The sequence below is a fragment of the Trachurus trachurus genome (genome assembly GCF_905171665.1).
Source record: "Trachurus trachurus genome assembly, chromosome: 11".
Lineage (NCBI taxonomy): Eukaryota > Metazoa > Chordata > Actinopteri > Carangiformes > Carangidae > Trachurus > Trachurus trachurus.
The window spans coordinates 27,793,260-27,850,750 of NC_139904.1; the positions used below are offsets into that span (position 1 = coordinate 27,793,260).

General features: G+C 42.3%; 2 protein-coding genes across 4 annotated transcripts; both read right to left on the reverse strand.

Moving 5' to 3' along the window:
• Positions 1–13,590: 13,590 nt before the first annotated feature.
• On the reverse strand, positions 13,591–35,026 carry eepd1 (endonuclease/exonuclease/phosphatase family domain containing 1). 2 transcript variants are annotated; one of them, XM_083982768.1, is made up of 8 exons: positions 34,828–35,026; positions 33,826–34,745; positions 18,857–18,908; positions 17,960–18,070; positions 17,049–17,183; positions 15,380–15,518; positions 15,073–15,267; positions 13,591–14,042 (listed from the first exon to the last, which is right to left on the reverse strand). In XM_083982768.1, the coding sequence occupies exons 1-8, from the start codon at positions 34,828–34,830 to the stop codon at positions 13,855–13,857; spliced, it is 1,743 nt and encodes a 580-aa protein (XP_083838894.1). In that variant the 5' UTR covers positions 34,831–35,026; the 3' UTR covers positions 13,591–13,854. The 2 variants fall into 2 exon arrangements, with proteins under 2 accessions (XP_083838894.1, XP_083838895.1); XM_083982769.1 differs by having other exon boundaries at positions 33,826–35,016.
• Positions 35,027–38,449: 3,423 nt separating this feature from the next.
• LOC310994121 (septin-7-like) lies at positions 38,450–56,700 on the reverse strand. 2 transcript variants are annotated; one of them, XM_083982703.1, is made up of 13 exons: positions 56,604–56,700; positions 52,509–52,615; positions 47,771–47,871; positions 47,544–47,678; positions 45,526–45,643; positions 44,362–44,454; positions 44,033–44,129; positions 42,118–42,169; positions 41,524–41,649; positions 41,126–41,146; positions 39,777–39,912; positions 39,532–39,677; positions 38,450–39,342 (listed from the first exon to the last, which is right to left on the reverse strand). In XM_083982703.1, exons 1-13 carry the CDS (start codon positions 56,611–56,613, stop codon positions 39,306–39,308), a joined length of 1,179 nt encoding a protein of 392 aa, XP_083838829.1. In that variant the 5' UTR covers positions 56,614–56,700; the 3' UTR covers positions 38,450–39,305. The 2 variants fall into 2 exon arrangements, with proteins under 2 accessions (XP_083838829.1, XP_083838830.1); XM_083982704.1 differs by lacking the exon at positions 41,126–41,146.
• Between the last annotated feature and the right edge of the window lie 791 nt (positions 56,701–57,491).

A 57,491-nucleotide genomic window follows, 5' to 3' on the forward strand; every position in this document is an offset into this window, starting at 1 on the left:
GTCTGGCTTCATTTATAAATATGTGTCACACATCTGGCTAGTGCTGTGGTCAAGACAACTTAACCCACAACTGAGTCGAGACCAAGGCCAAACAAGAGCAAGGCTTTGAGGGGGTTGAGACCAAGTCAAGACCAAGACCGTTAGGGTTTAAATGTAGTTGATTCTGAGACTAGACCAAGACGGTCTGTGTGATGGTGCTTGGTGGACTGATCGCTGAGAACCTCTGAGGTCTCCTGAACTCTGTGGAGAACAGACACAGGTCATTACAGGTGTTGTTCTGTATGACTTACAAGTGGCAACACAAAGCAGGGTGCAGTGTTAGACCAAGATGTGATATCAAATGGTAACAGACTTGAACAGCAACAGAATTATCAGCTTTTACCTTTTTTCTTTAAAGTTGATTACATGTTCCATAGACTTGCCATGCTTTGTGGACACACAGCTGGGGACAGCAGACTGTTGTCCACTCTTATAGTTAATAAGACGACCCATAGACTTGTCACTCTTCATGGACACACAGCTGGGGACAGCAGACTGTTGTCCACTCTTATAGTTAATAAGACGACCCATAGACTTGTCACTCTTCATGGACACACAGCTGGGGACAGCAGACTGTTGTCCACTCTTATAGTTAATAAGACGACCCATAGACTTGTCACTCTTCATGGACACACAGCTGGTTTCAGGAGGGTCTCGTTTCTGCCGCTGGTTGCTGGTAGAAACAAAGAGTTGACAAAGGAAAATAATTAGGAAATTACCTGGTAATCATCAATCAAATCAGAAATCATATTAATGTAAGTTTTTTTAATTTGTGTTGCTCAGTATCATCAAGAATACCATGAACAAACACATGTCCAAACTGAACAAGAGCATAAAAAGCTGATGGGAAAAAAAAAACAATGATGGTGCAGTGATGTGAGTGTTGAGCTCTGACATGGAGAAGAGTCATGGACAGTTAGTGATCCTCATCTCACTTCTGAGCTTTTGGTCTGGCCCTCATGTTCCCCCCACAGAGTGGTTTTAGAGGGAGGGGCTCCCTCCTCTCTGTCCTCACACGGATTCATAGCTGAATGTCCATAATCTGGAAGAGCTGCAGTCGTTCCTGTGGGTGAAGCTCAGATACTGAATGTACAGTCACAGAGATGTTGCAGCTTCAGCTGTAGAGGAAACACAGAGAGAAGATGCTGCTGATTTTAGGCTGCTGTCAGATTCAGGAGAGGAGGAGAGACCACAAACCATGTTCTCACAAACAGTCAGGAGACTTCATATCGATTTCCCCCTGACATAGAGGTATCACAAGTTACTGTGGTCAGACATGTGGACTGGATGAGGAAGTGAATCTTTGTGTGATTCCACCTCTTCAGACTCAGCAAGGAATAAAAAACATCAAGTCTGAAATCTGTGTCACATTAAAATATCTCTCACTTCCTGTTTGATCCCTCACCCCAGCTCTGGGCAGAAAAGCTGAACTGAGCACAAAAACCCATTCCCACACTCTTCATTCCACTGTCTGAGAGTGTTGTGGCTACTCTTGTGTTCCAAAAAAAGTGATGGTCAAAAACATTAGAGCAGTGTGTGAGGAGGAGGTCTAAGACTCACTAAATAAAAAGCACTCACGGAGGGATAGTTTCAATCAAAAGTATAACGATTTATTTACAGAAACAAAAACGATCTCATCTCCGGGTTGACTTAAAACAGATAAACAAAATAAACTGTAATTTAGCGGTCAAAAAACTATATCACTCCTCACTCCTTCCACAGACAAAAGAAAATCACTTCCAGAACCAGCTGTCCTCACTCCCAAATCACGGGAGGAGGGTCGCCTGACAAGGAGGAGGGCCCTGACTGTGGCTACAGAAAAAACAATAATAAATAAATAGTGTAAATAATTATTATTTTACCATAATCAATCAGAAGCAATCGAAAAGAATAATATTATCTAAATAGGCTCCAACATCCCGGCCCCTAATTGTTGGCTTTAGCAAAACAATTACACAAATACAATTCAAAGGAGCCCATAGAATAATTACATAATGGAAATTAATTATACTTCTTCAAATTCAAAGTTCATTCAGTTACTTAATGATGACTTTCTGTCCTATCAAAGTTCATAATCATGTCAAAGTTCATCATGTCAAAGTTCATAGTCATGTCAAAGTTCATAGAAGTCAATATTTGATACAGTCCATAGGGAAGGCTGGAAGATCACGGCCTCCCTCCGCTCATCCTGCTGCCTCCATTAGAAGACAGAGCTTGTCTATCGGTCGTTGAATCAAACTGGTTTTGGTTTTGACCAAAACACTTCTCACGAAGCCCTTGTCATCTGGAAATGTCTTCATGACACGGCCCATCATCCATGAGTTCCTCGGTGCTGTGTTGTCCACAATGACGACCAGATCCCCAGGACTCAAGTTCCTTCTTATGCTGTTCCACTTGCTTCTTTCCTGCATGAGCGGAAGATATTCTTTTGTCCAACGTCTCCAGAAGAGATCTGCAAGATATTGTGTCTGTCTCCATCTCTTTCTGGAATATTGATCATGTTTTTCAAAAACTCCTGGTGGCATTGTTGTTTTCGCCTTCAGCTGAAGCAAATGGTTTGGGGTTAGCGGTTCCAAATCATTGGGGTCACCTGACACTGTAGTTATTGGTCGGTCATTTAGGATGGCTTCTACTTCACACAGCGCTGTTGATAGAGTTTCATCGTCCAGTGTTTGTTGTTTTAGAACAGATGTGAGGATCCTTTTGACTAGTTTAATCAGTCTCTCCCAGACTCCGCCGTAGTGGGCTCCAAAAGGAGGGTTAAAAATCCATTTTATTCCTTCTGTCAGAAAGGTGTTTTGAATTTTCTGATGATTTAGCTCTTTCAGAGCTTCTTGCAGCTCCCTTTGGGCCCCGATGAAATTTGTCCCACAGTCAGTCCTGATACTTACAACTGATCCTCTTCTGCAGATGAATCTGCGTATAGCGTTTATGCATGAGTCTGTGGTGAGGAAATTTGCCATCTCCAGGTGGATAGCTCGACTCACCAGGCAGGTGAAGATGACCCCCCAACGTTTCACTTGAGCTCGGCCCCTCTTCACTTCAATGGGACCAAAGTAGTCAATGCCAACATGACTAAAAGGTGGTAAGTCTGGATACAATCGATCCGCAGGGAGATCTGCCATTTTCTGTTCTCCAGGTCGTGCCTGCATGCGTCTGCAAAATACACAGTTTCTGATGATTTTCCTCGCTAAGGAGTTTGCATGAGGGAGCCAAAACCTTTGCCTTAGCCTGGAAAGCATATGACTTCTTCCTGAGTGTCCAACTTGATGATGGATATGTGAGACCCTTTAGGGAGAATAACTGGGTTTTTCTGGTGCACTGGCATTGCACTTTTGTTTATTCTACCTCCTACTCTCAGGATGCCATTATCAAGAATCGGATCCAGCTTGTGGATGGTGCTTCTTGAACTGAGGGTTTTGCCATTTTCCAGGTGAGTGAATTCATGGCTGAAGTAGCGTCTTTGTTCAAAGCAAATGATAGCTCTCTCTGCCTCTTGCATATCCTCCACTGATAGGTTTTGTGTTCCATGCTTGTCTTTAACTTTTTTCTTCGTCTCTGAAGACACATGTGTCTGATTCTTTCTTAGCTGACTTAGCAGTTGAAGTATTCTTTTTACCTTTAATATCCAGGCCACAGATTTCTGAAGTCGGTTCCATGATGAGTGATACTTGATTAATGTGCATATGGGATGTTGATTTTCAATCCTCACACTGTTGACTGTGATCTCCTTTTCCACACTGTTAACTGTAACGACCTTTCTCACCTCTGGGTCATTTGCTGATATCTCTCCTAGATCTTGTGTGACCTTTGGCCATGTTCTTCTCTCTCTGCTCAGGTATTCAGGACCTTTCAGCCATCTTGATCTTAAGAAGGATTCCACATGCAACCCTCGGGAGGCGCTGTCGGCTGGATTTTCTTTTGAACTTATGTATCTCCACTGGCTTGTGTGGGAGAGATCCTGGATCACTGCAACTCTGTTGGATACAAATGTATGAAATCTCTTGGTTTGATTGTGAATGTATTTCAATACAGACGTACTATCTGTCCAGAAAGTTGAATCTGTGAGTGGTAAGTGCAGCTCCTTTCTCAGCATCCGATCCACTTTTACAGCCAGTGTCGCTGCAGTGAGTTCAAGCCTGGGGATGGTGATCTGCTTGAGAGGTGAGACTCTGGCTTTTCCAAATATGAAGGAGATATGAATTATGCCTTGGTGATTTGTTAGTCTAAGGTAGCTTACTGTACCATAACCTGACTCACTTGCATCGCAGAAGTGATGCAGCTCAGCAGTCTCCACTGGGTCAAAGTTGTCAGGCTTTATACATCTTGCTACTTGAAACTCCCGTAATTGGTTTAACTCCTCCATCCATCTATGCCAGGGCCTTGCAAATTCCTGTGGAATAACTTGATCCCATCCATATCTGGATTTGCAGAGTTCTTGGAGTAGTTGTTTGGCTTTCAGGATGAAAGGTGAGAGAAAACCTAATGGGTCATAAACTGAACTTACTGTTGAGAGTATCCCTCTTCTGGTAGCAGGCCGGCTGTTTACAGTTACTTTAAAGCTGAAGGTGTCACTGTGCATGTTCCAGTGGATTCCAAGTGCCGGTTCAACTGTGATTTGTTCTTTCAGCTTTTCTTTATCGAGGTCCAGTTCCTTGACTGCTTTTGCTCTGTGCTGCACAGGAATGCTTGCCAACACCGCACAGTTATTGCTGACCCATTTTGTCAGGGTGAAGCCTCCTTGACTGCAGGCTTCAGTGAGATCTTTGACGAGCTTTATGGCTTGGTCAGCTGTTGCCACAGATCGGAGGCAATCATCCACATAAAAGTTAGTTTTGATTGTTTTCATAACTTCTTCAGAGTAATGCTTCTGGTTGTCATCAGCAGTTTGACGCAGGGCAAAATTAGCAATGCTCGGGGATGATACAGCGCCAAAGAGGTGAACTTTCATCCTGTAAACACCAAGTGGTTTGCTGATATCACCCTCTGGCCACCACAAAAACCTCAGGAAGTCTCTGTCCTTTTCATCAACATGTACTTGATAAAACATCGCCTCAATGTCTGCCATAACTGCTATTTGTTCTTGGCGAAATCTCAATAGCACTCCAATGAGGGTGTTTGTTAAGTCTGGACCTTGGAGGAGCTCCTTGTTCAGAGATTTTCCATGAAATGAGGATGTACAGTCAAACACCACCCTCAGTTTGAGTTTTCGTTTGTGGTAGACACCGTGATGTGGGATGTACCACACCCGTCCATCCTCTCTGTGAAGCTGCTGAGGTGGAACCTTTTCTGCATAACCTTTTTTGAGAATGTCCTCCATAAAAGAGGTGTATTCTTCAGCATACATCTTATTCTTCTTGAATTTTTTCATAAGGTGCAGTGTGCGTTCCTTTACCGTGTGATAGTTATCAGGCATGACCTTGGCTTTATCCCGGAAGGGCAGTGGTAGATGATAGTGGCCATCTTTAAGAAATGCTGAGCTGGAAGCAATCTCCATAAAACGTTTATCCTCAACTGACATCTCATTTTTCTCATCGTACATGTTCTCAGAGAAATCCTGGTTATATTGTCTGATGAGTAGATCCTTCAACTCAACAACAGAGATTCTGTTACTTGACACAGCAATGGGCCCAGCATATTCTGCAGCACTATCAACACTGAGTGGTCCAGTTACCACCCATCCCAGTAAGGTCTGGACTGCATATGGTCCGTTTTTATGACTGTTTATTATGTTCCACGGCTCCATTGCTTGAGGAACATCAGTTCCAATGAGGAGTTCAATGTCTGCCTCAATTTTCTTTAACTGGATACCATTGAGATAGGGCCATCTCTTCAAATCAGCTTGAGTGATTATGTTTTCTTTTGAGACAGGGATTTTACTTTGTGTGTAAACTTTCGGCAGATCCAGGTATGTGCAGCCCTCCAAGTTCCCCACCTCCAGTCCTCTGACCTCATAGGTCCCTGCAGGCTTCTCCTGTCCCATTGTTCGCAAAAGTATCTCTGTTTTGCGTCCTTTTACATTTAGCTGGTTCATTAGTTTTTCTGTGCAAAACGTTGCCGTGCTGCCGGGATCGAGGAAAGCATAGGTCTGAATGTACCTGCTCCCATTTGCCACCTTAACTCTGACTGGAAGAATCGCAAGTGCGCAGTCTCTCCCGGCCCCAGTTGCATCACCTGCTGAAACAAGAGCGCTGCTTATAGGGGTTTCTTCTGTCTCAGCAGTGGTCTTTGTTTGATTTTCCTGTTTGGGGCTTCTTGCATTGTAAATATGGAGTACAGTAGGATGTTTCATTTGACACACTTGACACATTAATCTTCTCTTACAATTTTTGCTTATATGACCTTTTAGTAGGCAACCAAAGCAATGTCCATGGCTTCTTAAGAATTCAACCTTGTTGTCATGTGACTGTGTTTTGAATCGTGAGCAGTCAATCAGAGCATGTTTCCCATGGCAGAATCCACAGGAAGGGACGATAGGACTGGGTGTGGTTTGGGGAGGTGTTTGTGGAACAGCTGATTGCTTTACAGTGCATCCTGCTTTCTCTGTATTCACTGCTACTGAAGTAGCGAAGCTGCTGTTTTTGCCTCTTATTGATTTTAGTTCATGTTTGCCCCTTGGGATAGATCTTTTCGTTGTGATTTGGTCTTGAATGTCACCAAACAATGGATCCAAAAGCATCTTAGCATGTTTTTCCACAAAATCCACAAAGTGCTGGAATCTGACTCTCCTGTCAGTTCTCTGTTGTGTTTCATAAGCTGTGGTTCGCCATCTTTCTCTGAGCTTGTAGGGTAGCTTGGATGCTATTAGCCTTAGGTTTGATGGGATCTCAAGTTCCTCTAAATACTGTAAATCTTGCATTACATTACAGCATCCTCTCAAATACATTGCATATGCATGCAGCATTTTCCCATCCTCAGCTTTAATCGCTGTCCAGTTCAAGGCTTTCTCCAGGTAAGCTCCAGAAATCTTTATTTCATTCCCAAAGTGCTCTTTTAAAAGGCGTCTTGCTTCACCATAGCCCCTGCCTCCATCCATGTGCAAACAGCTACGAACCAAACCTCTAGGCAAACCAGAGGTAAACTGCTCGAGATAGTAGAGTCTGTCCTGATTATTTTTAGTTTTGTCTTCAATCAAGTGTTCAAATGCATGGATAAAAGACTGATATGCCAATGGGTTACCATCAAACACAGAAATCTCTCTCACAGGTAATTTAGACAGGTTTTGCTGTGAGACAATCAGTTCTGCTATGTCCTTTTGTCTTCGAATAACCACATCCAAGTTATCATGGGCAGCATTAACACCTCTGTCTGAGTAATCTTGTGCAGTATGGGTTATGGTGTGATTATGATTTGCAGTTTCAGTTTTGCATGTTTGAGTTACATTCTTTATTTGAGGTTTATTTTCTGGTATGTGTCTCATAGGGGAAGGTCTTGGCAAACTCATAGGGGGAGGTCTGGGAAGACTTAAGATGGTTTGGTGAAGTGGAGTTTTGGGTATTGCACCAAATTGCATGAATTCCACATTGCTCTCCATTGTTTCCGGTTCATGGTGAGAGTCATAATACTCATTCATGCCATGGCCCAGTGGCTCCTGCTCCACCTCATCACTTTGAAGGATTTTTATTTTAGCAGCCGATGCTGCGAGGTCTGCATCCAACTCCATTTGCTCCATCTTTGATTTCAGTTTTGTTTCCTCCAGTTGCAAAGTGAGCTTTTCTTTCAGTGCAGCAGCTCGTGCCATTGCAGCGGCCTGATCGGCCTTTGCTCTTTTTAACTCTGAGGAGACTGAGGAAATGGAAGACGAAGACTTTGATTTGCGTGACACATTTGATATGCTGTCCAGTGGTCCAACTCTTGACTGTGCAATTTCTTTTTTCCATATATCAACCTCTCTTGCGAAATAATTCAGGTTCATCATTCTGGGTTCATACCAGTCATAATAATCAGTTTCCTTTTCATCCACCGACAAGAGTTCTTGCACAGATTTATGAGCATTTACAAATTCATCCACAGCTCCTTTAAACGCTTCAAATGTGTCATTGACTTTATCAACATTTCCAACATCAGTCATCAAAGCCTTTATTTCATTTATTTTCCTCGTACACGCTCCCAATCTGCCTCTGCGCGAAGCAATTAAGCGCGATATCCACTCCTCAGACACAGTTGCAGTGTCAGCTGTTTTCTCCGCTGCTGTCCCAGCTGCGGACTCAGTTGCGATCTCAGGTGTATCAGACATCATCACAAATCTCTTTAATTTCCGTTTAGTTTATCCTTAAACATCCTTCCAACATCCCCGTATTATTGCAGTCAACATCCACAGTAAACAACTTTGCATCCCACAGTGTTCAATTGTTTCTTTGTAGCGCAGCGGCGCATTCATTCATAAAGCCGATCAGCTGATTTTACTCACGGCTTCCTCTTCTGTCGGCGGGGGGTTGCTTGGATCCGCCGTTTCTCCGCCACCGACTCTCACTCTCCGATTTCCTTGGAGTCTTCAGTGAAGTTTTTTGACTTGTTGTGGCTACTCTTGTGTTCCAAAAAAAGTGATGGTCAAAAACATTAGAGCAGTGTGTGAGGAGGAGGTCTAAGACTCACTAAATAAAAAGCACTCACGGAGGGATAGTTTCAATCAAAAGTATAACGATTTATTTACAGAAACAAAAACGATCTCATCTCCGGGTTGACTTAAAACAGATAAACAAAATAAACTGTAATTTAGCGGTCAAAAAACTATATCACTCCTCACTCCTTCCACAGACAAAAGAAAATCACTTCCAGAACCAGCTGTCCTCACTCCCAAATCACGGGAGGAGGGTCGCCTGACAAGGAGGAGGGCCCTGACTGTGGCTACAGAAAAAACAATAATAAATAAATAGTGTAAATAATGATTATTTTACCATAATCAATCAGAAGCAATCGAAAAGAATAATATTATCTAAATAGGCTCCAACAGAGAGTTTAAAGCTGATTACATATTTTCTCTCTTTTGTATTCTGAATTCCTATATTTGTTGTGTTCTGTCTTTAAAAATTAAAGTAATCTTTTTTTATTATTATTTCACTGCTGCACACAACTGAGCTTCAAGACAGGAAATCATTTTTACTTAAGTTCTGTACATCAGTAATTTCAGAGATTCTGCTGTTTTTTGTTTTCAGTCCTGTTGAATGGAGAGCACAGAATGACAGAGCTCAGAGCCATACAAACCCCTTCATCACACACATGAATGACAGAGACAAACAAATGACACTTTACTGACAGATAAAGTAACCAACAAGTAATCAACAGCATGATAAAACATGATGTAAAGCTGTATTTAAACGAGCCAACACACTGAAAATGGTTTCTTACCGAAGTTTTGTGTGGAGAAAACATCCACAGCAGGACAGGAGAAGGACAGAGAGAGACTGTCTATAGAAACAGATATTGTCACAGGAGGGGCAGATTGTGTTCACTCGTGAGAGTCTGTCTCAGTGTCTCTTTAAGGAAGTGCTCCTGTTTGTGAAGAGAAGGGGACACCCCCACAACAGACTTGGCCTTCTTTATCAGCTTGTTTGCATCTCTTGATGCCCATACCACAGCAAAAAAAGAGAGAACTGGCTACAAAAGTCTGATAAAACTAAGCATCCTGTTGCACACATTAAAAGACCTTAGCCTCCTCAATAAATACAAGCGGCTGAGGCCCTTCTTGTATACAGCCTCTGTGTTAGCTGCCCACTCCAGCTTGCTGTCCAGTAGGATGCGTACTGCTCCACATCGTTCCCCCTGATGCAAACGGGAGAGGGTGGGGACTTTTTCCCTCCTGTAGTCCACAACCATTTCTTTGGTTTTTGCTACAGCAAACCGTTCTCATTACTCAGTGCACAAACAAAACAAGATGGAAATAGATCAATTAACAAAATTGACAAAGGCAAATTAAAGAAAAGCAACAAGGTGTGCATACAAAAACCTCAATAATAATAATTTTATTTATAAAGCACTTATCAAAACAATGTCACAAAGTGCTTCACAAGACAATAAAATGAACAAGGTAAGATAAAAACAGCAAAGATCATAGCAACCAGATAAAACGGAAGAAAGCAACCAGATAAAACAGAAGAAAGCAAAAACAATTGAAGTGCAATGTAATGATGGAAAAACAAAAGGGGAAAAGAAAATAGAGGATACAATGATTTTGTAATAAGGCCATTCGATAAAAGTGTGTTTTTACCAAAGTTTTAAAAGTAAACACTGAGCAAGTCTGACCTCCTCCGGTAGATTGTTCCAGAGGTGAGAGGAGTCCTAATAGCAAAAGTGTCAGGTTTGTGGGGAAAAGGACCCAAATGCAGACAGCCAGGTGCGAAGCAACAAAAACTACTATTTATTTCAAAAAACCAAGGTAAAACACAACACAGGGTTTCAAAGCCCAACAGAAGGAAACAAAAACACAACGTAGCAACTAAAAGGTCAACAGGCCTAAGTCCTGGACAGGTTTGCAATCAAAGTACATTAGAAAAGAGAGAAAACCAAATTCACTGGGAACGGGGAACATCTCATGGAACCAGGCAACACCAACCAGGGCGGGCGGAGGGGACCAGGAGGAGGGAACCAGGGACAAGAAGCCAGGGGGACATGAAGGCTGCGGCCCAGCCAGAGGGGAACTTGAAGGCTGCGGCCCAGCCAGGGAGGAACTTGGAGTACACCAAGGTTTTTGGCAACGGATTTAATATTAAAAGACATGATGACTGGATCTGACTTATCTTGGCCGATAATAAAAATTTCGGTGTTGTCCGAGTTTAATTGAAGGAAATAGTTTTGAAAGTTTGTTGGGTCTGAACAGGAGATAAAGTTGTGTATCATCTTCAAATGAGAGGTCTTGTCTTCAGATAATATCGCCAAGTGGGAGCATATAGAGGGAAAAAAGAATCGGGCCTAGGACTGAACCTTGGGGTACTCCACAGGTTATGGGGGAAGAGGGGGAGGTATGGTTGCCGATAGAGATAAAACTTGTGGTTTGTTAGGTGGAATGAGAGCCATGTTAAAGCTGTCCCAGATATGCCAACCCATTGCTGCAGTCTATTAATTAAAATACCATGGTCAATGGTGTCGAAGACAGAACAGAGACCCCACCAGCGTCAGCATTCAACAACAAACAATTTGTTACTTTTAAGAGAGCAGTCTCAGCACTATGATATTGACCAAAACCGGATTGAAATTTCTCAGATATGTTATTGTCAGTGATGGCTGCTAGGAGCTGCTCCTCTCTGTCCTCACATGGATTCATAGCAGATCCCCCACCTTCACACAAACACAACAACAGGATTCATTATAATAACATTCACCTGTGATAGACAGGGGAATTCCAGGTTGTACTCTGCCCCGCCCTGTATCAGCTGGGATTGGCTCCAGTCAAATCTGAGTCAGAAACCCAGTCTGTGATCCCAGACCTGATGGTGTAGTTCTACTCTCTGTCCACTAGATGGTGTAACCTGAACATTTAATTCACTCAAAAAGTGCTCAACAGAGAAAAGCCTTAGCAAGCCTCATTGATGAAACTCGAAGTATTATTATTATTATTATTATTATTATTATTATTATTATTATTATTATTATTATAATTATTATTATAATTATTATTATTATTATTATTATTATTATTATTATTATTATTATTATTATTATTATTATTATTATCATTTTTCTATTATTAGTGTTATAATTTTATTATTTGTTGTATGATATTTGTTGTACAGAACTTGGACTGGGCCCTCCAAATTGTCTTTATAATTCAGTGTAGCATCATATAAAATTCCCACATCTGGATTTAAAGTTTGAATAAGTAGGCTAATTTAGTACAGTACATTTTGGAATGATTAGAGTACAAGCATTCTACATGTATCCATTATATGGACAATTTAAGACACTGATTTAATAAAAAAAAAGGAGCCAGCAGTTCCACTGAATTATTGAACAGGTGTTAGTGTTTTCATACCACACTCATCAAAATCAAAATGTTTGATCTTTTTGAATCCTAATGATAAGTGCAACCACCAAAATGGCGCTGATCAAAAGTTTACATACCCTCAAAGTTTTACCCTGATAATATACACACAGATTGACACAGACTGGTTTAAATGTTTCAAAGGAGGTTAAATCGAAAGCAACTGGACTTAGTTATTTGTCTAGGAAGACGTTTCACCTCTCATCCAAGAGGCTTCATCAGTTCATGTACGCAACTGACCAGGCTGGGACTGGTCCAACTATCTGGTGTGGAGACTCACTATTTAACCTCTTGTGTGGGTCTCCACACCAGAGGACATACTGGTACATACATAATTTATTGGACATACTGATTAATCAAGGTGTGTCTGACCATTGTGACCACTGGATTAATCAGTTTGTCCAATAATGTAAGACAGGAAATAAAGGAGCTGCCTTAAGTTCAGGAAGTAGTGGAGCTGGACATAGAGCCCATCAGCAGTGTTCAAGCTCTCATAAAAGTGGAAATTGAGGGGTTCTGTTGATACCAAGCCATGGTCTAGTACTATCAAAAATGTGTTGGTCAGACTCTCTGATCTTTTTTTTTAATGATTGTGTTATTTTGGGATGTCTCACAGTTTAATTTGAATCCCATTAAAAATAAGAGAAATCTGTTTTGCGTGATCACTCATGTTTTCCTTAAAGAATGATACACAGTTATAAAATCTTCCAGGATACATAAACTATTTATATCAAAATATCTATCAACTAAAATGCAAAAAATGCATTTAAAAAAGTATGGAATATAATCGGAGTGTATAGTGAATACAGTAGCTTTATATATTGATGAGGGTCAGGTGCTGAGGAGCAGGGTCAGGTGGCAAAGACAGGAAGCTCTATGAGGACACCATGTGGAGAGACAGTGGAAGGACAAAGTGTGGAGACTAATGAGACACTAAGGGAACATGTCTCATGTCTGTAATTATTTCTGTCCTCTGACCAAAATAAAATTTGTTTTATTTTCGTAGCCTTATAATTCTTCTTTTATATATATACTGTACATATAACAAGGGTTTTGCTTTAGAGAGAGTAGCCATCTTGCACCGCCATGTTTGTACGGCAGCCCAAGTGGAAAATCCAGCCAGTCAGAGAGCGCGTTTCACGAGTTTCACGTTCATAAATAAACCAACGAAGAAGAAGACGGAAGGAAAGAAGGAGGAGGAAACAGCAGACATGGTAAAATGGTTTAGATCTTCACCTCATCGCTCCATGCTCCTGAAATACTCCCAGTCGTCCCAGTGGTAAACACATTTTTTGTCCTCGGGGGCCACCATCACTTTTCCGATGGAAGGGGTGAGTGTGAGTGAGCGCAGCAAACTAGAATCTGAGCACTAGATGTCACAGTTTTACCCCCATTTTACACACTGGACCTTTAAGGAGAAGCCCTGGCACCTCATTTCCATCACAGAGAAAGATGAAAGACTAGCACATGCATAAAAAGGCCTGGGTTACATACATTAAAGGTCCCATATTGATTCATGAGGTCCACTGATTATTATTATTATTATTATTATTAAGACACAGCAGGGGCATCTATTAATTTATCAATTCATATTTATTTCATATACATATAGAAAATGTTTGGCACATTATATATTTCATCTGACATTTGTATGGCTCTAAGACTTTAACTATCTTACTGTACATTGATAAAGTGAAACAAAACAGCAATCTTGGTGCTTTCTCTCATTCAGCAGGAAACTCTTCATTCAATGGAAAACCATGATGAAGATGGGCCCAGACACAACAAAGTCACTCTGAGGTCGTCCACCACTGACTCCGCTTTGACAGTCACTGTTGTCACCGCTCATGTTTGGGCATAATGTCTCTTCTGTCCACTGCTATACCAGGTCTGCTCAGCTCCTTGGGCGACGCGTCCAGATAAAACTCAGCCACCACAGGACAGTGGTCTGACGCCACTCCGCCCCATGACCAGTTATCAGGGATCCAGGGATTAGTCAAGCCCTCCCGCACCACCATGCAGGGGCCTGTCAGAGGAAAACACACAGAGAGCAGGGAGTTCAGGGTTATAAAACAATATGGAAAAAGAACAACAGATTGTGATAGAGGAGTGTTGGAATTGTTCAATTTCATTCTCACCAAAAAAAAAATACATATAGGAATGTTAATGATGTGTTTATTATCTGGGGTCTGTGCTGCATTAACATGTTCCATTTGGAGAATATGATTTGTGCATTTCTGTAGCACTGTATTTCTTTGTGTACAACAAATTGCAGCTCCAGAAATTTGGAAATTGCACTTTGCTGTATTATTGTGAATTTGATCATATTTGGAACAACTGTTCAGCCCTACTCCACAGTGAAGCTTAATCTGACAAGAGCTGCTGCAGCTTCCATCCAGTAATAACCAAACACAAGATGCTGATTACAGTTGGATGTACAGTAACATTAGTAGAGACTGCAGCTGGACTTCATTCACCATAAACAAGAAAGAAAAGCAGGAACCCTGTAGTGAAAGGTTGTGGGAAAGGTAACTGTGAGTCAGACTAAAAAAGACAGTTGTGAGACTTGAGACTTAAACGTTAATCCATTAAAGACTCAAGTCTTAAATGTCTAAAAACTCAACCTGGACACAGGACTTGTTTTGCACTGGCCTCAGATGACTCAGGACATGACTCACTTGTCTTGTCGTATGACTTTAACTGAAGAACTGACTGTATCCAACTGACGTGGTCTGTTCTGTTGCCTTGGAGTTGTCACTGGGACAGTTGACTTGAACTTGATCTCAAATGACTCAACAATGGAGCTCAACTGGTTTAGACTCTGTATATCCAGATGACATGTCTCCTTGGATCTTTCTCCAAAGACCGAGGCTTGACTTGAACTTGCTTCAGTAGAATTTGCCCTGACAGTTGACTTGAACTTGTTTAGAATTACTCAAGACCTGACTTGGACGTCTCTCAGACTTGCCTGGGGATTTTCATGTTCATTTGTTCCAACTGACTGACTTGAATTCCTTTAAATTTGGAAGAATGTGAATCTTCTACTGTCCACCTACCTGAGCAGATCTTCCTGAGGGAGCGGCTGACCCAGATGTTGTCCAGGCAGTGGGTGCCCTGTGGTGATCGGGTGCTGATGTTGGTGAACTGGGTAGATGGTACCAGGGCACTAAGCTTCTCTTTTCTCAGTATCTCCAGCTGTGAGCTCTGAGGGGGGCAGCTGAAATCTCCCAGCACCACAAGCTCCTTCTCAGCTGTGGAGTGGAGAAAACAGAAGACATTCTTATAGTTTTCCTCTCTGGTCAAATTGTGTGAATCCACCCATAGAGACATAGTGGCATGTGATGTAAAGTCTACAACACTGACCTCTGAGTGTCTCCTGGATACATGGGGGCAGTTGCTGGCTCTTGACCTCATCACTGCTGAGGTTCTTGCTGTTGGTCTCTGTTGGTGAAGCTGTGGCCTGAATGTGGACGTTCACCAGTGTCAGCTCCAACGAACCAACCTATGGAAACAACACAGGTCATTCGATTCTGCTCAGAACTGTTACAACGTACAGGCATCTGATTAAAAGAATATGATACAAACACAGCGATATGCATGGATTTAGATATGTTTTGTGGTGTCACCTAGACCTTTGACCTCTGACCACCAAAATCCAATCAGTTGATACTTGAGTGGAAGTGAATGTGTCAGGGTGTTACTGAGATTCCTTGTTCACAATAGTTGGACAGATGGACAGACGTCCCCAAAACATAATGCGTGTCTCTCAAAGGCACAGAGGCATTAAAAATATATTTTCAATGAAGATGATTCAGCTGTTCACTAACACTCCACCCAGCAGTCTGAACACATTTGTTTATTATGTTTTGGTCCAGAATGTGACACAAGAGAGTCAATCACTTCATCAAACTAACAGGAGAACAATCGGACTGCTTCATGAAATGTCCATATCTGCCTGATATACTGTTAAAAGGGTAGTTCAGCATTTTCCATTGCCATAATCCCTATAGTCATAGTTCTGTCAGGACCACTATGTCAAAATAATATTTATTTACTTGCACAGTTTAGTTTGGCGGTATGGTACTGTTCTGGGACCCCCTGCTCTTCCACGCGCTTGCGTGGAAAGCCTGAGGCAGGAAGAGCACCTTCCTGCCCTTCACGAGCCATCATGAACGGCATAAGCAGGGAGCGCAGCAGCAAAGAAAACCCAGACAGAGCAGAGCAACCAACAAGATACAATGACAGGAGGAGCTGGGGTGGAGGTGGGTTGCAAAAAAGCCGGCAGAGGAAGCAGCAGCAGCAGCAGCAAGGGAGGTGATGTCGGGCTAGAGTAGTTTAAATAGCGCGCTCTGAATGCAGTTCCCCCAATAGGAAGCAGCCACAGAGAGTCAGCTGAGCCATCAGCTGATCTGCACAGGTGAAGACACTTAGGCTGTGCTGATTAAGAGCTTGACGTCATGGCCTGCCAGAACTAACGCTACGCTTAATTTTTGAGATCGGCGGGGCAGAGACATGAGCTGCTCAGTGAACATAATGGAGGTGAATGGTACAGGTCCCCTGTCCCTCATCAAACTCATCAATTACACAATCCAACAACTCCAAAACACTCTGGTGGACAAGTAGTGACCTGCACATTCACCAGACACAGCTGCTGGGCGGAGTGATTTCAAAAGTGCAGATAGTTCAGAGTATTTGCTTCATGTGTCATAATGTTACATAATTTTATGATTATTTGATAACGTGGTGAATGTGCAGGTCACAACTTGTCCACCAGAGCGTTGTGGAGTTGTTGGATTGTGTATTTGATGAGTTTGATGAGGGACAGGGGACCTGTTCACCTCCATTGTGTTCACTGAGCAGCTCACGTCTCTGCCCCGCAGATCTCAAAACAACATGCACAGATAATTAAAGGTGATGAACCTCCTACTATGACTATAGGGATTATGGCAATAGGCAAATTTGCCAAAATGTTGAACTATCCCTTTAACAGTGACCTGACCACTACAGTCTGGTATTGTAAACCATTGCTTACAAAAAAGTGAGCCAAGTAGAGTCGAGGGGACGTATGACTCCCGTTGCCGTTGACAGCAGGAGACTCCAGGACTGTAGCATCCTTCAGGTCAATACCAGACGAGCTGTCCCACAGGAAACCAGAGTAGCTCATCCCCTGGAAATAGAGAATCGTGGGAAATAGAGTTAGATTATTTTCTTTAAAGATGATCTTGCTTCACTTTCGTAACACGATTATTAGTGAACTGCTTACGCAAATGTGTCCTAAACATGGATTAAGTGGATTATTTCTGTTGTAATACTGCTTGAGCCTTGAGGTGACCCTCTGATGGATAACAATATTCAGTTCTGTTCAACACTCTGCTACATTATTTAAATCTAACCTCTACTTATTATCATAACTTTCAAATCCTTGAAAACTTTCTCCTCTCCCTGCAAGTCACCACCACCACACTGTGTGAGTGCACTAGAGGCTGCACATTGTAAAACCTGTTGTAGCTATTCAAACCATCCATATTATATGACTGAGGCCATGGGCACAAAGCCATCCTAGCCCTCATATCCAGGGTTCATCCACTGGTCTGTCTCTGCTCTCTGTGCTCTCAGTGTCTTTTTAACTTTCTGTTGTAGAAGAGAAAGGGGTGAATAAACCATGAGGGGGCCGATACCTTCAAACCAAATAAAGCTAAACACAGCTTATTTTCTTGAAAATCTGTGCTGAGCATTCATCTTAAACATTTATAGTCTAACCGCCAATGTTAGGCTCTGGCAGATTCACATGCTTAAGTGCTGATGATCCCAGTGTTTGTTGGAGTTGCATTAGTAGCTGAAGGTGAAGGTGAATACACCAGAGCGGCTGAGCAGCTGTTTTCAGTCCTCTAACATTCAGTGTAACAGGAGAGCAGTCGGTGCTGCTAAAGATGGCTGTGTTACCTTGCTGGAATGTCCGGTGGGTTTTTCAGACACAACACTTCTCCACGACCCTCGTGGCCATTTCCACTTTCGTATGCAGGACAGTGTTCCCTGGTTCAGTTCCACACAGAACTGCAACACAACAAGAGCAGAAATACTTTCAGTGTTGAACAAGATGGTGTTGATCGACCTGCCAGTCAAGACTGACTGGCAGAACAACTGAATTCATAAATAAAGACTATTCATAGCATTATTTTTGAAAGCATCTTCACTTTACTTATAGTGCCTACAGCTTTTGCACAGTTCTGTAAAGTAGGAGGTATTTGCTGCTCATTGGGAAATATGCTTCTTTAGTGCAGGTTCTGTAGTGAGCAGCTTCAACATGGAGAACTAGAGGGCAGTAGAGCTCAAATATTCTCCACTGCTGAACTATTTGGAAAGCTCCAGCATCTCAGCTGATTTCCTGTGTATCTGTGTCATTTGTCCTGTGGGCCCACACAGCTCCCAGCTGTCAGACAAAGTGTGCCAGCATCTTTCCCCCTTATTTAATAAAAAAAAAACCAATCAGAATCAAAGTTCAATTCAACTCCCGATTCCTGACACTGCTGAAAAGGATACCCTGCTTCAACCCATAGCAACCACTGACATATTTATAGTAGTGAAAGCACAGGAGAGCACTAACACAGTTCAAACCCAAGTATAGGCCTATTAATAGAAGACATTTACACTCAGTAGTCAGAGACACATGTAGAGTGGGAAGTGGAAGGAAAAATGGAGCATTTGCATAACAGCAACACATCAAATAAATGGGAAACACTGAGTTACAGTGGCTGAACACTGTAAATCAAAGCAGCCATCAGCACCCACAGTGGAAGTCTTCTCAATCAGAGGAAAGAGAGCCGCACAACTCAACCTTACCTTTTCAAGGGCCTCCCGCTCCAGCAGGTCCTGCACCGCCAGCAACTTGATGCTAGAAACAGAAGAAGAGAAAGAAATTAAAAGTTTTGCAATATTTTCATATGCTCTGTATTATATACAATGTGCAGTTTTGATTGGCAATCCGGCTGCCCTTCACTTGATAAATCTGAGCGCAAACATCGATATCTGCAGACTGTCGCTGACATTTCCTCCTCAACACCAGTGCAATTGAAGAGGCTCAAGCTCTCAGGGCCACTATACAATATAGGTAAATGGGATTTGGGAATTCCCGAAACTTTACATTTGCAAAGTGATGGGGAACAGGTGCATCCAGATCTATTTCCCATTGAATAGACTAATTCTTGTCTTCCTGCTGCAGGCTTTTCAGCTCTCTCCGTGGTGTCTTTGGCACCTCCTAGTGCTGGTTGGGTTTTGACAGGAAGCAGCTCTCGTGATCTTGTTACACACACACTGCATTATCTATCGTCTTCCTGTCCTGGGCTTGAAAAAGCATCAGTTGTGAGTGTGTGTGTGTGTAATTTGTGGAGGAAGCTTAGCGAACTTCAAGATACATTTTGTAACTGCTGAGATGCAAAATGTTAAACTAGAGTGCAGACTATTGATGTTGTCTGTGAAGTGGAAGTGCTTAATTAAAATCTTAAAGGTACATTGTGTAGGAATTACTCCCATCTAGCGTTGCGGTTGTATATCGCAAGCAACTCAATGGTGGACGTGCACGTAACGGCATAAACAAGCCTCAAAGTAAACAAGTGGTCCGTCAGCACGAGACAAAATGATACACGTGACTATATGTTGTCATGGCAATGTCGTATTGTTTACCTAACCCATGTTTTACCGGCTTTCTCTCCACTTCTGTGACTAAAATGACATCTGGTTTGTTACCGACGGCCGTCTGCCCGACTGCAGGTGAATGCAGCATCAGTGTAACTCTCCATTCCTCCTCACTGCGTTACCACGGTGACTTTTCACAGACGCCACCTCGACCTGAGCCGACAGCTCCGGTGTCTCCGCTGAGTTTCCGTGGTTTCCTACCGTCACGCTGCCCCTGAACGTAAAAACATGGCGACACCACATGGCAGCCAGCACCGAGTTTACCCGCTCCATGTAGATATGAATGATATGAACGGCTAATTCAGAGCTGAAAGGAACACTTCAGTTTGTTGATGGGGGGTGATTACTGATTAATGAAAAACATACTTAATCGATTTTCGTGAATAGATAACAGGATAAGTTACACAATGTCCCTTTAAACTAGAGTGCAGGCTATTGATACAGCTTTGTTGTCTGTAAAGTGGAAGTGCTTAATTAAAATTTGATACAGTTTGGCTTGCAGGTAAAGTGTGTTGCCGCATATCGAGGACAATATTTATATTACATTACTGTATGTTTAACTTGTAGGCTAAAGGATGGGCTCTGTTCTATTACGTGCCCAGTAATAATGATACACAGCAAAGGCAGTCAGATAGTGTTGACACACCACACAGGAGTGGCACCACCCAAACATAACAAGCAGCACATTTCCGCTCAGCAAATTCAGTGTTTTTAAAACTGGCCAAGCTGAGAAAAGCTGATTAACCCTCACTGATGGAGTTTGGACTGCTGCCCTGAACTCTGCCAACACGTTACAGCACAGCACCACAGGCCTCTACAGCCTCACTCACATACTGTATATCCATCCACTTGTAAAATTCATTGTTCGACCAAGGAAGAGGAAATTCTTTGCAATATAATTTGTGATAAAAGTAAGGAAGGTATTTCTCCCGGTTTCACGTCTATTTACAAATTACCTCCGCATGTGAGGAAATGTAGAATTTAGAATAAGAAACAAGATCCAACAATCCTTCTAGTCGACATTCACAACCTCCCAGAGCTCAACCCGAGCCGTTTCTAATTATACAGAGAAGAACACATTCACACACCTTGGCTACACACACTCTGCAGTACCCTACGCTGAAGTGACTGGTTACAACACACTGAAATGAAGTGGGTGGCAGTGCTCTGACCTCATTCACCTCTAACCCACTAATTCCAAATCAGCCACACAGAAAATCACATTGCATAACTGTCTTTTCTATTAGTGAAGTGCTGCTGCTGCTGTTGCTGAGCGATACACCAGCTCTGTTACTGCTCCAGACTCAGTCACATCCCCCTAAACGAGTGTCTCTGCTCCTCACCAGAGTCATGTGCAGTGAAATCTGTCAGCAGTTGTGAAGAGAAGATCTGGGAGTTACAACACAAATAAATCCTCTCCGTGGTTGTACAACTCAAATCTTCTACATATTTGTACACCTGACAATGTAAAGGTGAAGGTGTGAAGGGAGGCTGTGTGTGTGTTGGAACAGTGGAAGGAGGGAGTGAGACAGAAAGTTCTCAGTGAGACCCGCAGATCATTGTACTAGAACTGATGCAGACTCACAAGTTTCATCGTAAATACACAATAGGCTGAATACAGGCTGATATCACAAATCTGTCACCATATGATTTCAATTCAGTTCAATTCAAGGACCAGTGATCATCTGCTGATTCAACACAATCACTTCCATTCAAATCAAATCACAAAAAGACACTTAAATATCATCCAGCTGACATTTAAATTGAAACAATGTAATTTATAAAAGATAAAATAGGCCTCTTGTTCACTATAAAGTAATCTGATTTATTGAGCTTTACAATGCTCACATTCTATAAAAGAAAACAGAAAGAACATTATGTATCTATTTAAAGCAGGATTTCAGTGTGAACCTAAATCCTATTTACAGTCTTAGTAATAAGCAACACACATGTCTTTGCAAATGGAAAATATGAAATTGCAGCAAATACTCATTGCTTGGGGGAATTTCAAAATAGAAACCTGTGTTACAAATGATGATATGTATCAATGTCCGATCGACTTTTTGTTTTGGATCAATGCTTTTGATTCAGTGATCATTGAATTGACATATAGCCTGTCAATGTAGACCGATGTATCATTACAACCCTACTGAACTGAACAGATGCGAGCTTTACAACCTCTGTTGGATGTGCATCAGTCTACTGAGTGGGTGTATTTAAGCTTTTATTATGGTGTGAAAGAGACAAGATGATTGGACTGTAGGTGGTGACAGGAAGTAAAGGGTTAAGGGCTGTGGGTGGAACTCAAACCTGGGCCTCTGTGGTGTAAGAACTGAGCCTTAAAGATATAATATCTAGGAATTGCCCCCATCTAGCGGTGCAGTTACATATCAGAACGTATTCTTGATGTTGCATTCACGTGAAATCGGGCAGACGTCAGACAGACAACAGACGCTGCATGTAACAGGATAAACAAGTGTCTATGTAAACAAGTGGCATGAGGCAAAACAATACATAATAATGTAAAATATGTTGTCATGGTGATGTCGTATTGTTTACCTGACCCATGTTTTACCAACATCCGGTTGGTTTGCCGATGGCCGTCTGCCTGACTGCACCTGAATGCAACATCAGTGCCTCCGTCCTTCCTCACACTACACAGTGGTGACAGTTTTAACAGGCGCTACCTGGAAAACTTTCTCCCCGAGCCGACAGCTCCGGTGAGTTTCTGTGGTTACCTACGGTCACGCTGCCACTGAACGTAAAAAATGGCGATGCAACATGGCAGCATCGGTTCGGTGCGTCGCCCACTTATGTATTTGTAACTTGTAACAACTCATTCTAAGGTACCAGAAAGCTTTCATTTGTATGCGGGTGTGATTCAACTTCAGTGAAATACGTATTTATGAAAGCAATATTTGATTTTTGCAAATAAAAAGCCAAATAAGTTACACACTGGGGCTTTAAAGGTTGGTCCTCTACCAGGTGAGACACTGAGGCAAAGGACTGGACTATTGTTAGCTAGCTGGCTATCAGAGCTGGTATAATGAGGGATGGTCACTGTCTAATGACTGACAGGTAACACACTTGTGATGTTCTGGATCGTCAGTGTTGAGGTTGGACGCAGCAGATTAATCCAGGCCACATCAAGCCAGCTGCAAATACATTTACATAAGACTGCTGACACACCAGCAGCATCAATAATCCTCATTTCAGTGTTCCTGCTAATCCACATCTGCACTAAGCATTTCCCCGCTCCACCGTGGAGCTGATGAGATCACAGGCAGAAACCTTGTCACCTTTGGGATCAGCGAGTCCACAGATCCTGTTTTCAGAACAAACAGTAACAGAGACAATGCTCCTTTCCTCTGCCGTAGGTGTGATCGCTCTTCACAATGAAAAGACCCTGCTACGCTCTTGGCGGGTAAAGTCTTCATCCTCTTGTTTTCATTGGTAGAGACTCAATCCCAGCTCACATTGAGTTGACCTGAGTTCAGCCATGTCATCAGGGACAGGCTGGATAATGCTGAGTCAGCGAGCCAGCTCCGGCTTTGATTGTACTTGGAGGCCTCCAGGTCACCGCCGCGCTGTGTCTACATCAGCTCACAACAGTCAAGAAGAGAGGGAACATCGGCCTGACAAACAGAAATAATAACAAATGCTACCAAGGATCTGCGTGACAGCCCTAATCCTTCAGCGTCACCGTGACAACCGGCTCCCCCCCCCATCCCCTGCTGCTTTGTGGACAGAAACACATGATAACGCAGAAACACCAGCGTCCGATTCAACGCAGCTAGGTCAGACTGAGGCAGATGGGAGGTTGAATAACAAGACGTGACAGCAGCAGGGACGACCTTGAACATAAATAATGTCTCTTCTGAGGTTTCTCCCAGACGCCAAATAAGGAAAAGGCCTAAGGCTGCAGGTCACACACATTTACAGAGGACACCGCAGGACAAGGTGCTGACAGAGACCTCACTGCTTTTCTGTGAAAAGTGTTTCACTGCAGTCTGCTACCACGTCACCATCTACAAGCTGATAGACTGTGGAAAGAGTGGTAAAACTATAAAATTATGAAGTTTATCTCAACAGTAGTTTGATTAATTGCAGATTGTGCATTGATTCTATTTATATGGGCTTTAACTATGAAGGGGTGGGGCTATTGTTTTTGCAAAATGCAAATATCTACATTAATAATAGGCTATGTAAATTTGATTTTCATTTTTTTGTCTTCCCAAAAATGCAAACCAAAGTTATGTTGTCTTAGGTGTGGCCAGGTGTCACAGCAACCGCCATATTGCTCTTATCATCCTGGACCCAATACTGTTTTTAAAAGTCCTTTACGATGCACAATACTAACAAAGTACAAGACTGACTCCAAATGTGTTCTAAAGGGTCAATTAGGCTAGGTCACATTGTATTATTATGTAGCTTTATGCTAAATCAATCTATAAATATTTGACAAAATGAAAACAGAAATTTGACATTTGACACTTTTTAACTTCAGGCTCCTCCCACTTCTCCTGATCATCTCTGAGATGATTCTAGATGCTGACAGGAGTCCACCTGTGCTCCCTTCAGTGGATTTAACACACATGTATCTGTATCAGGTCAGATCAGAACAGAACCTGAGGAGGAGGAGGAGGAGGGGATCTGGAGAAGGATACAAAAACATTTCTGTTGCACTGAAGATTCCCAGGAAGCACAGCAATCTCCATAACTCGAAAGCCTGGAACAAGCAGGACTCTTCCTGGAACCGGCCTCTGCCTCACACTGAGCCCACAGGGAAGAAAGGCCTTCTGTATCTGACACCATGTTGTCTTTATGTACAATGTAAACAGGCCTAAACAATTTCTTGACAATTTAATATTTGAGTTATAATCAATAATGTTGTGTACCGGGGTGTGGGTTCCGATGATGACTCCGAGTCGTATAGTTGATCAGCTGTCTGAGGAGTTGCCGGTGTTTCTGTTATTGAGATGTTGTGAGATGGAAATAAATCAGAACTAAAAGATCAACTATACGACTCGGAGTCATCATCGGAACCCACACCCCGGTACACAACAATGGCGACGAGGAAGTTTATTTTTTGGTAATTATTTTTTACCTTAAAATACGACGGTGACCAACCGAGTTGGGCAGTTGATTAACGGTTAACGGTTAACGTTAGCAACGGACAGAAACCAGCCAGAAAACGTTAACGGCAACTAACGGGAGCTGTCATGGCTATGTTTAGCACGGAGTCAGGCTTATGCTTCGATGAAGCAGTCAGGAGTTTAGAGTGTCATTCATAGATGTCATGCCCATCACAGCTAAGGATATAGCAAAAGAGACAGCTAGTGATCAGGTCCTAGGGAAAGTAAAACACTTCACACTAACAGGTTGGCCTAAACATGTCACAGACACAGCTCTCACACCATACTGGGCCAGGAGAGATGAGCTCACCGTAGAGGGGGACTGTGTATTGTGGGGTCTGCGAGCTGTTATACCAGCTACGCTGAGGGACACACTGCTCAGAGAGCTACACGAAAACCACTGGGGAATTGTTAAAATGAAAGCTCTAGCTAGAAGTCACTTTTGGTGGCCTAAGTTAGACACAGATATAGAGGGTCTGGTAAAAGACTGTCAGGTGTGCCAGTCAAACAAATCTATGCCACCTACTGCACCAACACACGCCTGGAAATGGCCAGAGAGACCATGGCAGCGCATACACATAGACTTTGCTCAGAAAGGAAAGGACAATTTCCTTGTAGTCACAGATGCATACTCGCGCTGGCCAGAGGTTAAGGTTATGACAAACACCACAGCTACAGCTACTGTTGAGGCAGTCAGGGGGATGTTTGCAGCTTACGGGCTTGCAGAGGAGTTAGTTTCAGACAATGGACCGCAGCTGGTCTCAAGAGAGTTTGAAACGTTCTTACAGAAGAACGGGGTAAAGCATATTAAGTCAGCTCCATACCACCCAGCATCAAATGGAGCAGCAGAGAGGCTGGTTCAAAATCTAAAACAGTCTCTGGGTAAACAAAAAGGGTCAGGAAGGTCATTACAACATGATGTAGACAATTTTTTGTTTATTTATAGGAACACACCACATGCAGCTACACAAAAAACTCCAGCAGAGTTGTTTTTGAAACGACAAGTACGCACACGTTGGTCACTAATGAAGCCCAGCTTCTCAGCAGACATGCAGGACAGACAGGACAGTAAAGTGAACAGGGGTACAGGAAAGCGTTTACGCTCCTTTCAGGTCGGGCAAGCAGTCCGAGTCAGAGATTACCGGGGAGGAGAGAGAGATAAATGGGTACCAGGAAAGGTAAAGAAGGTTTTGAGTCCTGTAACTTACCTTGTTGAGACAAATGACATGCATGAGTGTAAGAAACATGTGAACCAGATGATTGGAGCAAACACAGTGGATAGTCCACAGCCAGATACCTCAGAGTGGAACACCTCTGAGTGGACTATGGACATGGAGCATGAGGAGACTGTTCATTCTGCCATCACAGGGAGGCCTCAGCGAAATAGAAAGCCTCCAGACCGCTATAGACCAACTTGGTCTTGAGATGGAACAGCTCAGTGAGGCCGGAGAAACAAAAGCCTCCTCATTGAATGTTTTTATTTTAAGTGATTTTTATTGTCTGGTAAATATGAAACCGATTTAAAAACTTGTAATGGTTATGAAATTGAAGTGAATCATATTTGTTTGTTTTCATTGTTTTTCATGAAAGGGGTTTCAAGTTACCGGGGAGGAGTGTGGTGTATTAATATAGAATATTAATATTATTGTTATTATTTATTGAATAGCATAAATGTGTGGTTCACATGAAGTTGAAAATAGTTTGAAGTTGTCATGGTGATACGATATGAGTCCTGTTCAGTCATTGGTCAATATGGAAAAGAGTGACCGTTGTGTGTGTGTCTCCATGGTAACGCTTCAGTGTCGATCAGCTGTCTGAGGAGTTGCCGGTGTTTCTGTTATTGAGATGTTGTGAGATGGAAATAAATCAGAACTAAAAGATCAACTATACGACTCGGAGTCATCATCGGAACCCACACCCCGGTACACAACAAATAAGCCATCGAGTTCTATCAGGATGTGATTAATTCTTCAGTGAACGGATCAAATTTATTCCATTAACCATAATACTGAGATGAAAACATGCTGATTATTGGATTATGAAAGAATGTTTATTTTTTACAGCTGTTCTTTATGTCTTAATGGTCCGTGCACAAACCTACAGTAACAGCTTTCATTTGTCAAAGTACGTTTCTTTTAGTTTTTCTGTCATTAAAGCTCTTTATTGCTTTTTTCAGTTTACACAGTTCCATTTTGTTAAATGGTGATTAATGTTTAATCAGAGGACACTGCTACACCAGTCTGACTCTGTTTGAAATTAACTGGGTTATTGACTTAATGGGATGTCGGTGAGATATTTATTGACTGTTATTATTTGAGATGATCACATGATGTTGCATATTTAAACTGGGTGTGCTACAGAGGAGTGGTGAGTTAGCAACATCATCTGCAAACGCTCAGCCAGCTGAGAAACAATACATGTCTTTGTATAGAGGAGCAGGTTCCTAGAGAGATCATTTGGCTTGTTGAGAATCCTTGTTCTGGTCTTCCTGGCTGTTCAACACTGTGACCATTTGTATAAGATACAATAGTGATGTATGCAAATATGCCTTGAATGACACTGAGCAGCTCTGTGCAGCAGTGTTCAGACAGAAACAGACAGCAATCAAAAGGAAAGATGTATACGTATTAATATGAATATATAAAATGGGTAACAGTTCTTATAAAGAGTAATAAAAGATCAATGAGTGAAGTCATTCCTTCACTCTCCCTAGTGGTGTTTAAGCTTGAATTCCCTGCACAGTAACAATAAGCCAAACAAGGAGACACAGATGTGATTAGATGGTGCGACTCTGACAGCTGATTTAATGGATACTGGGAAACTGTGGTAAATGTCTTGTTTCATATTCATATCAATCATAGCAGAGTTTTCTTACAGAGTTTAAAACATTTTGGGAGATGAACTGTAAAGGTGTAATTCTAATCGCTTGTCCTAAATTTCTGTTCATTCTGTCTGACTGTCTGCCATCTGACACAATGCTGATGTGTCCCTTCATCCATCTATCCCTCCATCAGAGATATATAATGTAAGTTTTCAGTGAGAACATCAAACTAACACAGACCACAGTAGCATGTGACTGCTCTGGCTACAAACACTACTGTAGATGAGGATGTGGATCTCTGTGTGTGGTGTCTCTTCCTCCTTCACCGTCTCCCGTTCTAAGAAACCACAGCTTGCTTGTCAGTAGGAAGTCTCCACGACAACGTGTGACGTGGGCCGGTCATAGCTGATTACCATCATCCCTGTCAGTGACCCTGACTGATGCATGAACACATGAGCCACATGCAAACCTGATCTTTGCTTAATGATACTATCAGACTCTGAGTGCTTGTTTGATCAACACTGTGTGTCAGCTATTATATTAATCATTAACTGTTCCTTAATTTGTTGGTACTGTGACTGAAGGGAAATTTGTCATGTTGATCCTAACACGAGAAAATTCAGACGATGAATTTGGCCTTTCTATCTGAGAGTTGGAAACAAGCTTTGTCAGTCACTTTCCTCTAGGTTCATTAGCCATCAGACAGACTTTGTGTGATTGTTTGTGTAACTGAACAACCAGAGAGACATCAGCCGTGACCCCCACAGTTTGTGTTTGTGTTGAGCTCAGCCTGTAGCTCAACTCAGGACTCACCAGAAACTCCTGTTCTCTCTGTTTGCTCCTCTCTTTCCTCTCGTCCTCCTTTCCTTTTTCATGAGGCAGATTCACAAATCAAACAAACATGTTTTGCTCTCGCTGCGTCTTTCTCTTGATTGTGAATGTACACGCTTTTAAAATCCAACATGCTTAACCTTAGCTAGAATCCAAACAACAATTTCTGGTGTGGGAAAGTTTCCTTGATGTTTCATGGTAGACTAATAGGCTGCCATGTTTTAGCTAACTGCAGATGACGGTCAGTGAGCTCACATTTTGTTTTGCACAAATGTTTCCTGCAGCCAGAGTCAGTTCACAAACTTCTCCTAAAATGACAAAATGACCCATTTGTACATTTCTGTTCATGTAGAGATAAAACAAACTATAACTAATTACTTTTTTAAAGTAACGTGCCCAACACTCCACATGTCAGTGAGTTTAAGTGGGTTAGGTGGTGTTTTGAACTTCTCATCTCATTCTAAAAAAGACAGTAAATGTGGAACTACTCCTTTAAAAGATCATGTCTGTTTACTGGTGTTTACAGGCCTGTGGTTGAGATGGTTCCTCCAGAGATGATGCTGGTGGTCAGCCTGCCTCTGCTCTGACTGATCACTTCCTCACGGCCGTGCTGTGACTCAACCCAACGTCGTTTCTTCACTTCCTGTGTGTATCCCAGTGGCAGGTAGCTGCACATTGGGTAAATATGTGATGATGTCACACAGTTCAAAGCCGTTTGTTGCATTCACTTCTCTATGGGAGTTTCACAACAAGACATTAGGCGCCATGGGAACGAAGTACACAGAAAAGTCAAACTAAACGCTCATGCAGAAAAAAGCTAAAAGCAGCTTTTCACCACTGCAGCCAGATAAAAGTTCCCTGAGTAAAGTGATGCTGATATTTACACCTTGACCTATATTAACCCTGCTAATAAGAGCCGGTGCTTCTCTTTCACTTCCCTCCTGCCCAGTGTGTTAGCTTGACTAATGGCTGCTTTATTACTAACATCAGCAGGCTGCAGAGGCTGCGCTGGCTGAGCACAGCTCTCTGAGTAACCTTTGGTAAGCAGGAGTTCATTGAACTCTAGAAGCTCTCTGCTTGTGCCTGGAGGAAAGCCAGGAAGTGTGTAAACTCAGCCTGGATCTTGTGATTGCTCACACAACAGAGGAGAGCTCTAAGCTGCGCATACGCCCAGTATCTCCTCTGCAGCCTCCTTTCTTCACGGCTGGGGCGCGACCCATTTGCCAGTCCCCCAGGGGACATTTTCAGACTGTTTATGGAAAAAAAATGGACATAAGCTCCTGTTTTATTTTAAAGGGCAAACATCCACGCAGCCACACAGTCACTAACATTCCTGCGTTCTTGTGACATTTGTCTACACAGCGACACATACACATACACATACACTGACTTCATTAAATATGGGTTTTCTCCTACTCAGAGACGTCCTGGTGCAGGAAAGTGTGAGGCCGCAGAGCTTATCTCACCTGGATTCATCTGCAGCAGACAGACTGCAGACTGTACCACTGTCATGATAGCATGAGAAAGAGTGTCTGATAACATTAACCTTCCTCTTGTGTTAGGGTCACCACTGACCTGTTTTTAGGTTTTACTGTAAATGCATAAAAGTACCACATCAATTTAATTTATTTATTGCATCAAGGCTTTTTGACTTTAGGAACCACTATTTAAATAAAATAAAAATAAAAAATCACAAAATTCTAAAATGCTCTGGTTAAGATGATGACATTTGTGTTATTAGGGTCGGTTTTGACCGGGTACAAAATGAGTGAACTGAACCAAGAGATGAGAAACAAATGGGATAAATAATTGTTTTTAGTGTGTTTTACTTAAGACTCGGGTCAGAACCGACCCTAAGACAAGAGATGGTAGCAGAAAGCTGACAAAAGGAAGGTTAGCCTTTTGTGTATTTTCCAGCTGATTTAAGACTCGGATCAAAACCGACCCAATGGCAGCAGCTGACAAGAGGAAGGTTAAACAACAGAGCACAGCTGACATCAGTGCAGGTGAAGTAAGAACACAGCTCACTGCCTTCCTGCACAAGATCAGTGTGGGTGAATCTTTTTTATAAGCAGGTCTGGGTCACCAGTCTATCACAGGGCCACAATCACATTCACACCTATGGACAAGTTCAACCTAGTGTTGACTCCTTTTTGTGGGAGGAAGAAGAATCTGGAGAGAACCCACACAGAGAGAACATGCAAACTCCACCGAGAAGGCCCCAGGCCCCCGGATTCAAACCCAGAACCTTCTTGCTCAAAGGCGAAAGTGCTCTGGATCCGCTACATAGTAACCTGTGTCTGCCATCACCCCAAACTTCAGCTATGTCCCAATTCAGGGGTCACAAGGTGGCATCCCAGCGATGTGACCTACAGCCTGCAGAGGATCCAACACATGGATCTTTATGGTCCAACCTTTCTCAAGATGCATTGCAAGTTTTGTTTTGCCTGTTACTCAATGCATCACTTGACACGAAACTGTAGCAACAGAAAACTAGCCGGGTTTCACTGCAGGCACACCACCCACACCCACCACCACTGAGTAGAAGATGAACCTGGATACTCTGTTCTTTTACATGTAAATGTAGAATCACAACAAAAGAACCAGTGTTGGGTATGATGGCGTTATAAAATAACTGTGTTACAAACGGCACTACTTTTTACAGTAACAATAATCAAAAAAGTTATGTTTCCCCCGTTTTAACACTGTTACCGTTACTGACAATAAAATGCGTCGTTACTTGACTCAATAAGTCCCGTCACAAAATAATACACCTGTTAAAGTGTACGTTTTACACACATTTTTTTCAGTCCATCAAATACTCAGAAAAGAAATGTTTATCTGGAACTAACCAACTCACTCAGTAGCTATTCCTCCGCACAGACAGGCAGTGTCGCTGAGCCTGTCTGTGCAGAGGAATACTGAGTGAGTTGGTTAGTTCCAGATAAACAGGAGGTTAGGGTTATGGTTAGAGGGTTGGGGGGGAAGAGTCTAAGTAATTTGACATGGGGCGCCGAGTGGCGCAGTGGGTTAATTAGGCGCCCCATGTATTGAGGCTATAGTCCTCGTGCAGGTGGCCCCGGTTTGAATCCCGCATTGGATGGCCCTTTCCTACGTGTCATTCCCCCTCTCTCTGCCTCCCCATTTCCTGTCTCTCTTGACTGTACTGGCAAATAAAGGCATGAAAAAGCCCAAGAAATATATAGGCTACTTTAAGTAATTTGACATATTTGAGCATTTTATTAAAAAAAAAAAAAGTTACACAATAGTTACTTTTCCTGGTAATAAGTTACTGTTTGGGAAAGTAACTAGTTACTATAACAAATTACCTTTTAAAACGTGCCCAACGCTGGTCAATGCATCACTTGACGTGAAACTGTAGCAACAGAATATGAGCTGGGTTTCACTGCAGCCACGCCACCCACACCCACCACCACTGAGTAGAAGATGAACCTGTGGGTACTCTGTTCTTTTACATGTAAATGTAGAATCACAACAAAGGAACCAGCCTGACAGCAGCACACTGCCTGTCTCCTCTGATGATAGCTCTCCTCCCAAACACTACACCACAGCTAAAAACACAGCAAACAGGAGTCAGATATTCAGCCACTGGGTAACTGAACAGAATTTGGTGCCTGTGGATCGTATGTTGGCTTGAATAGCAGAGGATGCTAATTTTACTGTTAGTGACTTCCAGAAACCAAAGTCCTCTCATGACCTCACCTAATTCCTCCGCCCTTCCAAGCAGGTCAGGGCTCAACCGCCCAAGTAGGACAGTTCACACCGGCCATACCGGTGTAACCTGAGGCCGACGCATACCGAGAAGGCCCCATCCTGCCCTCCTGAAGAAGTGTGTGTTACCAATGAATAATAAATTTAAAAAAGGCACGGAGGCTGTGAAAGTGTGTCATGCAAACAGACAAAGTAAATATTGTGTAAGATTTCGTGCTGTGCTGTTACAGGTAGGTTCCAGAGAAGAGGAGCCCAGCAGCTGGCTGTCTGATGTCGCTGACTGTGTGTCTTCACACAGAGAGTCGGGGAAGCTCACACACTTTGTTTACAAATGGCACTGGGTCGTACATACAGTATTGTGTAGGAAGAAGCAGAGATGCTACACTGCAGCCAAAGCCTGACGCTGTAATAAGGAAACAGCTTCAGCCCTGGAGCCTGCTGCTTTATTTGGTTACTGTTGGACTGATGCCTTGTGGAGAGATGGAGAAATGTTATGTTGTATTATATTCACAATGTAACTACATGACCCCCACATGATATCAGCTCACACAGGGTCTGAGAATTCAGTCCAGAGCAGGGCCGTTGCTAGGAATTCTGGGCCCCCTGAAAGAATACTAAAGTGGGGCCCTACCCCCAGACTTTTCCACTTTTTTTTCTTAGACTACGTATGTATTATCATTTTTTTTATTTAGCCTATACTGTGTTTTGATGCTAATGCAGCATTACTATGAGTCATTAGTCAGGGTCTTATGCAGAATAAATCAGTACAAATATTAGACTACTGGGGTTCTGGAATCACTCCTGCTGTGTTGTGAGGATTTGTACTGTGGGGCACATGTATTGTCAAAGAGATGAAGGTGTATTTTGGAGTATGTGTTAGTTTGTAAGCTCTCTGAGCCACCGTAGTTCAGAGGACTCCTTTACCTTGCCACAAAAACACTTCTGATTGTAACATGTATACATGAGTTGATATTTGACTGTTGCGGGTCACCTAACTATCAGTCTGCAACACTAATGAAGAAATTATCTTGCATGTACATAAAATCCAAGCATGTAGCAGAAAGGTTATTGTTTCCACAGGTGTCAAGCTCTGACTGTGAACACACCGCAGGCTGCTGATGCTCCAAAGCTCTGCTGACTTGCATAGGCAGATTTTAGATTTTAGAGCCTATGTGGAGCTGAATCAGCAAAACTTCAGACTCTAACCTTACTCTTATTAGCCTGTAATCAGCACATTTAAGAAATGCAAATGGTTGATTAATCAATAAGAAAAAAAACGGATCTATATAAGGTTGTTCAACAATGTAACTCAGCAAGATATCACATAAAAGGCTCAAAATTGATCTGGTTGTTGTACAGACCTTAATGTTTAGTAATTTGGGGTCATTGTAGGATAGACTATATGTCCAAAAATTTTGTTTTTTATTTAGTTGAATTAGTAGTGAATTAGTATTAATTACTTTATAACTTTTGACAGCTGTGCATCACTTTGATGAAAAGGTCAGGAAGGCTTGACCTCCTCTCATCCATCCATCTGATCAGTCTCCATTCACCTTCAAGTCAAACCCAGGTGAGCAGCAGCTTTCAGTTGTACTCACTCATTCTCCAGCAGGGTCATGCAGACCACCTCCAGGACCCCCGGGTTGTTGGCCTTGTCGCAGGAGCAGTCCTGCAGGCTCCAGGTGGCCAGCCGCACCACGGGCTTCCCGTCCCGCAGCCCGGGAGGAGGCTCCACGCTGGGTCGCAGGGATAGGATCTGGGTCGGTCCCCCGGGCGGGAGGTCCAGGTCGTCGCTCCTGAAGCTGAAGGAGGTCGGGCTGGGGTGGGACTTGGAGGTGCTCGTCAGTCCTCCGTTGGTGTTGGTGGACGGCGCCCTGGAGCGCTCCACGAACACCTGGAAGCGGATCTTGTCCAGCAGGGAGCTGTTGATGTGGTCGACCCGCACCAGGTCCTCGATGCTCTTGAACGGGCCGTGTTCCGCCCGGTAGCCCACGATGTTCTTGGCGATCTTCTCCGTGATGCCTCGGATGCTCATGAGCTGCGCCGGGGTGGCGGTGTTGATGTTCATCCCGGTGCAGGACTGGTAGTCTAGGTCTTTGCGCAGGGACGACGGGGAGTGCTGGGACGAACTGGTCCTGCTGGAGACGCAAATTTCCAATTTGATCACCTCCAGTTTGGAGGCCCCGATCCCACTCACCAGAGCCAGGTCCTCCACCTTTTTAAATCCCCCAATGCAGTCCCGGTACTCCACGATGTTCTGCGCAACGACGCGGTTGACTCCCGGGAGAGTCATGAGCTCCTCCTCGGTGGCGGTGTTGATGTTGAGCCGCTCCTGGTTCACCATGATGTGGCCGAAGTTACACGCAGCGCTGAATTTGCGCTTCCCGCAGCTGAAGTCCGTGGGGTCTTTGGGGATGGAGCGGTGACAGCCCAGGCTGCCGCCCATGGTGGCCGGGGCTCGGGGCGGTTCGGTTCGGTGCGGTGGATGATGGGAGCAGCAGGCGGGATGGAGAACAGGCTGGAAGGCAAGAAGCGCAGTGACAGTCAGACATGTCAGTCCCTTTAAACTCACACTGAGGATGATGTGGAGACATACGCACCATTCAGCAGCTGAGCTGGCTCCTGCCTACATGCTGCGCCTCGCTCTCCGTTCTGCCGGCAGTGGGGGGAGCCCTCAGGGCGGAGAGGAGACAGATATACTACAACCGCCACAAGAAACTTTGCCCCGGATCGGTGTGCTGACGTTACTGGCCACAGGTCGGTCGGCCTCCACTGTACTGAGAACCATCTCTGCCCCGAGTCAAGTCACACACATTCACGAGGCATATACCGGAAATCCTTTTATGTCTCTTCAAAATAAAAGCAACCAAATGAAGAAGTTGGAACACTGAGTGAATTTTGAAATGAAAAATAAAAATATAACCCAAGCTAAAGAACATCAGAACACTGTAGCCTACTGGATATCACTAGAAACGGTTTTCAGTTTGCTTATTATATTGTAATTTGAAGTTGTAAAATATAGGCTAGTTTTTGTCCATTCATACACTCATGAAGGAGAAAATCTAAACCATGAATGTTACAGAGGTTAGGCAGTAGCAAAATATCTCCTTGTACGCAAGACATTGGTTCCAGATGTAGCCTAAAACAATTTTTTTTAAAGAAACAAAAGAAAAAGAAAATATAGGCTAGATGTGATCCACATGGTGAAATCATCACTCTTTCAGTGTGGTCTGCACCAGTGGAAGAATGCAATGAGCACTGTGATCCTGCCTGATTGAATTAGCATGGTGTTATCATTTCAGACAGACCAGTTGGGGCTGTCCATTGATCTTGTGCTTTTAATCTCCTGTTACTTATCATTCATTGTTTGGGTTACTGATTTCAATTATGGTTATAATTCCATAATGGATTATGACCATAATAACCATAAGATTAAAAGCACAAGATCAATGGACAATCCCAACTGATCTGTCTGAAATGATAACACCATGCTAATTCAATCAGGCAGGATCACAGCCATGTGATCCTGTGTGTGAAATATGTATATATATAATTAAATGTCTTCTGATTTGTTATGGCTGGTTGGCTGCATGTTTATGAGATCCTCAGATTCCAAACCAAAGTCAGAATCTGACCATTTTTTTATCTGTATTCATGTTAGATTCTTCTGTCATTGATAGGTTTTTAGTTTTTTTAGTTAATGATGAGAGAACTCCAGATGTTTGTTTCTAAAGATTGGCCAGAGGTTGCAAGAGTTCCTGAGAGGTCTTGCTGGTGACAGGGGGTTTTCTATAGATACACCTATGTGTTTTTGAGTGATACTTTGAGCTCTTGAGGGGATCTGGCTATGTGAGACTGTTTTGAAGGGATTAAAATTAAGTTCCATTGAGTTCTTCAGGGGGTCAAAGGGGACAGGTCATGATCAAGCTGTACAGGCTCCTTGTTTGTGGGGTTCTAACCATGTGTTGGTGTTTTAAAAGTTCCTTGAGATTCCCAGAGACAACTGAGATATTCTTCTGTTGCTACTGCTGGCTGGTATCTGCTTTGTATGATGTGTAGACAAACGGTCAGACAGGGAGCGTTGTCCCTGTCCTTCCTACAGTCTACAGTCCATTGAAGGTTAGACAGACCGGTTCAAAACAGGCAGTGGTGGCCCCTGACGTTTGGGGGCCCTTAGCACCTTGTCATGTGGGTTGACCTATTAGACTTTAGTGTACATCTCAGCAATTGGCTCCGGGTGCTTGACCTGAGGGCCCTGCCAACCAATCAGCAAGACGGAGCAGATGAACTGTCAGGATGGGACGGCTGTGGTGCGATGCTGCAGCAGCCTACGGCTGTGTGTGTGTGTGTTTTCTACTGCACACAGCAGCTGAGAGTCCAAAGGGCCGAACTCTTGTTTGAATAAGCAAGAGGAAGAGAAAATAAAGGTTAAATTCAATACATACCGATTTTTAACAATTAAAAGTCTGTTGACCACATACTGCCTGATTAACTCAATACTGGAGCTGGTCAGTGTATTAGCTAGCTGCCTGTGAGGGGTCCTCACTTAGATCTGATTCATATGCAACACTTTGAATAATAAACATCCTCAATGATCCACTTCTGTTAAACAGTAGACAGGAAATACACATGCAGCCAACCTCTTACCTAGCAACACAATGGTTGTAAAATAGGTTCAGTAGGGAGAATCCCATGAGTGGTGTAAATATAGTTTAATGTTTCCATCCCAATGACAAGAACATACTGGGGGCTGGGGGGGAGACCTTTCCTAATAGAGACACACTGGGAGATAATAACTGGGGAGAGTTAGTCACTTTTACAATGACACATTATAATATGAAATTGCAGATAGACTTTTAGCCTAGCCTTTATCTGACTATCAAAAGATGTGTCCACAAAAAACTGATGTGAAGAGGGAGAAGAATCTGACACTTGTGGCTTCCTGATTGTCAGGAGGTATTCCACTCAAGGGGACAATAATAAATAGAGAAGGCAATGTTAATAATTGCTAGAGGGTTAGGCTTAAAATCTTATCAGGGACAAATGGAAATAACGATCTCTGCAAACCCTGTAAAGCTTCCAGGAACCTGAGTCCTATCCTGAATATCACCTTTAGAACCACCAGAACTTCCATAGAACAGAAGAAAGATGCTATTTCACATCTGCTTGCCTGACAGGGAACAAGCACACCTCGAGCCATGTCAGGAACTGCACAATCCTAGAGCCCTGGGGGACACCCTGAAGGACCCCTGGAACCACTTCAACACCCCAACACCAATAGATCCTTTCAGGCTGAGAGGCTGTGATAAAAACAAGCTATGAGTCATCTGCTCAGCTCAGTCAGTGTTTCAAGTACATCAAGAAAAACCAAAAAATAAACAGTGGTTAAATTTAGTGACAAGGATGCTCCAAAGAACAGACCTTCTTTGACTCCGACAGCAGGAGGCTCTTCAGTGCAGTCATGTGCTGCCACCTGCTGGACACACATGAGTTAGGCCTCAACACAAACTACAGACATGCTGTCAGAGGAATGTGATATGTCAGAGGATCATTGTTTGCTGACTTTCAGTCTGTTGCATTTCCAGTTTTTAAACTAACATGCTACTTCTAATTCTATCTTTAGCATCACAATAATGCTTTGTATGCCTTTAGCAAATTACAAAGTGAGAAAAATACACGTGCACTTAACTCAGGTGGACTCAAAACAGGCTCACTGGTAGCTGACAACTCATATCTGAGGATGTTCATTTTACAACAGAGGGGTTTTTAAGCACAACCCGTTATAACACTTCCGCCAACAAACAGGATAATTTCTAAGAATATCACTCCTGTCTTTCAACTAAATTAGAAGTGACCATGATCCTGTTGCTCAGATTGAGAGACTGAACATCCGTTTGTGACATCAGATTGAGACCTGTAGGTACAGACGTTTGTTCTGTTTATATTCAGTTGTTACTTTTTAAGAAGGCTAGGATTAGAGCATTTAGCATTTTCAACAATATTGTTTGGTTTAATTATCCTGACAAATTGTTTGATTATTTGTATAAGGCAACATTCTCATGATAAGAATAAAAAAAAACTAGAGCATTGCTTATGTTGCCATTCAGTCAAAGCTGTGAGTAAAATACATTGTAACAGCACATTAAAAAAAACCTGGCCTCTTGCAGTATTTTGTGCATTTTCTCAAATAACTTTTTCATTTTTTATCATGATTATATTTCCCCATCACAATTTTATTATGTGACTTTGTACAATAAAAACAAAACAATTCATTACAAAATACAGATGCGGTACACAAAACTGTGCTAAATGTGATAGCGATAAAAGCCAGCTTGGTACAGTGACAGAGTTGACCGCCGTTTGACTGAGGAACCTCAGCTTCAGTTTTCCCGTCCACCAGCCAACAAAGACTTGCCACAACCTCCCTTTATTTGTGTTGGGAAACGTCGTTATATAGAATCTGCGTATGAATTTCAAATGAATTCACACGGAAGCAGTTTACGTTTGTTACACTCAGCGTGAGTGAAGTCAGGAGTACATACTTGTTTTCAATAGCAGGGCTGGAAAACGCTGCCTATGATGCTGCAAACAAAATGAACACAATTCATATACCAGGGCCAATACAAAAGACAAAATAATACAAAGTAATACAATGTTACATGTGAATCAAGATAAACAAGTTGAACAAGATGGAGGAGCATAGCATCTTGGGAGGAAATTACATGGGCTTGGTTTTTTGGCATTAAAAGAAAACAGCAGAGAACGGTGAAATATTCCCAGAGAAGAGGAGGAAACGCTGACAGCTGTGTGTTTTTATGTGAATATATTTGTTCATGTGAGCAGTGACCCAAAACACAGGATAGTTCTAACAAGAGTTCTTACAATGGGAATATGAGGGAGGAGAGACTGGTTCAGACAACACTGCCCCCTGGCTTTCACTTGATTATTACACAGTAATATGGTCAAACTGTATACTGTAACTGATGGGAGATGATTGACAGGTGCTCTGACAATCAAGGCTGGCAGGCTGGCAAAAAAAAATAATACACTGTAAAAATGTGTAGGTCCTCCAGAGTCATTAAAATATCTTCTTCTTCTTGTTCTTTTCCAAGGTCCTGTAGATGGAAGAGCAGAGAAGAAGAGTCAGTGTTTGAAGCATCACACAGAATGAGCTGCCTTCATCTCTCAGCCTGCAAGCTTTGATGCTATTGTTGCTGTTGTGACTTTTATGAAGAAGTGAGCGTAGCTAGACAGACATAATACTAAGATGTTATAACCATGATGAACTGAAAGTGTGTGTTGACCTGGAGGCGTCTAACTTCTGCTGCTCCAGGATCCTCTGCTGGGTCTCCCAGCTGGCCTTCTCCTCCTCGTGCTGCCGGCGTTTCTCTTCCAGCTCTCTGTGCTGGGCCTCCAGGTTCTTTTTCATTTGCTCGTGACGTCTCTGGAGCTGTAGGGCCACCACAGAGCAAAATGTCAAATTTACAAAGGAACTCCAACTGATAAACATGAAGGGTTTTTTTTTTGTTCAGCAGCATCATTGGTTTACCTCAACCTCTGAGTCTCGGAGCTTTTGGAGCTTCTCTTTGACCTTCATCTCAAACACTTGTTCCATTTCTTGTTCCATCTTCTTCATCTTGGCCACATGCTCCCGCCGCTCCTCCTCCATCTGGGCTAGAGGACTCCTGAAGACACAAACTAGGTTCATGCAAACAGCACACTGTGGTGGGCCTTTGGATAGCCACACATCTGTGACATCTCAGACGGACATTGCCCGACAGTGTTGAGGAGAGATGCGCTCCCACCCAACTTAAAAAAAGTGGGAGTGATGAAAAGGAGAAGAAGCAGGACCAGGGAAGGAGGAAGGAGCCGGCTTGCTCCCCTTCCCTGGAAGCCCTCTGTGGCAGGTGGCTTCCAGTAAGGGGTGGAGCTGGAAGGTGACGGGGGCTATTCAGGAGAACAGGCTTTATGACAGTAAACACTAAGCCCTGCTGATTCTACACACATGTGCACACCAATTAGAAAAAACTCAAGCACTTTCAATGAGCCATGATTAGAGGAGCCTCGTAGCACAATGCTAAACATATGATTTCATGTTAGAAATGGCAGTAAGTCATGAACAGTGTTGGGCACGTTACTTTGAAAAAGTCATTATTTATAGTTACTAGTTACTTTCCCCAAAAAGTAACTGAGTTACTACATGATAAAAGTAATTAATTACAAGGAAAGTAACTATTGCGTTATTCCTCCACACAGACGGGCTCCGTGACGTGCTGTATCACTCCGCCTCTTCCATACAGGATGATCCAAACAGCTGATAGGCGGAGTGATACAGGGCGTAGCAGGGCCTGCCTGTGTGGAGGAATACCGAGTGAGTACTATTGAGTTGGTTAGTTCCAGATCAACAGCCTTTTCTGACCAGTTGATGAACTGAAAAAATGTGTTATGTCCTACACTTAAACGGGTGTATTATTTTCTGATGGGACTTCTTGAGTCAAGTAACGGCGCATTTCGTTGTCATAACAGCGTTGTAACAAGGAAGCAGTAACTTTTTATTGTTACTGAAAAAAGTAACGCCGGTGTTTTAAACGCCGTTGTTCCCATCACTGGTCATGAGTAAGATTAATGAGTAATTATGTGAGTAGTTAACTTGCATCATTGTATGATAACTTATAACTGTGTTATAACCTGTTTATACTTTTAATAACCCAATTATGAACCAGTCATAAGGGTTTTACTGTAAAATGCAACAGATTCCTTTATTATCCTGCTTGATGAGAAACAGAAAGGCAAAAAGGGAAAGAAAAGAAAGTCCTAGGAGGCAGGGAGAGTGAAACTGATCACAGAGCAGTAAAAGCAGATGGTTTGGTGAGGTTAAAGAAGTGAGGTAACACTTACATGCCGTCAGTCGTGTCAGGTCTAAAAACAAACAACACAGACACTTAGCATGCTGCCATGAACCATGCATCAGCTTGTGAGGGTGTGCTAGTGATCAGTGACAGCTGCAGCCAGATCAGTGTCAGATGGGACCTGAATTAGTGCTGTGAGATTAGACACCACTGATACCAGTGGTTGGTTAGTGGGCTGTTAGTTCTGGGATGTTTGGGCCTGGGCGTGGATTAAAGCTGCTTTACTGACAGCTTGCCCCTTTTAATCGGCAGGTCACCTGCCCCAGACTGTGACCTCTGAACTGCAGGTTCCCCCCTCGACCAACATGATCCCATCAGGTCACTACAAATGTGCATTTCATACACAACAACAACACAGCAGTGGGTGGACTGTGGTCATCAACTCACTTGGCCAGCTGGCCCTTGGCCTTGTTGTTGTCCACACCGTTGCAGGTGACTGCAGCTAGTTTCTTGCTGCGGTAGTTTTCATAGTGAACATTGTTTGTCACATCCTTCAGGTCCTGCATGTGGGTCCTGGAACACAACAGGAATACACACAGTCAGTCACTCTGGAGCTTCTTCATTTTCCCCAAGTGTTAGTGTGCTTGAAGTTTTGGAGATCAATACTTCATTTGAAAAGATTTTGACTTTGGAGGAATACTTTTTCTATTACTGCAAATTTGCACACAACGACACAACAATATTTCAATGACATGCATTATCATTAACAGTAAATGGATCAAACTGAAAAGCAACTGTAACTGTATTTGAATTAACCCCGCACAAGCAAAGGTAAATTATGGAGTATTCAAAATAAAAACAATTTGCACTAATTCTTCACATTTAGACTTAGAGATACATGCATGTGGATTCACAAGAGAAATAATTATGATAAATAAGAAAAATACCACGTTAAAACAAACTTTTCAATACATAACAATAAAAACAAATGAACAACTCTAATATGAAAATTCAGTTTGGTTTACTTTGCATTTTACTCACCTGATGAGCATGTTCCGGAGGATTGTAAAGTCACAGTGGTCTCCATTCTCCACTGTAGGACAAACACAACACAAGTGATTAGAACAATATAACATGTCAGAGCAGGAAAAACAGACAACAGTGGAAACATAGAAACTTACCAAATAAAAACTATTATTCCATTACATAAACTACAATAAACTATTACTCTAATGATTGCTAATGATTGAGGAGAATATATCTATTAACCTGTCATAAAACATAAATGTACATGTTGACATCTATGTGCCAGACTTCCTCATTTCCTTGTTCCTATGACCTTACACTGTATATAGGTCATATGATTACATTATGTAGTTGCCTTGCAGGTTTGACATTAAGTGTGTTATCCTTGGAGCAACATACATAGGTAGTTGACTTGCTTTGCAAATGTTAAGACAATGTGAGACAATCTATGGTGCATTCAGTTGTATCTAAGTTTATTTATGTTACAACTTATCTAATAATAACCTTTGATATGCAGTTATGTTGATGTGTAGACTAATCGAAAATAACTGATAACTACTAATAAATTATCATCCCTCTACTAACAAGTGTATTTAATAAACAAATGATGGTGTGTTCTGCTTCTACTTAGAGTCTTTGTTGGTGTTATCACACATGTAATGAGCTGTTGTCTGGTTTTTCCATGGCGGCATGTGTGGATGTTTGTAGTACCACAAAGTGTCATGTGGCACAACAAGCAGCTTTTTCTGTTCCTCCTACAGCTGTGAGAGCTTTGTGCAGACTGCGGTGGTGGATTGTCTTCCACACCTTCTCAGAGGCCTTGCCCTCTCACTCTCTCTCCCCACCCTCGCTCTATATTTATGCTGACATGGAGCCAGAACATGTTTGGTATTCCAGAACTCGCTCCTCAGTTTCATAATAGTATTTCTACCAGCCACCCACCAGGCCGTGCTTCATTCAGCTGTTCAAGATGAAACAGACACAACCCATGATCCGGTGTGTTGCATTCACTGCCACCTATTCATGTGTCACATTCACACCGTGCATGTGTCCTCATCACTTTAAGCTGAGCATGTAATGTTTCGCATGTTACACCACAATGGCACAGCGACTTCCTGTAGCAGGTAAAACAGGACTCTCATATCCTGTTCTGGGCAGAATCATGTCTGGGTTCTCACTGTATGTCACCATGGTAATCTGTTCTGCTTCCTTGTGTTTTCTTCACATTAAATCTTCACCATGATTTGATTGAAACCATTAGTTCACCTGAAAATAGTGATGTAATCATCAGTCATATACAGTATATGACTGATGATTACATTAACTGGTACAGTGGGAACTGCTTATACTGATCATGGCTACACTGATCTACTGATCAAAAGCCTTGTGACAGAATCATTCTGTACAATAATACGCTTTGAAGAATTAAATAGTCTGCTTACAGTCTGCATTCTGGTTTTTGTCATACATGACAATATAGATATGCATCACTTGTTGTCTAGTACTGCATGCATGCATAGACACAAGTGCGTAACCACCGGTAACAAACCAGACAACAAAACAATACCATGTGCTGATAAGCCTTGAATTCTGCAGGGTTTCAATTTTAGTATGAACATTCATTTGCTGATATGAAAATACAAGTACCGGTAGGCATGTTTCAAATTCCTCCTCCCTGAAATATGTACATAACATAATGTGCTATGTAATTGTTGGCCCCAAGGTTTTATTTTTAAAATGTATAAAGTATAACCAGAGACGTTCTAATATAACCCTTGTGTGTGTATGTGTGCATGCTCAACACTGGGATAAAAGAAGAACAATAACACATGGATTGTGTTACTGCTTTGCAAACCAACTGCAGATATCGGTGTGTTTACTTCTATGTGTAAATGTACAGAGTGGGATCAGTTGACCTTGGACCTCTCACCTTCAGCCACACCCCATGGGTACTGTCTCCCGCGCACTCGTTTTCCATTGACCTCGATGATGGTGTTACTACCGACTACAGCCAGGGGTAAGCGATCCTGCAGAGAGGAGGGAGGGGGCACAACTGTTGCACAGCTCGCATGTACTGTAATGGCTATAAATACACTGTAGGCTGTGAGGACATACTAATGTACAGCATGAGGTGAATTTAAAACATACTGCATTGGAGAAATAACACAGCACATGTGAATTTAGAGATCCTGAAATAGAGCATGAGAGTAAAAGTAACAAAGCGGATCATACGTCAAGGGAAACCAAAAAATCACGGACCTTGATTTTCCTGATCATCTTCATCTCTTCCTCATCATCTGTCTCTGGGAACTTGTAGATTTTGATTTTGTGCTCCTGGATTTCTTTCATGATCTGCACGTAACATAAAAAGAGTCAAATCATTATGGATGGTAACAAGGCAACTGCACTACACACACAAACGAACAGAGGTCTTCAGCACCACTGGGACTTTACTTTGACCTCTCTTCATGGCCACCTTTGACTTTAACCATGAAGTTATGTCAAGTCAAATGTATTTTATTAAGCAGATATCGACTGTAGGTGTGCAGGTCAGCTGAAGGTAGATCAGAGCAGTGCACCATGCAGACGTACAGTCTGCTGAGATGCAGAGGAACGATCTCTCAGCCACTGTATCTGTCCAAAAACATAGCTTCATTATCCACAGTGCGTTCAGTGGTGTTGTCCACAAGCTTCATGTCTTTATGGACAATAGTAGGACTGTGGGGTCAGGACAGGAAGCTGCGGGGGACGGGACACAATGTGACTTTTGTTAACTCTGGCATAAGAGAGAGGACAGTTGCTCGAAGCCTGAAGGGGGCTAGGGCCATGACCACTGCCAACCCACCAACTGGAGAGCCTTGTTTTGATGCTTGAAAGACTTTGAAGAAGTTGGATATATGTCCCCATGACGTCTTCTCCTGGCCGAGGCTACATCCATTACAGATGGCTGTGATATGGCATCTTTGGCATGTGTGGACAATCTCAACTTCAAGTAGTTGAGAAATCACTGGGCAGGATGGAGCAAGTCTCCTTTTTACATTTGGAAATGAACTGATTTTTGGACATAAACAACACTGACCTTTGACTTGGAGTTAATTTGAGTCTGCATGTGAAAATTAATATTTTTTTGGCCATGTTAACAGTTTTGTAGGAACGTTCAATTCAATTTCAATTTCCTTTTATTGTCATCGAGCATTAAGCACAACAAAATTTAAGTGCATCTCTCGTTGATGATTTAAGAGGGGAAAAAAAGAGATAAAAGAATTATACAAAGATTATTTAAGATATACGTATATTAAAAAAAAGAATTAAATCCAAATCTTTTATAGTGGTGACGATAGTGATCAGAGCAACATAAACAGCACAGTGACCCTGGAACAAATGTTAGGCATAAAAATGTATCAAGTAAGAAATCAAGCAAACCTGTCTCTTGAACTGTTGACACTCCTCAGGAGTCATTGTGTCAGCTTTGGCGATTAGGGGAATGATGTTGACTTTTTCATGTAACCGTTTCATGAATTCAATGTCGAGGGGCTTCAGACTGGGGGGAAACAGCAGAGAAGAGACGGGCAAGGATGTCAGCTCCAGGTAAAACAATCACAAAAACACAAAGTTGTTTACTATGACACTTCACTAGCAGGCAAATTGTGTATAGTGCTTTTTATTTTCCCAGAGAGCCAACAAGGCCTTGTTCAGTACCCCACACCTTGCTACCAGGATCAACAGCACTGGACTGTAAAACCACCCTTTGTTACAGGCAACACACTGTGTATTAGTGTTAATGCCTGGCTGTAGCCACAGCCAAGACACATGGGTCTCCAGGTCAGTGAGCTCAGCCAGATTATACTATGTTATTCCTGCCTGGTGGGCCGGTTGGAAGCCAGAGAAAGCGTTTAGACTGCTGAACTCCTGGCCACCTGAGGATGAGGCAGCAGGGGAGCAACCCTCACACACCAGCTGAAATCAACAGCTTCTTTACTTCATAATGAGGTGAGGGGAAACCTCTTCAAAGACAGTGGTAAGGTAACCACCTAAAACTGACAACTTGACAGGGCCCAGGCTGATTCTTGGTGAGGCTGGTATGTGACAAAGTGATGCAACGAGGGATAGAAAAGTAGGAGTTATGTTACCACTTTTATATAGGACCTATCAGAAATCACTGAGGTGAAATATCAGGGTACAACTGAGCTTATAGTTAAAGACCAGTGTGATAACTGCTCCTTACCATGAAATATTCTATGTGCAAACTAAGTATATACAAACTAGGAACATAGAAAATAAATATAACCCTGCAGTGTGTAGTTAGGCAATCACACATGTGTTTGTGAACTAATCACAATCTAGTTGTGGGTGTGGGTGAGTGGGTGTGTTTACAGACTCCCAGTGTCTGGAGGCCACAGAGCCATCAGCAGGGGGCAGCAGCTCTGGTTGGCTGGTCCGGTGATACAACGACAACCTTGGTATTTTCTCACTAACTATTGCAGCTATCTCCTGTGTTGCTCCTCATGGATGTATCATGGGTCCTGTTTGCTCTTCCCAATACATCTCTCATAATCTCTTGTCAGTCGACCTTTTCATTGACAAGACTCTTTCCTGCCAAAAACAAATCACCAAGTGACTTGCAGACGCTTAAGGACTTTACACCAGACACCAGCAGTAAAGATATATCCAAACTTCTTCATAGTAACTGATCAAAGTTTCAGATTGGTATTATCAGACTTCAAGATTCATATCACTACTGTATATCCAAGGAACTCACCAGGCTGGATGAGCATGTTGAAACACGCTGACATCATCTTGGTGTCATTTTGGATTGTGATCTCAGCTTTAACAAGCAAACCGAGCTCTTGGTTCTATTTTCCTCTAATTGAGCAACAGCAAGAAAACATTGAAATGTGCTCCCTTTTGCTTTTTGGCCATTTCAGGCAGCATGTCCCAGTCTGTGGTTCAAAGCCATCAGAGCTGTACAACACACTTGGCCAGCTTCTGTTTTTAAATGTTTTGTTTTGTTTCACATGTCAAGGATTTTTTTTTCTAGACAATTTTTAAGCCCTAACCAAAGTTGTCCTGTTCTGTGTTAGTTCAAGTTTGTTTATTGTCATTTAACATGTTGAAACCATGAAAGAACAAAACACATTACTCAGGTCGAGCAGTGTACAGGATTTAAAAAAAGAAACAGACCTATAATAATACATAATTAAAATGGCCTTAAAATAAATGAGAATAGACACCAAAATAGTTACACCAAAACGATTTAAGTGGCAGATTTGTGATTTTTATATCAGCTTGTTTTTTACTGTCACTTCATTGTGCTGCTGGGACCTGAGTACAAATTTTGTGATCTCCATGTAAAAGCGTGTTCTATAATGACAACAAATTAACCTTGAACATTATAATAATACACCAGATTCCGTGGTTAGCAGGATCCCTGCAGTACCTACCCATGTCCAGATGGGGCGATGAAGTACAGGCAGCATTGCACTCTGTTGTCCGGCATCTGTCGCCTGTTGACTCGAGACTCTGCGTTGAGGTAATCTTCGAACTTGCTGTCAATGTAATCGGTGACTGGCTGCCAGCTGGGAACCACACACCATCCACATCAGTTTGACTTATACAGTGTTTTACAATCATCATATAAGTTTCATATACCAATGACAGATGAGCTCACCAGTTACTGTTGTCAACGGCATCGCCAAAGCCAGGGGTGTCAACGATGGTGAGCAGAAGATGTACACCTCCTTCCTTTACTAGGACCTTTGACTGTTCCACCTGCAGACACAAGGACAGAAACCAGTTGAGGAGTAATTACAGGGTAGGGTTTGTCATCACATTTTGTAAATACATGGAATGTATTCTAAGTGTCAAATCAATGTCATCATTTATAACTTTTTCACAGTAAAATCTGAAAACAATTAGTCCTGTGTTCTACATCATGTTGTTGAGTTGTTTCCTTACACTATCACAAATGTTTCCACCCATTCTCACATCAAAAAGGTCTGCAATCACATCCTCTATCCTCAAACCTACGATGATACATCAAAAACCCCAGCTATACAAATATAAGTAATATACCGGTAGTAAATATTCAAGTCCCATGCAAGGCAAAGGCATCATTGACATAATTAATTAATTAATGAACATAAAAAAATGTTTTGAGGGGACATGTCAGGGCTTTAAGTGTCAAATTTGTTTCCTTAGGAAGTATGACCACTGACATAAAATGGCTCAATACATAAGATCATAACAGAGTGAATGAATGAATCACAGCCAGCTCAAACCATGCTGCGGCCACTACGCACAATTTAGGATGAGCACAGGGCCTTGAAAAGGCAGCAGAGGGGAGGAGGAGAGCGCTGTGGTGAACAAATCTGCCTCTGACCACATCAGAGAGGCCAGAAGGACTGAGTTCTGATCAGCATGGGGTTGAGGCAGAACCCGTGATTAGCAGATGATGAGCTTTCATTTCATCAGCAGATCTGAAGCAGACTTTGTCAACCACCGCTCTCATATCAGAGAGCCACAGCCCAACAGGCTGAGTGAGGCCGACACAGGAGGAGTTGCTCCATACAGCACTTCCACATAGAATCAGCATTACCACATACATATGTAATAAACAGCCCGAGTCTAAATATTCATTGTTTTTAACTGAGGACTTAAGATACAAATGTCCACTAACAGCTTCTGTGGTAACATCGCCTGTAAACAAAGTCATTTTTAACTTAAGTATATTTTTGATTAAATATTTCTATTAGAAATTAGTCAGTGTATGTTGTTCTTTTATTTACATCATAACACATACAGCAAGGTAGGGGTGGTTAATTGGCCCAATTTCCCGATTCGATTAGATTACGATTATTGAAGTCTCGATTCGATTACAGACCGATTTTCGATTATTAACGATTATCGATTCGATTTTCGATTATTAATGATTATTGTTATGATTATTATCAGTCAGTTGCTGAATTATTATTAGCCTATTTTTATTTATTGAAAACCACAGATTAATTTTCTCTTTGTGCGTTGATTGCTTGTTGGCTCATTTTTTGATTCTTGGATTTTTTGTTACAATAAGTTACTTTAACTGATCATGGACCCTTTGTATTTTTGGAAGTGTCACAAAGGAGATTTAAATTAGTAAGTCTATTTTTTTGAAAGACAGATGCAACACATATTTTACTGTAGGCTTTAGATAATGTACACATAAAAACAGAACACAACACACGTAACTAGTGATCAAATAATATTGCTCTGGAACAACCAGCTTGCACACATTTTACTTTAGCCTACTGTTATAAAAACAGAGCACGCTGTGTAACTTCAACTTCAGTGATCAAATCATTGCTCTGGAGCAACCAGATTCTTTATGGAGGAAGACCAGCTGGTCCTCATGTTGTGACGTGTTAACAGCGCTAAAGCCAGAATTAAAACAGTTTTTAGCAGCTTTACTGCTATGGTTGTAGCGATGCTAATTTCTGTTAGCCCGTCTATGGTGTTTTACATTATACAACGTTAGCATTAAGCTAGCGGACTTTATGCTTCAAAAGCAAGCTCACTGCTGCCTGTCTGTCCCATAGAAAAACATGACAGCGGCAGCCTAGTTTGGAACATGAACCACGTGACCGCGCTGGCGGCGACATCAAAAGCTGTCGCCACTCAATTGTATCGATCTTTGTCTCGCTCCGGCACCGTTAGCACCTTGTTAGCACTAGAGTGCCTATAGAGATCTCGCTATAGGCACTCTAGTTAGCACCTACACACTTGCTCGCTAGCTCAGTTACACAGCCTCTTGTTATGACAGACAGACCGCTCCACCTTGTGGTTAAATCCTGTATGACATCCAGTAACAGGAGGACTCGCCTTTGTATTACAATTTGAAAAAAAAAAAAAAAAAAAATTGAATTTTTTTTTTTTTGAAAAATATAAATAATCGATTCATAATCGGTCATTTAATAATCGCGATTAATCGATTATCGATTTTTTTCACCACCCCTACAGCAAGGCACTCTGGATGTCTCTTCAGAAAACAGACTGAATGGTAACCACCAGTAGGAGCATCAAGATGACCCTGGGAAACTTCTGCTCTGACAAACAGCGGACGGGATCTGATCTGATGTCAGATATGATAGCTGGACAATGCGTGCTCCATCTGCTTTGATAATTGAGTTCATGTCATGACTCATGACTCATAAACAACAGTCAAGACCTACAATGGTCATCTTGACTGATTGAAGTTGGGTCCATTGATTAATGTTGCTGATGTCAAATTGTGACCCCACCATCTGCTTCCTCCAGTCTTCAACTGTCTGGCCCTGAAGGTGAACCTGGCGTTGTGTTCAAGGCTGGACATGTTGTTCACTCTGGAGCTTGTCTGTTCACCAAGAGTGATAATCGGACCAATCATAGCCTTTCTTTTAGCTCCTACTAGTCTGGCCATACGCCACATTCCCATCAACATGTTTTCTGCACTTTTGTTGTTATGTTAATCCTACAATTCCACCAACGCAGGAGTGAGTGTCTGGTGTGAAAAGTGTGTTATACCTGCAGGACTAACTTTTTTACTAGGAGCTCAGTGGCCCCCAACTTAAAGAGAATTTAGGGATCTGTCAAATATTGACATTTCCTTTTCATTTATGATGCTCATACACATTGGCCTGCCACCTGTAATGACAGATTCCAGATTCTTTGAGTGTTAAAAAAAAAAAAAAAAAACGTATTTACTGGTTGCACATGTGCAAGTACAGTAGATTAAAAATGTACTTGCACTGTCTCAAATTTCAGGGGCAAAATGCCTCCATGTAGGGCCAGTCTGAGCAGCCTGTCTCTGGCTGGCAGCCCTGACCTGTACACTGGCAAAACAAGACTAAGCTCAGTGCTGATGGTATAGCTGGCTAATCACCAAGTCCCTGTTGTTATCTGCTCTCCTGCCAAACCCAGCCGACACAGGCGTCTGCCCCGGCCTATCAACTCAACATTTAACACCCACTGTCAGCAACAATGGAGTCTATTACATATAGTCATCCTCCGGGCCAAATACATTCTCTGGCATGACCAGGAGAAAAAGCTCTCTGTGTATTTATTGTCTTGGTATCTGCGGCAACATCTAGAGGATATATGCTCGGCGCATTAAATTAAATATATTTAATTTAACGCATTCATTCATTCCATCTTAGAATGCAATATGCCCTAGAAACCTGAAAACCTCAGCTATTCCAACTGAGTGCCAGCAGTCTAAATCTCATTTAAACTTTTAAGAAGAGCTGAGAAGGTGTAATGGGCAGGTTAGCAAATTGGAAGCAGCAGTAGGACAAGGGCAGACAGAGTCCCCCAGAGTGTTGCCAGGGATTAGAGGAGATTTAGAGTAAAGTAGAGCACAAGAAACCAGTGAAGGGAAGATGCTCAACTAGATCTTCTGTACTAGCCCAAACTCATCAACACTACTAAAGGCAGAGAAGGCTGGAGCTCCTTCACACAAATGGTATCACCTTTCACTCTTCAAAAGGAGGTGTTAGTGCAACTATGTGACTGTGAGGTCTATTTGAAGAGACACCAAACGTAACCACTATATCATCTGTGTTGTTGTCACTGCAAACACAATGAAGACCTGAAGACGCGGATCATAAACATCATGTCTTTTACATTCAGTATCAGTATCATTCTATCAGAAAGACATCTGGAATATTATGACCTCATAAAGCATCTTTCTACAATAACTCACACAGATTACTTCAAGTGTTGATATGACTCTCTGAAATTCATTGAGAAATGTGAGTTAAAGTGAGTAAAAAACACAAAAAAATTGACCGACTGAATTAATTGACTGACTTTTTGTGTGTATATGGGTTACAAAAGATTTTAGAAACTTTGACTACATTTAAGTTTAATCAAACCTTTGCAGATCATTGTGGCATAAATAAAAGCTGGAATACCTTAGTCCCATTTTGTGGTAAATTTTGTGTACAATGTAGGAAAGAAATGGTGTCAACTGTCGAACTTTAACAACCATCAATCACAATTACACTGCCTAATATGAAATTATAACACCCTACCTCACCGTTGACAAACAGACTACCTCATTGTTAAAGCAGATGAACCGGTCTCACTGTCTGACATAAACTCCTGGGTGACAACAGCTGGGAGGAGCCGCCTCATAAAACATGAACTCACACAACAAATATTCAGCTCCTAGCTGTAACACTGAGGGGAAACAACACACCTGTGCTGCAGCAGCCTCGGGCTTCTGCACTTAAACTGTGACAATAACCTATCATGTTTCAATTAATGGAGACATTTCAAGATCTTTATGAGATTAAGTGATTAGTGGTGATGCTAAATCTACAGTGAGTATAGAAATGTCCCAAACTGTATTGAAGAAGAAGAAGAGAATAAATCGGAAGAAAGAGAATTACCTGAACAGTTTTTTTTATTCTATGCGAAGGACCCGGGTATTCAGGGGAGTAGAGGTCTGTGAGAAAGAGCGAGTTGATCAACGTCGACTTTCCCAGCCCAGATTCCCCTGAAAGACAAAGAGTCAGAGTGAGTGTGTGAGAGTGTATTTCATGATATACATGTTTTAATCCCCTTTTTCATGCTAGACTGACGAGCATGAAACAATGTCCAGATGTTTATCTCCTCCATTACTAAGGCAGTCTTTTGCTGTTTGACATTCTTTACATGTTTGACATTCAAAACTCTTTTCAGTACAGGAAATGGGTACCTTTAACTCCATTTTTCTTTTTCTTTTTTAAAAGGGCAAACTGTAATGTGGGATGAGGAAAGAAACAGCCAGGGTTTGAGTTCTATCCTGACAAATCCCTTTCCTGTCTACATTTCAGGAATCTAATCAGAGAATCATGGGAGGGGAGGAGAGGGGCAGGGAGAATTTCAACCACCACAGTCATTGTGGAGTCTCACTCTATTAAACGAAGAAGAACAGAAATTAAAAAGCACAGACTCCTTCAGTTCATATGAGGTTAAAGGATCTGCAACGTCATTTCATGCATCAACTGCCTGTCTGGATGGAAAAGCTGTTGTTTTCACCTGGGTTTTGTGTTCTTACAGTAACATTCTTCTCATCAGCTACACGGCAACAATTTCTTTTCCAGTGATTTTATTCTGAAAGACATCCGCATGTAAACTCATAATTCCTAATACTCTTACAGATTTCTAGAAACACGTTTCTTTGGAACATATTGCATGAGCAAAATCTGTACTGGGAAAATATTTTAAAACTTTGTTTCATACAAGTCTGTAGGATAATAAGCCTAGACTCTGAGGATTGGATGACCCAATAAATGTTAGCATGGTAAACATTACATAACTGCTAAAGCCACCCTGATCTGTAATCCCTAAAATAATGAACATTACTAACCATGAGTAAACTCTTTACTTTGGAGCTAATACTAATGTTAACTAGCATGTTAATTAATCTAGTATAATTTTGATGATTAATTAATCACTCCAATTATTCAAAATGTAAATAACATGGTTCTAATTGGATCTTGAATAAATACAAAAACTCTGCATGGACCAGGAGGTCGTAGATGTGGTAATTGTGCCTGTTAAGACTGGAGTGAGTGGAGGGCAACAAGGAGCTGCTGAACAAAGGCCTCAGTGTGAGAGAAGAGGCAGGCTCATGGCCATCTCCCACTGCAGCCAAAGAGCTGCTCCTGACCTTTACAAGTGGCTGGGGCCAAAACGCTGCCACTGCTGCCAGATAAGACCATACAAAAGGATCCTTCACTCAACACACTCTCAGAGCCAAATATTTTCCTAACTGGGTAAAGCCACATTTATCTTGCAAACTCAACATAAGTGATCATAACTGGTCTGTGATGAAACAGGCGAAGACCACTGTAAACACATTTTCAAGGCTGAGAGGGAATGATGAGCTCTTATTCATGGAGGGATGGTGGTTACCAGGGAGAGGCTGTGGCTCTGTGCAATGTGCGGGTGGATGCATATGATATAAATGTCAGCTTGAATTAAAGAAACTCAAGGCTAACAAGAACAGCGAGACTTAAGAGTGACACGGTTACAATACTGATCAAGGCCCAGTGGAAGGAGAAGGCAGATGAAGAGCTCTGGTTACACAAGAACAGGACTCATGACATTGAGAAGTGAGGATGTTAATGGTGGTAGTTGCCTGTGTGGAATGAGGTGGGGGATGGAGGGGGGTCTGCCACAAGACTGAAATTAGCTGTGGGGATCTGATGAGATGATGACTAGATCTGACTGACTCAAAGAAAATTCACTAATCTTGCTGCTCCATGTGTCAGACTGAGTCCACTCCACACAGTTAGGACTCCCTCCTATGGAAGAGGATTAGGGCCACTGTACCTGTGAATTCTGACTTTTCTCAGAATCCTGAGTTTAAAGTCTGCGCTGATCACTGGAGACTCTAGAGGCAAAAGTCCTCCTTTAACAGTCAGTACGTTTACATGCAGAGCTTAATCGAGCTATGCTCAAAATTTGATTTTGGCATCTAGTCGAGTTGGAGAACTCTGACTTTAGTCGGACTAAGGCATTTACATGCACTTCAGTTGTCCAGTTATAGTCGGATTAAGGCAATAATTTGGTTTTTTCAAGTGTCGTGTAAACGTACTGACTCTTGAATGAACCCCAGATGGAGGTTTTAGTGTGGCATTACACATCTAGGCCCTACACTCCTTAAACTGTCACTGCTGTGAGAGTTTGGTGTGTTCAGGTGGCTCCAGTTGGGTTGACAAATGGTGTAGTCTGTGATCCTTTATCTGGCGCAGTCGTGTGTGATCCCCAGTCTTCATAAAAAATCTGCTGAAGCCAGTCAGTCAGTGTGAACTGTACTCCAAGTCTTTTCTAAATCGTCAACGACTATGAAAATCATGTAGTGTGTCCCCAGTTTAACATCACTCAAATCAGCCCCTAAAACAAGGGAAAGTACAGAGTAGACACTTCATCTACTCCAGCATGACAAGTGTGTGACTTGGCAAATTACCCTGCTATTCTAATTACATGCTGCACACAGAATTGCCAGTGCACAGAGGGGGGGGGGGGGACTGCAGGGTGTGACAACATGAATGCAGGCAGGAGGGCGGGGGTGCTCTGATTGCTATGGAGACAGGCTCTTTGGCCCTGGAGGCAGGTAGACACACTGAAAGCCGCAGACTCAGTGGATGGAATGTGACATTGTGAAATCAGTGAGTGCAGCTTCCTGGTCAGGTAGCCGGCCCAGGACGACCAGCAGGAAGAGAAAGAAGGCCGCTCTCTGGGTGTGCCTCGCTTCAAATCGGCTACTCAGCCTTTGACTTTGGCTGCATTAATGGAATGACAGGAACGCCTCTGCCTCCCCCTCCTCCCCCACCACAACCGCCACACAATCCAAGAGACTCAAGCAACATGCACAAGTGCAAACACACACATACAGCAGCAGAGGGCTGCCTGCTGCTGAACAACAAACACTTGGATTTTTAAGTGCAGCTCTTCCTCCTCTCAGTCACAACAGCTACAAGACCAGTAGAATTGACCATGATGTGCAGTCACAGCTTAGTGTTGCTATTCATAGTGCACCTTGGATCATTTTTCCCATTGAATGAGGGAAATACAGACATGTGATGATGTTGCATATCTTGAAAACGTCTCAACCAAAAGGCTTCTTCACTTCTGAAGACTACACATGTTCAGCTAAAATGTTTTTGCTTTAAGTGGTTATTAAACCCAGCTGAACTTTACATGTTTTCCTTTGAGGAAGTTACATTCTGATATTCTAACAATATTCTATTCAGACCTCAGCACAGAAGGAAGGTTGTTTTACTGGACCTCTTAGCATGACTGAATTTTACACATGGTTCACTTAAGGTCCAGTGTGTAAAATGGGGGGAAAACTGTGACATCCAACATTCAGATTCTAGATTGCAAAGATGGCAAAGTGACGGTGGCCTTCGAGGACCAAAAAAACGTGTTTCCACGACTGGGAGTATTTCAGGAGCATGGAGCGATGAGGCGAAGATCTAAACCATTTGTCTGCCGTTTCCTCCTCCTTCTTTGGTTTATTTATGAACGCGAAACTCGCGAAACGTGTCTCTGGCTGGCTGGATTTTCTGCTCCGGCTACCTTCTGTAACAGTTTGTTGTCATGTATCCATGACAACAAACTTCCATTCATACTTCCCTGACGCAGAGTGGTATGCTGTGATAAGGCTTTAGAATAGTAGCTGTAGTATAGGCTCATTATATCACAGTTACTGTAACAACCAATCAGATTGCCAGATTTCACCTTTCTGTTTTATAAGTTGATTGATATAAAAGACAAAAAATAGAAAATGCAAGGCTCAATAATATTGCTATTATGTTTTCAGATCCCCGCATTCCACAAACCATGTCAGGGGGTTAGGGGTGAGGGTTAGGGACCTCAAGCCCCCCCTGCTCCCCTATAGTTCACACCCTGCCTGATTGTGTCTCAGTAGAGGACATCATGATGTAAAAAAAAATAAAAGTGCTAAAAAAGAATTTAAAATCATTACTCACCTACAACCATGAGTGTGAACTCAAACCCTCTCTTCACTGATTTTCTGTAAACTTGGTTTGGAAGATTTGCAAAGCCCACATAGCCCTCCAGGTTCTTTTGTTGCTGTGGACCAAAAACATTTTTTTTAGAGAGAAATCAATACAAACATCAAATAATAATACTGGGCATCCATTCACAGACTGTTCTGTCTTCAACTGGCATAGTTGAAGACAGAACAAAGTGATTTTGAGTGAATGTAGTGCAAAAGCGTTTTCCAAACTTTCATGGGGAATGAAGATTTTAGCTCAGCTAGAGAAAAATATGCATTATGGGGCGGAAAAGTCTTATCAATTGGCTATCTGCAAACATAGAGTATACTCTATATTTCCTTCATTTCATATTCTATTTCTTATTCTTATGCTCATTAAAATACAAAATTAAGAAAATACTTTATCACATCTCCTTTGACAACCGTGTTCCTCGATAATAGTGGAGAGATTGTTTGACAGTGAAATTGGACAGCTCTTTAGAGTCTATAGAGCGGCCCAGTGTGACTAAGCATGCTGATGTGAATGAGACAGAACTTACAGCTGGTTGGAGGGCAGACAGGTGGCAGGGACAGGACGCAGGTGCACGACCACAGAGAAGAGAAACAGAGAGGACAATTAGTAACAGGGCAACTTAACAGACACAGGACTTCTTTCTTAGCCATGCCTATATGCTGGCATATCTGACAGCTGTTAGTACATGAATGAATCATTTGAACAAGTATGCAAAATATAAATCTCAATGGAAATATCTAAAATAACTGTGATAAGTCACCCAGACAGTTAATAACCGTATCCACTATGATGATGAGTCTAAATGAATACACTTACACAACAATCATTTCTTATCTTATCTCTCTT

Coding starts and splice junctions, on each gene's coding strand:
- eepd1 (XM_083982768.1), bottom strand. Junction 17,184..17,959: donor CCACCGGACATTCCAGCAAG/GTAACACAGCCA, acceptor CTCTATTTCCAG/GGGATGAGCTACTCTGGTTT. Junction 14,043..15,072: donor CCTCAGGAAGATCTGCTCAG/GTAGGTGGACAG, acceptor TTCCTCTGACAG/GCCCCTGCATGGTGGTGCGG.
- LOC310994121 (XM_083982703.1), bottom strand. Junction 44,130..44,361: donor AGATGATCAGGAAAATCAAG/GTCCGTGATTTT, acceptor TCCTCTCTGCAG/GATCGCTTACCCCTGGCTGT. Junction 41,650..42,117: donor CTCCGGAACATGCTCATCAG/GTGAGTAAAATG, acceptor GTTGTGTTCCAG/GACCCACATGCAGGACCTGA.